This window comes from Podarcis pityusensis (assembly GCF_964106645.2).
Source record: "Podarcis pityusensis genome assembly, chromosome: Z".
In the NCBI taxonomy this organism is placed as follows: Eukaryota; Metazoa; Chordata; class Lepidosauria; order Squamata; family Lacertidae; genus Podarcis; species Podarcis pityusensis.
In genome coordinates this window covers 48,703,881-48,763,837 of record NC_138044.1, presented here as the reverse complement: position 1 = coordinate 48,763,837, position 59,957 = coordinate 48,703,881, and the positions used below count along the sequence as shown (strand labels likewise).

Genomic DNA, 59,957 nt, shown 5'->3' with positions numbered 1-59,957 from the left:
AATTGTTTACCACTTATATCACTAGCGAGATCACCTTGAGTTGGGCCCCAAAATGAACTGGGAACCAATGTAGCTGTTTTGAAGAACAGGAGTTATATGAGTTCTAAAAGCAACTCCAGTCAGTAATTTGACAACTTAAGTTTCCAAGTCACTTTCAAGTGCAGCCTCACATAGAGGGCAGTGTAATAATCCACTTACCAGTCCTGTGGCCAAGTCATCTCTGTCCTAAACATGGCTGTGTCTAGAAATAGGCATTCCTCCTAGCCACTTGAGGCTCGAAGTGACAATGCTGGGTCCCGAGTCTGCCCAGGGTACAAACCTACTCTGCAGCCCCATCTAGGACAGGCTCCTTCTGGACTCAAGAACTTGGAACACAAACCACCTCTGTGCTTTTAGACTGAGTTTACCTTTTTGGGGCCATAACCAGTCCATCACTACCTGGGAACACCTGTGTAACACCTCAGCTGAATCTCTAGATTCAGATGGAACAGAGGCACAGAGCTAAGTTCATCTGCATATTGGTGACACTTCACCAGCTGAAATCAGATGCAACCAGCATCTCTGAGCCATGCAAAAAATGATGATGCAATAAAAGGACAAAAAGCAACTTCTCTTTCAACATGTGCAGTTTTAATGATACATCTTTTCTTTCTCCTCTGAAACAGGAACCATCAACAACATTTTATGGGTTGCAAGGCCCCAAAATGTTATTTCATTGGTATATCTTATGAATATTTACAAATACCTTTAAATTCAGTTAGCATTAAACAAACAAAAAAAACCAACATTTTTTTTAAACTACAATGCTTTAAAAAATATGTAAACAATTTTATTTTACACTGTTGTAAAATACAAGAATTGTTCCTAATGCAGCTTAATTTTTTTGTTTAAGGTGAGCATAGCCCAGTGCCCATGAATAAGGAATGAGAGACTCTTTCATAGAAATATTGTGCTCCGGTGTGCAACGGAAAGAGAAAGGAAAAGGTATATATTAAGAAAGGAATCTAGAGTGCACAACAATTAGAAGACAAGAGAAATCCACTTTAGAAAACATTGATACATGGTTGCTGCTAACCCACCCAGGCCAAGGGATGGAGGAAGGGCAGAAAAGACCTCACAGAACATTACAGGATCCGGCCACAAATTCAGCTTTGTTAACACAGATTTAGAAATAGATCAGCTTTGCTGGAAACAGGAATCTGGAGAGAGAGACTGCATGACATCTTTGCAAATAATAAAAATAAAAATCCCCACCCCACCCCACCCTGGGAACCAATAAATTAAATTAAATATTCAGTTAAGCTCAGTTTGGTATGTGTCACCCCCCAAAGGGCAAGTGAATATCTCATTGCCCTTTTCCTGCAGAATCCTGCGCATGGCGAACAGTTGCTTAGCAAAATAATTTTTCAGAGAAATGCAACGCTGAGTTGCTGTTTTGACCACGTCATTTATGGGCCTCTCTTTCTATTCTAAAAGCCGGGGGGAGTTAATAGTTGGGATGCTGCTTCCCCAGGAGGTCTGATGGAGCAGCTTTAAGTGAGAGTTCAAAAGATAAGCCAACCCTCGAACTCTATATTATACTTTGCTTCTCTGATCACATGATTCATACCCAGGTACCATCCATCATGATGCTGTCGAGTTACCAATGATTTCAAGATGTGTTTTTCTTCTTGTTGATGAAGACTTTGATGGCTCCGGTAAAGTCAGCCGACAGAAGCACTTCTGTGTGATCTGTCTTCAAAGCTCCTTAAAAGGGCAGAAGAAGCTGGTTTAGGAAATGGCACCAGGCATGAGGTAACACACAGCAAACAGGTTAGGGGAGGGAAGCTCAGCTCTGCATGCACAGGGGTCCAACATCCCATCCCTGGCATCTGCAATGGGTGATGGGAAAGACCCTGGAGAGCTACTGCCAGCCAGAGTAGACAGCACTGCACAAGATAGGCCACATTCATCAGAGACTAGGAAAACACGAGTCGTTCACTTAACCCTGCTTTCTGCATATGCCTCAAGGCAGCTGGTAAAATAAAAGCACACAATAAAAGCTATAAAACACACACACACACACACACACACACACACACACAATAAGAAGAAATCTAAACTCCAATTAAAAGGGGGCAACTGGAAGCAGCCTGGAAGGCCAAATCCAGTTAAGGCTCCAAGAGAACACAATGGACTACCCCTGTGTCTGAAACAGAACAACGAAGGTCATCAGGCTGAGAGTGGGCAATCCAGCGTCTAGATGTCACCACTCCAACAGTCATCTGCCTAAGCCCCAAGGGCAGCCTCCCAAAACTGATGGACAGATTGGAAGACTGTCTTCTCCAGTATTAGGCAGCCCAGCACCTGGCCTTCATACTCAAGAGGTAATCGTGGAAAAAGCCCAAGCACTGTGTCCCTTCCTTGATGATTGAAAGCAGAGTTGAAAGCAATTCCCTAGAAATAAGCATGACTTATGTCATCTGCTCAACAGCACAGAAGCATCATTTACAGCCCTCCACTGACATCTTTTCAAGGGTCTTCTAGTCCTTCACTCATCATTCACCTTCCCATTGTTTAACAGATGGAAAAGTTACTTGTGCAGTGTGGGAGAGGAGAAATCACTCAGGATAACAGAACAGGGGAGGCAGGGAGAGAGAGCAGCCCTCTCAGGACTCAAAAGGAGCTGCTTGAAATCCCCAGCAGCAAGAGAAATCCACTAAGTTCAATTTAGAATTCTTCATTTCCCATTGACTCCTGTTCTCCTTTCTCATCTTATTCCGTCCTAGTATTCACACAACACTGAGCTCTCTGAAGTAGCTTATAGGTGAAATCAAACACATTTCAGTTGGGATTACCTACCTAATGGATGCGCTACTTCAGAGCATTTCCCTGCTCAAGGTTAAGGGTGACCCAGGGCCTGCCACAGAGTGCATTAGTTCTCAAAACCTCACCCTGAGGTGATAGGGCACCTACCAGAAGGAATGGGATCAGTTGATTCAGAATCTTCATTTTTGTTTTCAGGCTCCTGCTTTTCAGGTGTATCCAATGATACCATCAAGCTGGGATTTGGGGCAAAAATGGCAGATGTGACCACTGCGTTATGTGCTACAAAGAGAAGAAAAGCAATCAGGACCCACCCTTTGGAAAAAAACGCAGGGAAAACAAGGAGTTCCTTGGAGTATGGAGGTTAATTGTAGGTAACTGGCAGATGCAATGGTGATTTTTAGGGATGGCTCTGATAGGAAGTATTTAAAGCTCCAATTCACTCACAAGGAATTGGTCAGAACAGGGGGAATACACTACATGAATACCCACACAAAAACCTGGTTTGCTTCTGATCCTCGAACACACTCTTGCGACCTTTTTTGTTACTGACATGGAATGTGTTCAGTCGCAATTCACAGGTCTGCCAGGCGCTACTCAATTCACCCAGGACAGCTAACCATCTGCCCAACCCAGAGACCACATAAGAGCCAATTCAAAGATGCCAGAAGGGAACATGGTTCATGCCTCATAAGCTCCTGGTCACCCTTAACCTTTTCACCTACTGCCTGGATGCCTTCACAAGCACCACCACCCCATCCTAGGATAGTCTAGTCCTACAGAGGACTGTACCATGCACGTAGCGTAGCTTCCTGATCGCGTAGAATATGCTGTTACCTTCCTGATCGCGTAGAATATGCTGTTACCAAAATTGGATTCAATAGAAAACAACTGTGCCAAGACTTAAACCCCCTCCTTTGAATAGCACAAGAAGTCCTAATCAAGCTAAGTGCTTCACAGGGGAAGAATAAGTGGTGTGGTTTTGTCATCAGCCATTCATATTTGGAGAAGACTTCTTCTAGCCACTTCAGGATCTATAACACTCCCAGGCAGGCAGTGTTTTCTTATAAGGGCGAGGGGGGGCACCAGTCGCCCTCGAAATGCTGTTGGACTCCAGCTCCCATCAGCCCCAGTCAGAGGATGCAAGTGGTACCCCAGCAGCATCTGGAGGGCGCAAAGTTCCCCAGCTCAGGTTTATACAAGATTTGTGAAGAGCAGCAGGGAAGAGGACTGCGCTACATTTCTCAACGGGGGGGGGGGGGGATTTTGTTTTGTTTTAAAATGCAGAAGGGTGGGGAGCTTCTGAAATGTCAACCTCCATACCTGTTGCAGTCTGCTCTACCACCTTTCTGAGACATGCGGATCAGATCGCTTTTTACATAAGTACGTTTGTACAGCTGGGCAGCAAGCAAGAGGTTTTTGCAGATGTACTGCAGGGGCACCCCCTTTTGGCTCTGCTCTTCCTGTTCAGTGACTATGTTGCCCCATTTTCATTTATCCCAAACAGCTCCATCCTTAACTGGATTGTTCCAGTGGGCTTAACTGGTTACACTGCTAGAGAGGGAAAGGGAGGAGGCTGGATCTGCACAGAGGCCCAAAGCATTCTGGGAGGCCATCTGACTAGCACTGAGGTCAGAACCCATCAACAAGAGGCTGGCCATTCTTGGGACACAAGCACTCGGTCACTCACAGGGGGCCAGCTTTTCCCTTGGGATACATAAGTCCCCACCACATGCATGGCTTAAATTAAAGGTCTTGCAACTGAAAGGCAGCAGCTTCAGCTCAAACACTGAGGTGGCAGTGGGGCTTCACCTTTGACACCCTCCCAGAAGTCGTTGCGGTCCCTCCTGACGGAAGTAAACTTGCTTAAATCATGGTAGGTGCTCCAGATGTAAACGTATTTATCTTCAGAACCACTCACGATGTATGTGAAGTCATGGCTGAGGAATGAGAGAAGAAAAACAATTCCCAATTACTTTCAGTTCATCTTTTCTTGTTCCCATTGCTTCCTCCCACAAGACAGGAAATTCATGGCTTAAAACAAAGTCAAAGGGTACGCTGTGTGTCAATGTTACTTTGTTTATTACTTTCTTATTCTGCCAAGAGCTCAGGGAGGTGCACAGGGTTCTCTCCTCCCATATCCCATAATGACCTTAGCTACCCTTTGGGTTTGATGAGTTGGAAGATGGTGACTGGTTCAAGGTCCATGTCTTGACTAGTGGATATTTCAACCCAGATCTCCCCAGTGCTAGCTTCAGATTCCATCTGCTACACTACAGAAGAGACCACAAAAAGCACACAAAAAACAAAATTTCTGAAACGCTTAATTTCAGAAGCAGAAAACATGGTCTGTTCATGTATGTTCATCTATCTCTACAAATATGCAAAGAGCAACTTAAATCTGCATGATGAAGTCAAGGCGTGCACTGCGTTCTTCTTCCCAGAAAGGGTTGCAGGGGGGAGGGAGTCTAGGAAGTCCTGGCTATGAGCCATTTCTTTCTTTACCTGAAGCTGGCTTTGATCTGGCTGCTGCTGTTGACATAGCCCTTGTATTTCATAGACAGAGACAAATCTCTCAGGTCATAGAGTCGGATTCGGGAGTCGTTTGACGTCACCAGAATCTGGCAAGAAAAGTAAAAAAAAAAATCCATCAGCGGAATGAGTTGAGAAGTAGAAGCTAGACTGGCCTGCCATTTCTGTACTGAGCTTCAGAAATGACCAGAGCTCAGACCTATCCAGATGTCAAACTCTGTTCCCACAGAAGCATTTTTCCACCAAGTGGAAAATGTGTGGGATCTGCTGGCAGTGAGGGAAGAGCACTCTGTACATGCTTAAATGCTCTCCATTACTGATCTAGCTTGCTGAGCAGAACCAAAGTTGAGACAGTTTCTAAATCTTCTCATTGGAGAAACAGAAGGGCTTCTTCCGTGGGTTGACACCCTGAGCATTAGCCGGCCTCTGAATCTCCTTCCAGCCTTTTGAGTTGAGGCACAAAGAGTGGGGGGTGGGGGTTGCTACATACTACCATCAGCTTTGGCACTACTTTTCAGTTCATGCTCACTGTAATGTTGACATATGGTAAATTAATTGTTAATTGTTGGTTTGTGCATGCTGTATTACCGTATTTTTTGCTCCATTGGACGCACCGGACCATTGGACGCACCGGACCATAGGAGGGGGAGAACAGGGAAATATTTTTTTTCTTGTTCTCCCCCTCTAAAACAAGGTGCGTTCAAGGTACATTCACCAGAGCTTGTGGGGCTGGCGGTGGGGGGAAGCGCTGCTTTCCCCCACCGCCAGCCTCAAAGATCCCTGAAGCCTTTGGAGCGCAGCACCCCACTGCCCTGGAGAGGCTGTGCGCGCAGCCGTCCCCAAGCTAGAGCAGCGAGACGGAGCCCCCCGTCTCGCTGTTCTGGCTTGGGAACAGCCTTGCTAGCTTCTGCAGGACAGCGGGGCGAAGGCACCCCGCTGCCCTGCAGAGGTTTGCGCGCAGCCGTCCCCAAGCTAGAGCAGCGAGACGGAGCGCTCCGCAGTGCTACGTCTTCCTGTTCTGGCTTTGGGCTCAGCGGCGCAGCCTGCATTCGCTCTATAGGACGCACACACAATTCCCCTTAATTTTTGGAGGGGAAAATGTGTGTCCTATAGAACGAAAAATACTGTATATTTTTTATTTCATTTGTTACTGTAATACTGTAACAACGTTATCAATGCAAACATTAAAAACACATTTTCAAAAACAAACATCATAGGACAGACAGCATCATTGTGCGCCATAGACCTGGTTTAATATGTGCACCTTCTGAAAGCTCATCCACAAAAATTCAGAAAACAAAGTTGCCAGCTATACATCTACACAGATGGGCACACCAACTGAGCAGGCACTTCCATGCGCCACTGCACACACGGCTTGGCAGTAGGATCACAAAGGAGGGCCAGCCCAGCAGATCTCAAGGCATGGGAACTGGCAGTCATTCAGGGCTTTCTAAGTTTGCAACAAAACCATGCATTGGGCCCAGAAGCAAAACAGCAGTCAGCATTGTTCGTGCAGGGCTGTGTTACACGGGTTCAAACAGAAGCACCAGGTGCAACTCTGGAGGCTGCACTCTGGACTAGCTGCGGCTTCCACACTATCACTCCAGGTTTGTGAAACTATGCAATGTAGGTAACATTAAATGGACTTGTGGAATTGTACACAATGACCAAAGAGTGCGAGTGTCTTCAAAGTAAGAGGAGCTACCTTGTTTTCTCCTGGCAGTGGCTCAATTCCAGTGATTTTCCTCCCAACTCGATTCCGCCCTCTAGTTGACCGCACGTGGATCTGTGTATGATACTTTAAGTGCTAAAGAGAAATAAAACAAGAAGAAATTCATTGGAATATACACAGGGTTCACCGAGCTCTGCTCTGCATCCTGAAGTGGCCAAAACTGGATTGGAACCCGGAAGCAGCTCAAGGGAAAACAGCTGGTGTTGGCAGTGGGTACTTGAGACACTATTAGTTCCATAAAATGGGGCTTCTTTCTGAATGTTTTGAACCACAGCAACAATCCTACTTACTGGTTGTCTCCCTTGAATGAACCAGGTGGCATCAATTGTGATAGCAGGGCTTACCTCTGTGTCGTAGAAGATACACCGGCCATCATAGGTGCCAATAACAGCGTATTTGCCATTCTGGCAAAAGTTGGCTGCTGTGATCAGCTTGGTCTGCCCATCCACTTCATTCCAGAGGGCCACTTTTTTGTCAGGAATGTTCCAAAGTCGCAGCTTTCCATCCAGCGAGCCACTTAAGAAGTATCTGTCATCCTAAAAGAGGATAGATGCCACAAGAAATGTGTTATTGGTGGCAACTTCTTTGAGGCCTTCTAATATGTTGTCTTCACCCCACTGGAAATGGACACACAGGTACAGGGCCAACTTTGCTCTATTAGAATCTCACCATTCCTGACATTCAGGTAAACTTTGGTGTCTGCATGAGTGCAAATTCATGGGTTTGTTGTACATCACACATTCTCAAACATGCAAACTGAGGTTGGTAGGTCCCACAGGCACCATCTTAAGATAGGTACAATGTGTATCTTGATAACTCTTTCATGTACCCTTACTCATAGAAGCACAGAATTGTAGAGTTGGAAGGAACACCAAGGGTCATCCAGTCCAACCCCCTGCAATTCAGAAATGACAGATAAATGATGTCTGACAGATGCCCATCCAACCTCTGCTTACAAACCTCCAATGAAGGAGAGCCCACCACCTTGTGAGGTAGTCCGTTCCACTGTTGAATACATCTTACCATCAGAAAGTTCCTCCTGATGTTCCAGCAGGAATCTCCTTCCTTGGCATTTGAATCCATTGGTTTGGGTCCTGCCCTCTGGAGCAGCAGAAAACAAGCTTGCTCCATCTTCCATGAGACAGCCCTTCAGATAACTGAAGATGGCTATCTTATCACCTCTCTGTGTTCTCTTCTCCAGGCTAAACAAAGAGCAGGAAGCATGGAGAAGAGGATAGCTTCCAGGTTGTCCATTGAAAGTGCAGTAAGAGAGGGAAGGAGAACACCATTCCAATGAAGAAAGGGCAAGCTAGGAGTGACAAGAGGCAGACCGAGGAGGATGCCTCTTGCCAGAAACTGCAGCACAGCGCAGGGCCTAAATACTGCGGTATTTCCTACACATCTGCAGCTCACCCAAGAAGTGCGGACAAGGGTGATCCAGAAGTCCCAGCTGGTGCTGCAGTTGGTGTGTAGGTTCGTCTGTGAGGAGGAAAGTGGAGCTGAAGGGGGAGTGGGATGCTCCAGGAGCACCCTGCAGCTGGTAAGTTGGGGGGGGGGGTCACTAAGAGGAGGAGGAATGCAGAGAAGCAGCAACAGCAGCTGCAACCAGAGCAAGTTATGGGTCAAGAGGAGCGGCAGAAGAAATGGGAAGCAGAGGAGTCAGTGCTCGGGTCCAGGAAGCACAGAAGGAGCAACAGCGCTGCCAGACCTCAAGGCAAAACGTGTCCAACCAGAGGTGGCAGGGGGAAGAGACCCTGGCTGAAGCTCTGAGGCTGCCTTGGTGTGTGGTGACTGGGCGCCGCGTGGTTCCAGTGGGTTTTAGATTTCCATGGAGCCTGGGGAAAAGAGGGGAGCAGGAGGGGATACCTGATGACCCCCAGCCTCTGATCTGTTTCTTTCTTCTTTCATTTCCTCGGACACTTGCACATGGGAGAGGTTGAGCTGGCAATCAGGAGGTGCTGCTTCACAGGAAAGAGGAGGTGGTGGAGACGACTGGGGAGACGCTGGAGGTTTTGTGCAAGCCCACAGAGGAGGGAGAGGAGGCAACAGCAGCACCAGTGTCCACCATGGACTTTGGGGGGTAGGGTGGAGATGGGCCTGGTTTTAGTGCATGGTTTTAGTGGACTGACCTGCAGGGACACAGCATGATAGGCTCCACAGGGGTGGGTGGGGAGAGGGAGGGCCCATCCTTGAGACAGTTATGGTAAGGCTGTGGAGAGGGGGTAGGATTGTACAGAGCATGGAGAGAGAGGGTGGGGTGTGCAGGGATGTCCGTGTTTATCCTGGTGGCACAGTGTGGTTTGGAATGTATTTCTGAAGTGTGTTTTATCGTCTATGGTGCTAGTTTTAGTGCTTAATAAAGCCTATTGCAAACACCTTATCATCCTGGCCCCCTTTCCTCTCCACAACTTCCAGCTTGACACACAAACTCAATCCTCTATTCATATTTAAAATTCAAAACTGGGTTAGAAACGAGGCCATCTCCCTTACCCGTGGATGGAAGGCTATAGCAGTGACGAAGTCAATGTGCTGGAAACAGCAGAGGCACTCCCGCCTGGATATGTGCCAGAGCCTGACTGTCTTATCCATAGAAGAAGAGAGTAGAAAGTAATTCTGGGGGGATCAAAATGGCATGCATTATTTCTGAGACGTATAAAATATAAAGAGAGTGCAGAGCCCTGATGCAATCTACTGTTAAGTTTCATCTATTCGGCATGGAAGAGATCTCTCTCATTGCTTGCAGTTCAGCAAAAGGGGATTGGGGAAAAGAGTAAGCCTTCATGCGTGCTAATGATGCGAGTTCACCTCAACTAGTAAGTGCAGCAGCGGCAAGCAAACTCTGGTTACAGGACCAGGAGATCAGGAATGGTGGAAAGAGTTTGTCTGCCTTTCCTGATCTTTCATCATGGCCGACAGCTGCGGAGTGGGTGTATTACTGGCCCATGGAGAGAACAGCAATGTACCCCTATCTGGGCAGATAAACTATATGATGATAATGATGATGATGATGATTTATTTCTTGTACCCGACCCATTTGAGTGGGTTGCCCCAGCCACTCTGGGCATCTTCCAACGAAATATAAAGGAACACAACAAAACATCAAACATCAAAAGCTTGCCGAAACAGGGCTGCCTTCAGATGTCTATGAAAAATTAAGAAAAAAACAAGGACATGAAAAACTGATTTCACTGTTTCTCACGATGTGGATGGGAAATTGTTATCACTACAATAAGCCTGCAACTTATGTTCTGTGGATCGCAACTGAAACCAAAATTGCCTATCATCAAAAGCCAATGCCAATGTCATTTTCCCCAGAACCCCTCCTTTTTTGCCACGTGCGTAAGTTGTGGGCTTACAGTACAATAAAGTGATGGGCTGGTATTTCTTCTCCTTAAGGCTGCTTCCCCCAACCTGGAGCCCTCCAGGCATACTGAACTACAACCCCCATCAGCTTTGATTATTGGCCACACTGGTTGGGGGGCTAAGGGAGCTGCAGGCCAAAGCATCTGGAGGGCACCAGGTTGGGGAAGGCCGATATAAGGTCTGCTTCTCTGGCTGCACCCTCCTGTCCTATAAAGTTAGGTGCCTTATCCACTGTACTGTCCCATTGTGGAATGATCCCAGGTGGACCACAGCTCAGTGGCAGAGCACGTGATTTGAATTCAGAAGGTACCAGGTTCAACCTCCAGCATTTCCAGGTAGCCCTGGAAACGGCTCCTCTTTGAAACCCCGGAAAAAACCTAAACACAACTTGAAAACAAGCAATATATTGCTGCTCCTATTTATGAGAAGTCCAGTATGTCTTACTTTAGACCAGGACAAGTCCAGGAGATCTGCCGTGTGACCTTTGTATTTGCAGAATGGCCGCTGGCGAAATGGCGTGTTTTTATCATCAGGGTCCTCATCGGCCCCACTGCAAACCTAACAAACAGATATACAAGAACTGTGAGACGCAGGAGGAACAGAGAGTCCCAAGTGCATTGAGAATCCGCAATTAGGGATCCTGTCAATAGCAGGAGTTACATTCCCACTGAAAGGAAAGGTGTTCTGGAGCTCCATTAGCACACTACAGCTCCTGTTCCTGAATTGGGGAAGTGAATGCCAGCATGTTTTTAAAACCTCTATGCCTGCAAACAGTGAGGACTAGGAACTTGCTTTAAATAAAAGGCAGGTGGAGTGATGATTTTGGACTAGTCACTGTCCTCTGCCACAACATGAAAAATGCTTGGGAAAACTCTGACAACACTGGAGACAGGTTGCCCAGATGTAAATATGTACTTATCAAGAAAGCAAGCCCAGTGACTCTGCATGCAGAATGGAGCTCTCTCTACACTCTTGCTGCAAGCTTTTGCATCCCTGCTTTTCCTCCTTGCCTGCTGTATCTCTTCAGTGAGATAATGTGCACTATCAGCCTTACCTTTAAATAAGCTTGTGGAAGGTAATTGTTAGGTTAGGAAACTCAGACAGCAAGTGGAGCACTTAATTACCTCCAGCATTCAAATCCAAAGTCATGCTAAGAAAGCAGCGTTAATTACGCAGATGTCCGGAGAAAGATGTGATGTCCTTAATAACCTACTATCAAGTTAGCTCTGGGTATTCTACAACCCCTCCCTCCCATGTTGAATGGTTTCTACCTCTGGTGAATTTGTGCCTGAATGAGATTTAAACCAGGAGACCTGTGCCCCTTACAGTCAAGGCCTCCAAAGAGCAAACCACAGGGTGATGGAGTGGAAGGGGAAGGGTCCGTAAGTCATGGGAAACTACTGGACTATTGTGTCAGACCCCCTGAGGACATATTTCAGTATACTTGTCTTATAGAAGATAACATGGACCACAGCTCATATTGCCAATCTTCTTTATTACTTTAGAACTTCCAAAATAGAAACTTGCCCTGAACATAAGAGTGATCATGCATTCTAAAGAATAACTGTATTCTCTTTTGAGATGATGAGCTGTTTAACATGTCTGTTTGCATTATTTGTGTGTGGCAGGAAAATGTTTTTCCCGTCGTTTTTCTTGGTTCTTCCCCTTAAATAAAAATATCAATTATTTAATGGTAAAAAACAAACAAAAAAACCAAGGTCCAACTTACCCCCATATCGTTATCTGACTTTGAAGAATTCAAACTCTCTTGAGATGGGGAGGGAGACACGCGACCTGAAACACAACGGGGGGGGGGGGGGATTACAGCTTCCTTTCAAACAAGCAATTGTTTACTTGGCTTTCTACCTTCCAAGGAAGGAGCAGGCTGTACCTTCTGTGTTGTACTTCATCCGCATGTTATTGAAGTAGTCGAAAGCATTCTTCAGCACCCAGATCCTCACCACATTGTCCTGACCCGCTGACGCAAGCAAACGGCCACAGTGTGAGAACTTCATTGTCCAAACGGCGCCCTGTTGAGAAAAGCAACACCTGTCAGGCTAGGAACACTGGCACTTCTACCATCAGGTCCATGCTTCAAACCAGAGACTGGTCATATACAGAGTGTTAAAATGCCCATTATTTAATTGTTAACCTGCCTTTCATCCAAAAGCTCCCCTGTGATGCATATGGGTTCACCGCCCCCCCCCCCCAACAGCCCTATGAAGTATGCTGGGCTGAGTGTGCCTCTGCGTGACCAGCTAACATCATCTAACAAGCTGCATGGCTCAGTGAGGATATCTACCAGGGCTTTCTCAATCCTGGCCTGACACACGGAGAGGTGCAGAGATTAGCATACAACACAGACCCCACTCCCACAGGTGTACAAACAGGACATTAGGGAGTAAAATAAGTGAGAGGAGTGTCTCTTGTGAATGAATTTTAGTGGCTGCTTAAAAAAACACAACACAGTTCAATTTTTTATTTTTATATAACTTATAATAAGATGCTTTGAATGGTATAGTCGTACCTCAGGTTACAGACGCTTCAGGTTACAGACTCCACTAACCCAGAAATAATACCTTGGGTTAAGAACTTTGCTTCAGGATGAGAACAGAAATCGTGAGGTGGTGGAGGGAGGCCCCATTAGCTAAAGTGGTACCTCAGGTTAAGAACAGTTTCAGGTTAAGAAAGGACCTCCAGAACAAATTAAGTTCTTAACCTGAGGTCCCACTGTATTTCGAAAAGTGGAATATTAATAATAAGCCTGCCCTGACTATGACAATCTTATTTGTTTATCTAAAATATTTATATATCACCCTTCCTCAAATTCCAAGGTGGTTTGCAAAAATATTAACAACAGATAAACAATAACAATTAATTAGTTTAGTCAGGCACAGCCGACCTAACTCTACTGCCCGCCTCAAAAGAGCCACACTCTCCATCCTTGTTGTGCCACCCCGCCCTGCAAGACCCCCACTCCACTAGTGTACTTAACCTTCCCACATCAGAGGAATTGCTGCAGGCAACAGCAGCTGTTATATGGTTCGGATTTTTTTATATATATATTTTTTTAAAATAAATTTTTATTAATTTTCCAAACACAAAATAAAAAAAAAAAAACAACAATACACAATACACAGACATACAAACATATAAACATGTATAATTTCATAACCATTTTTTCATAGACCTTACTTTCCGGACTTCCCCATACCTCCCCTTTTCTGCATCCTTGTTTTATATTTCTTCAGCAACTCCTCAGTCAACTAATTATTCAATTCAATTTCTTTTAACTTCTTCTAATATTGTTAATTACAGCTGCAATTCTCTGTTTCCCAACCCCTTGACATTTTAACATTCCTGAATTTTACAACAAGTTCTAAGATATACTTTGAATTTCTTCCAATCTTCTTCCACTGTCTCTTTCCCCTGGTCACGGATTCTGCCAGTCATCTCCGCCAGTCCCATGTAGTCAATCACCTTCGTCTGCCATTCTTCCAGTGTGGGTAGTTGTTGTGTCTTCCAATACTTTGCTAGAAGAATCCTTGCTGCTGTGGTCGCATACATAAAAAACGTCCTGTCCTTCCTTCTCACCAATTGGCCGACGATGCCCAGGAGAAAAGCCTCAGGTTTTTTAGGGAAGGTCCATTTAAGAACCTTCTTAATTTCATTATAGATCATTTCCCAAAAAGCTTTTATCCTCGGGCAGGTCCACCAAAGGTGATAAAAAGTACCTTCAGTCTCATTACATTTCCAACATTTGTTATTGGGCAGATGATAAATTTTTGCAAGCTTGACTGGGGTCATGTACCACCTATACATCATTTTCATAATGTTTTCTCTTAAGGCATTACATGCCGTAAATTTAGTACCGGTGGTCCACAGCTGTTCCCAGTCAGCAAACATAATGTTATGACCAATATCTTGTGCCCATTTTATCATAGCTGATTTCACCGTTTCATCCTGTGCGTTCCATTTCAACAGCAGATTATACATTCTCGACAGATTCTTAGTATTGGGTTCTAACAGTTCTGTTTCTAATTTTGACCTCTCCATCTGGAAACCTATTTTCCTGTCCTGTTTAAATGTCTCATTTATCTGAAGGTAGTGCAACCAATCTCGCACTTTGGGCTTTAATTTCTCATAACTCTGTAGTTTAACTTTTTCCCCATCTTGTTCTAAAATTTCACAATATTTTGGCCATTTAGACTCCATATTAAGTTTTTTCACCTCTTTAGCTTCCATTGGTGACAACCACCTGGGAGTTTTACTTTCCAATAAATCTTTATACCGCATCCAAACATTATATAATGCTTTCCTAACAATATGGTTTTTGAAACCTTTATGCAGTTTTACCTTATCATACCATATATATGCATGCCAGCCAAATCTATTGTCAAACCCTTCTAGATCCAAAATGTCTGTATTCTCAAGAAGCAGCCAATGTTTCAACCAGCAGAAAGCCGCCGATTCATAGTAGAGTCTTAAGTCCGGCAGGGCAAACCCCCCTCTATCTTTTGCATCAGTTAAAATCTTAAATTTTATTCTGGGCTTTTTGCCCTGCCAGACAAATTTAGATATATCTTTCTGCCACTTCTTGAAACAGTCCATCTTGTCCAAAATCTGCAATGTCTGGAATAAAAACAACATTCTAGGCAATACATTCATCTTGATAACAGCAATTCGACCTAACAAAGAGAGTTTCAACCTTGACCATATTTCTAGATCTTTCTTTACCTCTGTCCAACATTTGTCATAATTGTCCTTAAATAAATTCACATTCTTAGATGTTAAGTTTACCCCCAGGTACTTTACTTTTTTCGTTATCACTAAACCTGTTTCATTCTGAAACTTCTCTTTTTCAGCCAATGTTAAATTTTTGTCCAACACTTTCGTTTTCTGTTTGTTCAGTTTAAATCCTGCTACTTGACCAAATATCTCAATTAGTTCTAATACTCTTTTAGTACTAGTATCTGGCTGTTGCAAGGTCAATACTAGGTCATCTGCAAATGCCCTTAGCTTGTAATGTCTAGCTCCGACTTGTACTCCTTTAACCAACTGGTCTCCTCTAATCATGTTTAACAAAACCTCCAGGACTAATATAAAAAGTAAAGGGGATACTGGGCACCCCTGTCGTGTACCTTTTTCTATAGATATTTCTTCCGTAACCACATTGTTTACAATTAACTTTGCTTTTTGTTTAGAATATATTGCACCTATACCGTTTTCAAACCCTTGACCTACCCCCATCCCTTGGAGATTCTTCTTCATAAAGCTCCAACCAATATTATCAAAGGCTTTCTCCGCGTCCACAAAAATTAAAACAGCCTTCCTATTGATGTCCACTTCTAACAGTTCCAAAATGTCTATAATGTTCCTCACATTATCCGACATATGTCTCCCTGGAAGAAAGCCAGTTTGGTCCTTATGAATCTCCCCTACCAACACTCTCTTCAGTCTTTTTGCCATAATGTCTGCAAAAATTTTGTAATCCACATTGAGTAATGATATAGGGCGGTAGTTTTTAACCTGGTTCTTTTCAGTCTCAGTTTTCGGTATAAGTGAAATAAAGGCTTCTTTCCACGACTCCGGTGCCTTTTTCCCCTCCAAAATTTCATTACATACTTCCTTCAGTGGTTGTACTAACCATTCCTTCAACGCTTTATAATATCTGGCGGTCAAACCATCTGGTCCTGGAGATTTTCCCAATTGCATCTTCTGAATGGCACCCTCTATTTCTTGTCCTGTTATTTTCTCATTCAAAATCCTTCTGCTTTGCTCTGAAATTTTTGGTAATCCATGTTTCTTAACAAATTCTTCTATTTCCTGTTCGTTAACTGGTCCTTGTGCATATAATTTCCTGAAGTAACTTTGAAAACAATTACTTATCTCGTTTGGTTTGTGGATAATCTTTCCGTCCACTTCTAAACTTGTCACAGTGTTCAGTTTTTGCCTCTTTTTCAGTTGCCATGACAGAAGTTTCCCACATTTATCTGCTGATTCAAATGTCTTTTGTCTCATTTGCTTTATTTTCCATTCTATCTCTTGATTCATCAATTCCATATATTGCACCTGATAGTGCTTTATTTCTCTCAGAATCTCATGGGACTTTGGTTTAGACCTCAATTTCTTTTCACCTTCTTTTATATTTCCAGAATTTTTTCTTTCCTTTCATTTTGCTTTTTCCTCTTTATGGAGTTCTGTTGTATTAGGAAACCTCGCATCACGGCCTTACTTGCGTCCCAGATTATTCTTTTTTCCACTTCTGTTCTCAAATTTATCTCAAAATAATCTTTCAGTGTTTTTTGGGCCTTCTTATAAATCTCTTCATCTCTAAATAGGGTGTCATTCATTCTCCATCTAAAGGATCCAGTTGATGTTAGTTTCATCTCCATCTTTACAGCATTATGGTCGGAGCGGTTTGGATTATTTTTAAAGAAGTCTTTGGTGCACCTAAACCACTTCATACTACACGTTCTCCTAATGAGTTCCTGGGTCATGTGTCCTGCGGTATCTTCCCTGCCTTTCAATTCATTTTAAAAATCACTTTTTAGGGTACCACAGGAATCTAATTTACCCTTGTCAAAATGAATGTGAAAGTCAAAATAACCAATGCCTAAGCTAACTGCAGCCCATTATAACCCAGCAATTTCTTAATGTTGCTTTGAAGGAAGTTTTAAGTTAGCACAGGCTTCCTCAACCTCAGCCCTCCAGTTGTTTTGAGACTACAATTCCCATCAACCCTGACCACTGGTCCTGCTAGCTAGGGATCATGGGAGTTGCAGGCCAAAAACGTACGGAGGGCTGAGGTTGAGGAAGCCTGAGTTAGCAGTTTTTGGTACCTGTAACCCAGTGCTCTTGAGGTGGTATTCCCCCCCCCCTTGTGGCCCCCCTTCCCCAGCCATCCACTAGTACAAAAATGCCCATTACAAGAGCAAGGGCCTGCTAGACCTCCTCAAGAGTAAATTTTGTCCTAGGTGTTCATTCTGCTCCATGTTAGTCTTATCTTGATACAGGAGTTAACGCTCTTCTACTGCAAGATTGCAGTACTTATTGCTTACCGTATTTTTCGCCCTATAGGATGCACTTTTTCCCCTCCAAAAATGAAGGGGAAATGTGTGTGCATCCTATGGGGTGAATGCAGGCTTTCACTGAAGCCTGGAGAGCGAGAGGCGTCGGTGCGCACCGACGCCTCTCGCTCTCCAGGCTTCAGGAAGCTATCCGCAAGCCTTGCGCGCCCGGTGGGAGGTTCCGCTGGGCATGCAAGGCTTGGGGCGGCAGCCTGCAGCCCGAAGCACGGGGCGCGCTGCGGAGCACGCCCCATGCTTCGGGCAGATGTCCGCAAGCCTCGTGCGCCCGGTGGGAGGTCCCGCCGGGCGCGCAAGGCTTGCGGGCGGCAGGCTGTTCTGGGGTCGGGGGAAGCTCGGGCTTACCCCGCGCTAGCCCCGCGCCTGGGGGGGGAATTTTTTTTTCTTTATTCCCCCCCCCGCCAAAAAAAAATCTAGGTGCGTCCTATGGGGCGAAAAATATGGTATTTATAATGTTCTTCGGGGGGAGGGGTGCCTAGTATATTCCCGGTATTTTGCCTAGGCATATTCCAACCTGTTTCTTTCCTTCTGGTACGAGTCATTCACTGTTTCTCTGCCATTTTCTCTTCCAGAGATTCCTGAAAGCCTAATGAGGAATTTAATGGCTTCTGTGGGATCCCAATGGCAGATTGATACCGCCAGGTGGGAGCGGAATGGTTTGTGAGTGGAAGCAAAAACCGCAACCTACCATATGCTCTCCACTGAGATCCTGGACAACTTTAATTTGCTCAAAATCAAACGGCCCCTTGAAGCCATGCGCCGCCTTGAATTTCACTGGCCTGGTATACGGCATGCCTTCATCATCGCTTGAGGATGGGTCATCTTGATCAGTGTGGAATACTAGGAAGAAAACGAGTGCCTGGAATCAAAGCCTATTACCTTCTGCAAAGCTCCAACCGGCTCAAAGCAAATGAGGCAACAGCAGTGGATATAGACAGAGAGACAGATAGATAGTGCGTTTGGAACATAGGAAACTCCACTATATGGAATCAGGTCATTATTGGTCTATCTAGCTTAGTCTTGTCTACACTTCCTGGCAGCAGCTCTCCCGAGTCTTAAGACAGGAGTCTCTCCCAGCCCTACCTGGAGAACCTTGAACCCTGTGCATGTGTTGTATGTATTTAAATGTAGAATTATGTCAAATGGACGTAGAAATTTACATATGGACAAACAAAGCTGACTTATGCCAAGTCAGGCCAGTGGTCCTTCTTGCCTAGTACTGTCTGCATTGAACAGCAGCAGCTCTCTGGGGTTTCAGGCAGGAGTCCTTTTCCCAGCTCCACTAACTGAGATTGCAGATATACAGACAGCTGCCCCATGCAGAGTCAGGCGACTGACTCATTTAGCTCAGGGCTGTCTCCTCTGATGGGCTGGCCTCCTTCCCATCAGCTGAAACTTGATCCTTAAAAAAACCAAAAACAAAACTGGAGATGCCACTGGGAACTGAACCTGGAGCCTTCTGCATGTGAAGCAGGTGTTCCATCTCTGAGCAACAGCACCTGCCCCGCATTTAGTGTCTGCTTTATATTGCAGCGGAGGGGAGGGACTGATGCTGGGAACCAGCAACCTGGGCCACCGTCACACCAAACATTTAAAGCACCATGATACCACTTTAAACAATCATTACTTCCCCCAGAGAATCCTGGGAAGAATGGTTTGTTAAGGATGCTGTGAGACCTCTATTCCCTCTCCCAGAGCCACAATTCTCACAAGTTCCCTGGGAAGAGCGATAGATTGCTAGGCTACTCTGAGAATCGGAGCTCTGTGAAAGGAATGGAAGGTCTCCTACAAGGTGCTTAATGAACTACAGCTCCCAGGATTCTTTGGAGGAATCCATGACTGTTTTAAGTGATATCAAACTGCTTTAAATGTATGATGTGAACCTAGTCTTGGTCAGAAAGTGGAAGGCAAGATCTGAATCACAAACCCCAATCACAATAAGGGTAATGAATGAAATGCCCCCCCTTCTTTCTGGGTATATTGCCCATTTGATGTTTCCCAACCCCAAAAGATCCGTCTTTCTCCAACCTTCATCTCGAACACTCTTGACTTTGTTGACGGCCCGCTCTCCATATTCCTCAGCCAGGTGCCTTGCCCTCTTGACTGATTTGCCCAAGAACTTCTTCAGCTGAGTCCTGGGGGTGGAGGGAGAGAGAGAGAAGAAAGTTGCCATGAGCAAACATGTCAGATAGCAAATCCATTTAGGAGATGGCACACACGATTTGTAATAGGGCCACGATTTGAAATACAAACATCCATTTGCTTTTTTGCTACTTTTAGTTTAATATTTAGACCCTGCTGCTCCATAAAAACAAATAAAAGTAAAGTAGGAAAATGCAATGGGACTGTATAATAAAAACAAAAATTTTAAAACCCACCCAACCCCATAAGAAGTTAGTTGTGGCCTTACGTCTTCTGCTTCAAGCGTCCTCCATCCGTATCACTTTGCTGTGGCTGCATTTTGTCCTCATCGTCTGACTGTGCCCCATCGTTACTGTGGAAAAGCAAAATGGGTTTAAACCTTACGTGCCAAGTATCCACATTTCTCAATGGAATCGAACCCCAAAATGAAGTAACTGCAGCTTTATCCTATGTGCTAAGCTACTTAAAATAAAATAAAAGGTTTGTTAATGCCCAATGATGCTTCCAAGCAGTTTATGTATAAAAACCAGTGACGTGATCCTTAAGATTCAAAGAGCAATAATTGAAATACACCATTAAACAACCCCATTAAGAGTGGCTGGGGAAACCCAGCCAGATGGGTGGGGTATAAATAAATTATTATTATTATTATTAGTAGTAGTAGTAGTAGTAGTAGTAGTATTAAAAGAACACATCAATTAAAGTGGAAGACAGGTGGCGACAGCAAAGGAATGTGTGAGCAAAGAGGTGTCTTCACAAGCTAGAAGAATACCAAAACAAATGGGGCCTCCTCCTTGAGACTTCCCATTTAAAATGCTTTCCGCTGGTGCCCATCTGCTAGGCCTCTCCAGAAACTGCTAGACGTTGACATCATTCCTGCTACCAATGATGCTTGCTGGGGATGATGCGAGTTGGGAGTCCCTGAATATCTGAAGGGCACCAGCTTCCCCACTCCACCTATAGACCACCAAATTTGGCACCTTCTGTAATGATAAAGAACTGTGGGAGAACTGTGAGGAGAGAGAGAGACTTTCTGCTGTCCATCAGGCAATGGACCACACTCCAACCCTAGGAGCCTTTCCCAGACCATGACTTTGATGAGCAACTGGGAAGATAGGAGTTTGGGGATATTTTTTAAGAAACAATTTAAAAAGTTGTATGTCTTTGTTTCTCATTTTGACCCTTTTACATGGTTATGCATGTTATGTGGTATTTTATGCATTGTGACTTGCCGTTATTTTTATCAATTATAGTTTAGAAATTCTTTACTTGTTAAGTGTAAACTTCAATTATTATTTGCTGATATTTCACTGTACTGTTTACTATTACATTCTAATGGATTATTTAATATTGCTTTATTTGATATAAGCTGTTTATTTGAAAGCTATTGTGACATTTATGTATTGGATCGGATTGTTACTCCCTGTGTGACCTTTGCTGTCTATTTTGCTGCTTCTTCAGCTTGTAAACCGCCTTGGGTATAGTAATATAGAAAGGTGGTATACAAATTAAAAGTGAAATAAAAAAAGAAGAAGAAAGTGAAATGACAAAAGGAGGGAAGAGTTCCATGGCTACGGGACCACCCCTGAACTAGGACTGATTCCTGGCAGCTACCCCCTACCCTCTCAGAAAGTGGGGCAAGCCAGTTTTGATCCTCCAGTGCCAAACTTACGTATTTTTCGCTCTATTAGACGCACCGGACCATAAGACGCGCCTAGTTTTTAGGCGAGGAAAACGAGAAATAAGAAAGCAACGCAAAGCATCCTGAGCTAAGAGGGAGCGCGCTTCCATCTTCGCTCAGGAGGCTTTGCGAGGCTATCCCTGAAGCCAGGAGAGCAAGCGGGATCGGTGTGCACCGATCCCTCTTGCCCTCCTGACTTCAGCGAAAGCAAGCCTAGTGGCTTCCCCCCACCTCCTGCAAGAGCCGTGCGCTCTTTAAAGGGAGAGCGGCTCTTGGGGGCTTTTCTGGGAGGTGGGGGAAGGGACAGAGCTGTGCACTCTGTCCCTTCCCCCACCTCCCACAAAAGCCAGGGATAGCCGCGCGTAGCCTCCGCAGGGCAGCGTGATGAAGGCTCCCTGCTGCCCTGCGGAGGCTTTGCGCGGCTAAGCCAGAAGCTAGAACAGCCAGCTGGATCGCAGTGCAGCGATCCTGCTGGCTGTCCTGGCTTCTTGCTTGGCCATGCGCAGTCTCTCCCGAGCAAGGGGAGCCTTCACCCCGTGCCCGGGAGAGGCTGCGCGCAGTTAAAGCTCCCCCAAGAGCCGCACTCCCTTTAAAGAGGGCGTGGAGTGTGTGGGGGCTTTTCCCCAAGGAGGGAGAAGGGCAGCTCTTCTCCGTCCTCGGGGAAAAGCCTCAAAGAGCCGCACACACACTCCACGCGGCTCTTTAAAGGGAACGCTGAGCAGAGCCTCCCGCCTGCATTCGCTCCATAAGACGCACACACATTTCCCCTTACTTTTTAGGAAGGGAAAAGTGTGTCTTATAGAGCAAAAAATACGGTAACTAGGCAGGATCACATGGGAGCTGGTAGTTCTTCAGAAACAAAGGGGTTCCAGACCACTTAATGCATTAAGGTACATTTAGTAGTCCACTGTGTGAATTGTGCCTGGAAACAAACCAGTGAAGCTCTTGAGAAGGACTGGAACGATACATTTATATCTGTGTGTGACAGTTAATTGTTTTGAAGCTGAGTTCTGGACCAGCTAAAGTTTCTGGGCTGTTTTCCCCCCAAAGGCAAACCCAACAGAAACCATGAGAGAGAACCTCTGGGGCCCTGCGGATGTTGCTGGACTACAACTCCTATCACCCTTGACTGCTAGTGATACTGGCTCCAACAACACTTGTGCCCATACGTAGAAGAGACATTGATAAAGAAATGCAGGCAGGCAGAACAGGCACCACCATCCAGGGGCCGCCCTCAATTCTACCTGACATATTCCTTGGTCCGCCTCATGATGTGCAACGTCAGGGGGTTGATGCCCGTGGGCAGCTTCTCCTCAGCCAAACTCAGGGGTATCTCCTCTCCTGTGTCAAGATTCTTGATCATGACGCTTGCCAGGATTTCCTGCAAAGGAAGACAGGACAGAAGGAAGGGTCAATGGACAAGGCTCGTGCACGTGATGAGAGGAACCACAGAAGGTAGCAGCAAAAACAGTTGACTGAACCCAGTGCTTGCGTTGTACTCATCAAGACAAATAAGACAACTACAAAAAAAACCTGGGGTTGATTGCTATATATGGTCTGCTATCAATGCACCCAAGCATCACTTGAAATCCAGACACCTGGGCATTAGGATTGTCCTCCAGCTTTGGCCTTGAGCATCCACCATCCCTGACCACTGGCCCTGCTGGCTGGGGCCAAAGGCTGCCCTGGACAGACCTTTGGTCTGACCTTGTGAGGAGAAATGCTGTGCATAAGGCAGTCTGTGTACGTGCTTTGGAAAAAGGCGTCTGTGCTTCAGGGCCTGCTTAGCAGCAGCTCCTTGTTGATGGGCTCTGAAAAGGGAGAGAGCGCCAAAAGGGCAACAGTCGCTTTTAATACTTATAGGTGGGGCCTGGATCAGGCGGGTTCACTCCGATTGGTCTGTGAAACAGCAGGCCCCTCATTGGCTACAGGTTCTTGTCAGTGGAGAAGGAGCAGTTAACTGTCCGTTGCGAAAAATAACTGTCCGCTGGGAAAGACAGTTGGTGAGGGAGGCTGAGGGGAAAGTGGAGAGCTTGAGGTTCAGATAACGAGATGTCTCTTCCCCAGTGCAAAACAGGGAGGCTGGGGAGAAGAGAGCAGATGGCTGGGTTAGGCTAAGGGACTGGCCTATACAGAAGTCTCCCAAGAAGAAGGCCACACAAGGGTGGTTTTGCGTTGTTGTTGTTGTTCTTGGTTTTTTAACAAAAAGAAAATTAGTTAAAATGTACAAGCAGCCAGAAAAGTTTTGGGACCAGAGACCAATTGCCCCCAGTAACTGGAGTGAATCTGGCTGAAGTGGAGGGCTTAGGGAATGTGGCCTGAGGTAAAATCCCTTTACGAGGTTGGCATCAGCAGCAGACTCTGGAGTTCTTAGAAATTGCTGTTAAGCACGTTGGACCCCAATGTAACACACATGAACACCCCTTCAATGAAGGATCTTAGTTGATAGCTGGATACCAGCACTGGAGATGAAACAACCTCATGCCTATGCCTATCATTTTGTCATCATCAATTAAATGTGTGTGCTGCCCTTCATCCAAAGGTCTTGGGGCAGTTCACAGCATAAAAAAACACAAAACAGGCACACAGAATACTTATACCAAGCTACCAGGATGTTTTGGTAGCATTCTGATGGTGCTGCGTGCGCCTGAAGGCTTCTTCCACATCACTTACTCCCCTCTCTGCCATCCCTCCTCAGGCGGAGTAAGAAGAATCAAGATTCAGCTCCCCACATGCCCCACTGACAGTCTAGGCCTGTAGACCTGGAGGGAAGACCCAGTGAAGACTGAGACAGCAGAGGGATGTGGAGAGCGGAACGGGAGGGAAGAGATCCTGGAAGCATTTTTTTTTTATATAGTATAAAGGGCTCCTTCCACTATGTCAGGGACTGGCAGGGACTGAGGAGCTGTGGGGGGGGGGGCTATGGGGCCAGAGGCTGAGCCAGGGAAAGTAGGCGCTGATTTATGTGCCACCCACAAGGCAGCAGAAGAGCCTGAGGAGGAAGAGCCCGGGCGGGATGTGGCAGGAGCAGAGGGGGCCCAGAAGAATCCCCTCTGCCCCCTCCTCCACTGTCCCCCAGGACCCGGCTTGAAGAAACAGGCACAGAGGCAATCTCTCTGTGGGAGAAGTCGCAGATTGCCTGCATGTGCAATGTTAGACAAAGGTACTTAAGTTTGGGTGGAGGCGAGGTCATGCTGTTGCTCCAACTGTGCATGGAGCACTAGCCTGGGGAGGGGATGCTAGCTACTCAGTCATCAGAAGTGAGTACGTGCTCTGCTCCTTAGGAGCCAACATTAAGCATGTGCTTTGCCAATAGAAAATTGAACTGCGAGCCATTTGGGGACACTCTCCTTCCTTCCTTCCTTCCTTCCTTCCTTCCTTCCTTCCTCCCTTCCTCTCTTCTCCCAGGTGCTCTGTAGCTCCGTATTTTCCCTCCTAGGGTGTCTTGAGTACTCCCTGTCCAAGATGGGAGTCCAAAACATCTGGAGAGCACCAGGCAACACCAAACTAGTTGCCGCAATGGACTTGGTAGATAGCATCTTCTCATGGCTTTTTGGCCTCTTGGATCTGTGCACGTATGTATTTATTTTAACACACAGTTCCTGAAAGTCGTTTAAATAGGCAGACAGTAACAGTTTTGACACCAGACCCCCTCCAGGATACCTCATCTGTGAGCTCCCTGCCGGAATTAGACCTGGGTCTCTGAGGCCCAATCACTTCACTCGAGATCGTTTGTCCATCCGCCGACTTTCCATTTTCCTGCAATTACACAAGGGCATTTGCTTACATGCAAAAAACGAAAGAACACATACTGTTTCATGAGCATTTCAGGGCAGGAAAATGGGTCAAAGCACATCCCAGACTATAACAGGCTTTCCGCAGAGCAACATCGTAAGCAAGATCAGTAAAACATGTAGCCTGCTTTTAAGAACTGCAGCCAATCTATATGCAGATGCTGTGATTCTAAACTCACACACTAGGGAGGATGCACCACTGAACACAATGAAATTTACTTCTGAGTAAACACACAATGCATTGTAAGGTGGCAAATCTTTTTCTAAACTTTACCACTAGTTGCTAGTAACATGTGTGCACGCGTGCACACACACAAATGAGCCTGGCAAATGGACTGCTGCAGAGGGCAGGAAGCAGGTGCACTTTCTTCCCACATATACAAATGGGGGTGGGGAGAACTGGTCACCTCTTTAGTTCCTAACTGTAATCATTCATTAGAAGTAAAGGTCCCCAAGCCATAAGGTAGGATTTGCAAGTGGGCTTCAACTCTAGACTCGGCACAGCCTGCAAAGAACAAACCCTGGTGGTGCCAATGGTAGCTCCCTGGTATCTGTTACACAATGTTGCTCAACGTTAGGTCCCCAGATGTTGCTGAGTTCCCATCATCCCTGACCACTGGCTAAACTGGCTGGGGATAAAGGCTGAAGAACACTGTTCTACAGAGAATATTTGACTCAGTTTGCACGTAACGCTAAGCTAAAAAATGGCTAAGTGTGAATGAGCAAGCATGCAAATACTCTCTGCAAAATCGGCAGTTGCTTTGCTTCTCTGCTGGTCCTGCTGCTGCCATAGTGCTGCCTAGAGCTAAGCCATGATTTGTCTTCCTGTTACATCTGAACCCGAGGCTCATGGTTTGCTTCAGTCCAGACAAGTCACCAGCCACAGGTTGTTCTTGGCTCATAACTCGCAGCTTGTCCAGCAGAAACAAACCATGAGCCTAGGTTTGCACATGGCACTGTCAACCCTGGGCTTAGCATTCGCAGACACAGGACCAGAGGAGGAGCAAAGTGTGATTCTTGCTATGAATTCCCACAGACTCCCTCTCTCCTGCCATTATGTGAACTGGGGTCACATCTGTACCATTCAGTTAAAGCATTGGTCTTCAACTGGTGGGCCAGGACCAATTCATAGGTTGTGGCCTGATCCAAGGTGGGTCATAACCATCATTCAAATGTATGGAAAAGATTAAGAAATCGGTCCCCAAATGCATGCTTGGGTTAAAAGTGGGTCCTGGGTCTAAAAATGTTGAAGACAACTTATTTACAGCACATGGCTTCCCTTGGAGAATCCGGAGAAATGTGGTTTGCTAATAGTGCTGGGAATTGTAGGTTTATAAGGGGAAAACTAGAGTTCCCAGGATTCTTTGGAGAAGCCCTGTGGTTTAAATGTATGGTGAGGGTGAGAACTAGTTTGAAAGATCAGCAGCTGGCTAAAAAGCTCACAAAAAAACCATCTTGTGTCTCACATAGATGGATATTTAAGGACCCATTCAGAAACAGCACCCAGCGCCACATCCAAATGCAGATGGGGAATCATGCCTCGGAATGCTCCCTCATACCATGCTCAGTGAAAAGTAGATTATTAGACAGGAAAAAAATCAAGCCTAGACCCCACCCCCCACAACACGCTGGGTTTTTGCATACTGGAATTTTTTTCGTTTGCAGGGAGCATTCCCAGAAACAACCCAGCACTCACATTCAGAAATGCCACAGTCCCCCAAACAGATACACTCCACCATCCTCTTCCGGAGCATGTGGATCAATCATGCATCCATGCTTTGGGGTCCTTTTCCCTCCCACGTTGCCCTGGGCATCAATCATTACTTCCAGTGGGAAATTGGACATTTCAAGTGCCATTTTACCTGTGCAGTGACGATTTTGTCCCCGCTTGTTGCGCTGGCCAGATCCAAGGAAGGCTGAGAATCTTTGGCTATGGACTCCAACAACACATTGGGAGGTAAGAGGCCACCAGATGAAAAAGTCTCCCTGGGAACTACAGCAAGACATTAAAGAGGTGAGGAGTTTCTACCAATTAAATCAGATTTACTCCTCCATCATGTGACTCCAGTTCTCACCCATCCCGAAAGCCAGGATGGCAAATACTCAGAGTTGGAATCCAGCAATGTCTAGGGAAACAAGTAGCCCACCCTTAGTCTGGTACAAGGATGCCACGAAACTAAAACTTACCTTCCAGACCAGGTGTTTTGTGTGTCTCGATTTCCAAGTCGCTCTTCTTCTTCCTTGGCGGTGGGGCAGGCCGAGCAGGGGGTGGGGGCCTTGGGGGAGGGAGGCCTGCTGGCGGGGGAGGCCGGGCAGGGCCAGACTTCTTTGTGCTGGCCACAATGTCTGGCTCTATGTTGAGCTGCCGCGGTGGTTTCACAGGAGGCATCTCATCAGCCACGGATGAATCTCTGGCAGGAAGGAAATCCACAGGTGCCTCCAAGACATCCGCCGGCCTTGAATCAGCTGCCTCCTCACTTTTCAATTCCTTGTCGCCTTCTCCTGCTTGCCACAATGGGATCTCGCTTGCGGTTTCCACTGATCGAGCATCACCTTCCCCCTGCCGATGCTCCAATGCCCCCTCATGGGTCTGCAAAGCCTGCCTGGGCTCCATTCCATTTGCCACAGCCTGGGGGCCCTGGCAGGGGGGCTCTTCATCATGGCCTTGTAGCAACCCTGCTTCCGCAAACAAGAGTTCGGGAATGTGCTGGAGAACATCAGCTCCAGAAATCCAAGTGTTCGCATGTGACGGGGAATCGGACAGCTCCTTTTCTGATGAGCCCAATGGATCATAGTCAAGTTGATGTACCTTCTGGCTTTCTTCAATTATATTGTCAATTATCTAAACAAACAAAAGTGTCACATGCAGGAGCTGGCAGGCAGTTGTCGCTGTAACCTATAGAGACTGTGGCCTGGTTGTGGCAGTGGCATGTCTTGCAATGCTGAAAAGGAACTGAGCTAGCTAAGCCACCGCACTGAATGCACTCACTCCTGTGTGTCCACAGCAGGGGTGTTTTTCTGGGCAACAGAATCATATAATTGTGCCCCTGCTCTCAATCCCTGTGAATATATAGACAGTGAGATCATCCCTTGTGTGGGCAAACAAAGATTCCCCACTCAGCCTACTGACAGAACCATATTCTAAACCCACCCAGGGTCCAGAATGCCCACCCTGTTTTCAGAGGGAAACACAGCAGGGATGTTGTGTCTATGCCCTCCATATGTTGTTGGACTACAACTCCCATCATCCCTGTCCGCTGGCCGCATTAGGTGGGGCTGATGGGAGATGGAGTCTAGCACCTGGAATGCCACAGGCTCCCTATCCCTGATTCACAGCATCCTTATTTTAATTGGGGGAGGGGATCCCGGAATCCCAAGTATCAAAATTTTGGGAGACACTGGTCTTTGCAGAGAATAATGATTCAAAACAACTTTTAAAAATAAGAAGGAAGGAAGAACTTGGCATACACAGACAGTTGCGGAGGCAGGATCACTGTCTTTCAAGCTTCAAACGACAATATGCAATCCAAATGACAATAAATAACATTTATCTACAACATCTATTAGACAAATCACAGTGAACTGGTGACTTTACTTTTAATCTTTTAATAAAAATCTGCACATATTGAACACATAACAGTTAACTGCTTAATGATTTCATCTTTACTACCAAATTAAGACACCCCAAACTAAGAAGTAATTTAGTTTTTACAAACTCTGCAGCTTTGGAATACTTGCTGCCTCTAACTCTTCCCACGAATTCCCACAGCTGAGAACTGTGAGGATTAATAGGCTCCCAAAATTAAATTAAATGGCCTTTCAGAGCACTGCTCAAAAGATTTGTTACGTGACTCTTTAAAAATCTGTACTTCAGGATTTCCATCAACAACCTAACACACCTCTTTAGGGTCCTCTTGCTTGACTTCCAAAGCTCCTGCTTCACATTCTGCTTTCTGTTGACCACTGGTCAGCTCCTGAAAAATAAAGCGTAAGAAAGAAGTTGTTATAAAAAGGGTCAAATCCCAAATAATCCAGAAGGCAGCAAGAAGCTGCACATCATGGTGATGCAGAAACAGACTGGCCACAGAATGTACAGGGCAAAGGGATGCTTCGTATTAGCTCAGGATACATACACATGAGCAAACAATGATTATTTTATGCAAGCTAAGAGCAGCACTGCAGGAGCAGAAGAGGACTTTGTATGTTATGTTTGTAATTATGCATTTTTTACATAACACCCTGAGCATGGTTTGAAATATGGAAAGGCAGCATCCAAATAAAATTATGTATGTATGTACCATACTTTTCCATCTATAAGATGCCCCCTTGTATAAGGACCCCCCCCCCCCCAATTTTGGGGCACTAAATTTTAAGAAAATGGAGATGGCCAAAAGTTGTTGAGCCTCTCCCCCCACGCAGCTGCAGGCAGGAAACACTCTCTAGATCGTTTCCCATGCACAGTGGCAGCGGGTGAATTTGCGCTCCCTCCAGCCATCCGGTTTGCAGGAACGCAACCTCCCCCGATGCCGCCGCACACGGGAAACGATCCTGGGAGTGCTTCCCATGCGCAGCGGCATCGGGTGAATTTGCATTCCAAAGAGCTGGCTGGCGGCGTGCAGCTTCTCCCCACCATGCAGCTGCGGGCAGGAAACACCCCCCAGATTGCCCCCTGCGGCATTGGGGGAAGCCACACTCCCGCCAATCAAATGGCTGGCACCGCGCCACTCCCCCCCCCGCCATGCCACCATCTGTGTATTGGATGACCCCAGTTTTTTGACATGATTTTTGAGTCAAAAAACCTCGTCCAATAGATGGAAAAACACGGTATGTATGTATGTAATCTGCCAGCCTTTCCCCATGTGCGACTAGCCACAGAGTCTACAAGCAGGACATGAAAGCAACAACTCTGTCATAGCTTGTTCCCAGAGGCCGACATTCCCAGGTAGACTACTTCTGCCAATGGAGGCTCTAGTTAACAATCAAGTGTGGATATACCTGTTTCGTGAATTTGTCTAACCTTGTTTTAAAAAGCCCTATTTTCCCTGTGCAAATACTGATGAAAGAGTTGTATTGCATCCACTGTCCATTTCAAAAAACAGGTGGCTGTAACAGCCTTGTAGAGACGGTAGTCAGCATCCTCAGCAGCCAGGCGCTATCCCAGCAAGACCCACCAGCCCTGCCATGGGGCCCACCAATATGCCCAGTCCCTTGGCTACGGGGGTTTCTGTTGCAAGTAGCCGTTAAGCTGCCCACTATTTTTATGTTCCCACAATGCCTCAGACTGCCAAACAGTGTCGTTCCAGAGCTGGGTAGAAAGATTGGAGCAGCTGGCAGTTTCGCAGGACCATATGCTGCCATAGCCAAGGAAGCAAGCAGCGAGGCAAGCTAAGGGGTGGAACACACCACAGGGCACTTTGCAAATGGGCGCCCTATAATCCAAAGGCAGTCCCAAAGCAAACAGAGCACGAATAAACCCTGATAAGGGCATAATTAACCTGGTCACTCTTCACAGAGGACCAATGACATGGCCTCTATCTTTAGGGGAGCTGCTCTGCTGCTCTATGTAGCTACCTATGTCCTTGTCTCCTTTCAGGGCCAGTTTAAAATGCCTTTTGTTTTTCCAGCTCGGCCATTTTATGGTATTTCAAGGCTCCCGTCTTTTACTATCCAGGTTTCAAGGGGTAGAGAGGTTGTCGGGATTTTTGTTTCTGCTCCTGCAACACTCTGGCATCAATGGAAGTTATTTCAGGAAGTACTTTATGCTTCAATATTTATTTTACAAGCAGCACCTGAGGGGTGAGCATAAAACACCCCAGTATACACCAAGATGTACCTTCCATTGCTGGCCCTGCACAGCAGCAGCATAAGGCTAGTTTGGGACAACACTGTCCTTATTCCCCAGAAAACTGCACAGCATCACCTTCAGCCCATCTAAGCAGAGACACTTTAGGATTTTCTCTCTTCTCTCCTCTCCCCCCTCCCCACTCCAAATGTGTACTAACTCCTGGCCTACTGTGAGAGCCGGTGTGGTGTAGTGGTTAGGAGTGGTAGACTTGTAATCTGGTGAACTGGGTTCACTTCCCCGCTCCTCCACCTGCAGCTGCTGGGTGACCTTGGGCTAGTCTGAAGTTTGTTGAAGAGTGTTTGTTGTGGGGAAGGAAGGGAAAGGAGATTGTTAGCTGCTTTGAGACTCCTTAGGGTACTGATAAAGCGGGATATCAAATCCAAACTCTTCTTCTTCTTCTACTACTACTACTACTTAATAAATGCCAGAGATTCAGCTGTGCTGTCACTGTACTTGGAGGCAGCATACTAATTACCTGTGTGGGAAGCAGTGGTGCTGCCTCCATGCGCTAAGTTTAGAGTTCTGCTTTCACATAATCTCAGGCTTTTCAAACCGGAACACTCAACTCCCTTCTGTCACCACACTGGCAGTTGGGGAGCAGAAAGGGAGATGAGGAACAGAGGGAAGGAACCCAGCTAACGAGGCTGCAGAAGCTTAGTTAAGCCTCTGGCTTCTGGCTACCTTGGGAAGCAAAGCACAGCAAAGTTCCACTTTTCTAGCACATATTTCTAAGCTCCATGTTTATAACAGGCACAGACTGAATAGCAGCCGCCAACGGGGTGTGTGTGTGTGTGTTCCTTTGCAGGCAAGGTTAACAAAGGAAGGAAGAAAAGCATCAAGAGAGCACTTAAGAATTAGTTCCTGATTCTTTCCTTCCAAGTTGAATCTCCCGACACCCTGCCCATCAATCCAAGTGGCCTCTGGGGCCTGGAACCCTTGTGGTACCAGCGCTTGCTGATCAGAGCCCAACATCTGGAGGTCCAAAGGATCCCGAGCCATGGTTGAACATTATGCAAGAACTGGGCTCTCACCACTCTTAGCGTGCGCTTGGTTTGTTGTCATCTGCTTCAGTTGTGAGGGGTGCAGAATTTTAATTACAACCACACTATAATGGATGCACCAAGCCCAACCTTTATGTGGTGTATTCTCAAATTGAAGGAGAACAAGGCTGCCAACCACAGTGGCTTATGTTCCACCTCCACTGCCGAAGACAGAATGCCTCTGCATGCCAGTTGCTTGGAATCACAAGAGGGGAGAGCTGCTGTTGGTTGTGGGCTTCCCAGAGGCATCTAGCTAGCAACTAAGAAAAGAGAATACTGGACTAGACGGGCCATTGGGTTTGATCCAGGCTTTTCTTGCATTCTTTTTGCTGAAACAGAATTCCTGAACTCCACTCATACATTCTAAAATATGCAACACAAGGGACCTCTTAAAAACCTGGGACCTCTTAAAAACTAAAGTGCATTTAGGTCAACTTCCCCCAACCTTGGTGCCCGCCAAACGCTGTTGAGCTACAACTCCCATTATCCCTGACCACTTGCCATGCTGTTCGGGGGCTCACAACAGTTGTAGTTCTGAACACCTGGAGCAATGTGGCTAGTGAAAGCTGATGCTGTCTGTCTCTCTCGCCCTGACCTAGCCACTGTGATCCATGCGACGGTCACCTCCAGACTGGATTATTGTAACTCGCTCTATGTGGGGCTGCCCTTGAGACTGACCCAGAAACTCCAGCGGGTGCAGAATGCTGCAGCGAGACTCCTTACGAGGTCTTCGCTGCGAGATCACATTCACCAGGTGCTATACCAGCTGCAATGGCTCCCGGTGGAGTACAGGATCAGGTTTAAGGTGCTGGTTTTAACCTTTAAAGCCCTATACGGCCTAGGACCCTCGTACCTACGGGACCGCCTCTCCTGGTATGCCCCACAGAGAAACTTACGGTCTTCAAATAAAAACATCTTGAAGGTCCCAGGCCACAGAGAAGTTAGGCTGGCCTCAACTGGAGCCAGGGCTTTTTCGGCCGTGGCTCCGATCTGGTGGAACACTCTGTCACAAGAGACCAGGGCCCTGCGGGACTTGACATCTTTCCGCAGGGCCTGCAAGACAGAGCTGTTCCACCAGGCCTTTGGCCAGAGCACAGCCTGACTCCCTCCCTCGGCAATCTTCGCGGAGCTCTGGCCCAATGGGTGCCAGTGGCTTGAATTAATTAATTTTATAATGAATGATTTTAGAGTGTTGTTTGTGCTGTACTATTGTACTGTTTTATTGTTGTTAGCTGCCCTGAGCCCGGCTTCGGCTGGGAAGGGCGGGATATAAATAATAATAATAATAATAATAATAATTATTATTATTATTATTATGTGTTAAGTACTCGTGCGTCTGCTCTGCACTCTTACTTAACAACATAAAAAGTTCCTTGACAGATGAGACAAGGGTCTACCCTGGTCTAGCCTTCTGCCCAAAATTTACAGTCACTAGCAGGGGCCAAGTGGCTCTTGGTAAACTAGCCAGTAGTGGACTGCAGCCTACTGTCCCAGCTGTATTTTAAAAACTTCTCTCTCTTTCTCTTTTAAATCCTGGGTGTTCTTTGGTTATGCTGCCAAAGGACCAAAATATGTGGCAAATTGGGAGGGCAGCGGGGCTAAAACCTGCCCCCTAGCCTGTTGTCCACACTTTGATAACCTAAGTACCAGCAGTGGTGTGTCTCTGGAGTAGGGTGGGTGGGTTGCAAGTGCCACCCACCAATTCAGATCCTCATTCAGAAAGCCACCTGTGCCTCTGGGACACATTGTGCAGAATGAGATTCCAGTCACCACCCCAAAAATCAAACCCATAAATTCACTGTTTATATCCTTCTTGTTTAACAAAGAAATTGAAAAGCACCATGGAGCGCTGCCTATTTAGAAAAACACCATGCTTCCCTGGCTCTTGGATGAGAATGCAGAGAGCGACCCAGAACGATTTGCTGTGCTTTTTTCACTTTGAGATCCAATCTCCCCGGAGCAAAAGCTTTTGAGCAAAGTCCTGCGGGTGAAGAAAAACTCTGGAGGGGGAAAAATGGTCCCCCATCTCCATTTTCCACCGTCTACCTAGGCACTGCAGGTCTGACGTCCTTAGAATGAGATGACCCTGGCTGCTCTCTGCTAAGATCAGGGACGCTGCTCACATCTGACAAACATTTACACAAAGAGACGCACCTTTGGTACCGGCTGCACGACTTTGGTTGGCGACCTGTCAGGGAGAAGAAAAGAAACACACCCAGAGACAAGCTTAGATAAGATGGGGGGGGGGGGAGAGAGAATTTAAACACCTTTTAACAGAGTTTAAAAATTAACTAGCAAGTTTCTCCCCATTCTCTGGGGTAATATTTTTATAAGTTTCTCCTTCAAGGAAAGCTATCACCTCAGGTTTGGTGGTAGAAAACCCTCTGTTTCACCCGTGGGACAATCCCCCAGGTCCACCCTTCACCACCACAGCTTCACACCGTCCTTGAATGCCCCCCCCCCCCGCCGATTGAAACATATCTTGAACTCTTGACAAGGCTTGTCTGCAAAGAAAGGCAAGAGGGAGGGGTAGGGTGTGCTTAGAAACCAGACTACTGGACAAAGGCAACACTTTGGGGGACCACAGATTTCTGTAGCTTAAGAAAATGGGAGCAAAGGAGGCCCACAGAGGAAGAGGGGTACATGGAGGAGACAGGGGGCCCCAGGGAGGATGAGGTGGCCATTGTGCTCATGCCCTGTCATCCAGCCCTCCTGTGTCTCCCACAACACAAACTATTTCAGGTTTTCCTTTGTGGCAGCAAGAGTGAAAAAATGCTATTTTTAGTGAGCCACAGCAGCTATTCTCGGAGGCCTGCTCAAACTGAATGGTTCTATGCTCCATGCTGAGGGCGTGGTCAGAGAAGCAGGTGTCCAGAGCCCCTGCTCAGAAATGGGCCATGAAAATCTAATATGTAGACTTTAGCCAGCACACACGGGCTCAAGTTGCATAGTGCTGTTGCATTCAGGCTGGCAGGGCTTCTCTTGAGGAATCATATAAAGCTAACTGACCTATACCTCCTGGGATAATGCACAGGTTGTAACAGTTATGGTCTGGATTTTGCACTCCTCCAATTGTCTGCAAAAATGTTTTCGGTATGATGTGAAGCGAGAGGTGCCCAATGTTTTCCAGTCTTTCTCTGCACCAAAGGTAACAGTCCAATCAGCTAGAGCCCTGCTGCTGCCACCAATCACCACAGATGCTCGAAACTGGGCCACAAATTCCTTGGGGGGGGGGGGTGATGAGAAATGCCTGTCTGCTGCCCCTTCCAGGAATGCAGTATTGGGGAGGGAAAGGATGGCTGCCCCCTTGGTCCCATCTTTCCCTCTTCTTGTACCACAGGAAGGGATGTGATGTCATCATGTTGCATCACCAGTAGGGGCACACCTGTGTGAACCCACACCTGTGTAGCAGGAGGTTTCTAGCCACTTGGATCAATTATTCCCTTTGGGCGAGGGGTGAAAGGGACTGGGAAACTTCAAAGGCAGCCCTTGCAATGCCTTGCAACCACGGGATGCTGCATACATACATTTCTCCATTTTGGTGTGGGGTTGTTGTTTTTAATCGCAAATAGAAACAGAAGTGGGACGAGACAGAGTGATGAATGAACATGTGCATGAGTGACTTGGATGGGAAAGAAGACTCATCTGCTCCTCTCTCGTTTCAGACAGAGCCTCACGCATCACCCTTTCCTTTTCTTAAGCTGCAGGCGATGCCAAGGGTCGGATCTGGGGACTTATGCATGCAAAGCCTGGGCTCTACCACAGAGCTAAGGCCCTTCCCTGGACAAACATCGAGGGCAGCAGTCACCGCCCATGCCAGATATGCCAAATCCCTTGCAGCTCCTTCTTTTTCTGCAGCCAGCCATACTTTCCTCCCTCCCTCAGTTCTGGGGGGCTTGGGGAGTAGTGGGAACACACAATTTGACAATTCTTGGTAAGTTCACAGTCCTGAAGATGCAGCAAGGCACTCAAACCTTGCACAGGGTCAGTGGTCCTGGCTGTCAAAGGCAACTTCTGCAATTACAGTGGCCTCCACCAGATTCACATCTGAAACTCTGGAACCATGTCTTCCCTTAGGAATCTGTGGTTTGGGTGAAGGGGATGGGCAGGGGAACCTGTTTCATAAGAAGGGTTATGTTCTCATGTTCTAAGTTTTGAAAGACCAACTCCCTTCTCTGTGTGTGTGTGTGCGCGCGCGCGCACGTAAGTCCAAAACCTCTGGAGGGCACCAGGTTGGTGAAGGCTGCTCTAAAGCATTTGGAGATGGGCACTAACGGAAATAGAATACTGGGCAAGGTGGATGATGCAGAGTGACTGTTCTTCAGAATGATCGCCTAAGAAAGTTTCACTTTCTTGTCTTCCCCATGGTTGTGCTGAGTGAGACTGATGGGGAGTTGAAGGCTCCAAACATCTGGAGGGCACTAGGTTGAGGAAGGCTGCATCAGGGTCATTTCTTAGAAGTGTTCCCCCCCATCCACCTCTACGTTGCTACTTCTCTGTCTAAATACAGGAAGCAGACTCTCTGCCTAATTTATAGCAGTATCACTGAAGTATGTTGGAAGTGCAGTTAGGAGACAGGCAGCTTTATTCCCAGCTGGTGGACTTACATTAGAAGGCTGGAGGGAGGGGGGAAAGTCCTGGTTATAGACCTTGTGCACAATTAAGAAATACACTGAAACTTAGAGAGGCTTTTCCAACATATTTGCAATCTAAGGACAGGCTATTAACATATTTGAAGGCAACAAGCTTCAAAGGAAAGAGGCGTAGTTATTGTGTAGCAGCAAAAATGTTAATTTGCAAAAAGATATTGGAAATATTTATATTTTAAAAAACAGTTTATCAAATTTATGGGACCTGGCTATCATGAATAGAATCACGTGTGCATGTGAAGATGGGCAAGCAATACGTTTGGAGTGGAGCAGAAAATCATATCATACAATTTTCTTCAAAGAGGAGGTGGTGTACATGCCTCTCCTGCTTTCTTATTTAATCCCCACAACAAGCTTGTGAGGTGGGCTAGTAACTGAGAGGCAGTGACTGGTCCAAGGCCACCCAGTGAGTTTCGTGGCAGAGTGGGGATTTGAACTTTGGTCTCCCAGCTCCTAGCCAGACACGACACCGATAATGTATTAAGGGCAACCCTTACATTTTGCAAGAAATTATCTTTGTCAAAGTGCTTTGTCAAAGGTGTTTAAAATCTTACATAATGTATCTCTGTCTAAAACACAGATTTAAGACAACAAAACACACACTCGGCGCCCTCAATGAGACTGCTATGGGGCAGATGTTCCTGAGAAGTCCTAGGAACTGGCAGGTTGACTTGAACAGCAGATGGCTGCATTTGAGGGCCTGAAGGAACTGCTCACTCACCACAAAAACCTTGTAATAAGAGGGTTCGACTATGCAGCACCACAAAGCCAGCAGTTGAAGGGAAGAAGAAATGGGGGGGGGGGTCCCTAAAGAGCTTTGGGGCAGCAATTTTGTTTACCGCACTCCAATACTGCAGCTAAAATTAGCAAAGATTCCAGTTCTGAACAGCAAGGTGGATGTGAAAGATGAGAATCTTTAAAAAAGCTGATGGTTTCCTGCAGATCTTGCTGGACTGCAGTCTCTCCCATCATCCTTGACCACTTGACCATGCTGGCTGGGGCTGATGGCAGCTGGAGTCCAACAACATCTGGAGGGAATCAAGTTCAAGCCATTTTCAAATATCTCAAGGGCTGTCACACAGAGGATGGAGCAAGCTTGTTTTCTCCTGCTCCAGAGGGCTGGACTCGAACCAAGTTAAAAGGAAGGAGATTCTGACTGAATATCAGGAAGACCTTTCTGTCAGTAAGAGCTGTTCAACAATGGAAAGGTGATGGACTCTTAGTGGACTCTCCAACCTCTAAGCAGAGGCTGGGTGGCCATTTGTCATGTCTGATCTAGTTGAGATTCCTGCATTGCCTTCCAACTCTGCAATTCTATGATTCTATGTTAATTGAGAAGGTGGAAGTAAAACAACCATCACACAGAACTGAAACTGGAAACTGGCTTTGGACAGGGGCCGTCACAAAGCTGAGCAGACCAGGGAGCTCCTGCCACCACCTCCTGAAGCTGGCCTGAGAATATTATGCACCATTTATTCTAATATTCATCTATTTATTATTATATTTTAAATGATGGTAATTGGCTGAATAATAATAATTTTTATTTATACCCCACCCTCCCCGGGCTCAGGGCAGCTAACATCAATAAAATTACCATAAAACATAATGGGGGGGGGTTAATTTATTAAAATATGGGTCAAAATACAATTTAAAATGCAGCCTCATTTTAATAATAGCCCATAGATCAAAACCATAAGGGGAGGGAAACATAAGGGTCAGACTGAGTCCAAACCAAAGGCCAGGCGGAACAGCTCTGTCTTGCAGGCCCTGCAGAAAGATGTCAAGTCCCACAGGGCCCTGGTCTCTTGTGACAGAGCGTTCCACCAAGTCGGGGCCAGTACCGAAAAGGCCCTGGCCCTAGTTGAGACCAATCTAATCACCTTGTGGCTTGGGACCTCCAAAGTGTTGTTATTTGTGGGCCTTAAGGTCCTCCGTGGGGCAGACCAGGAGAGGCGGTCCCGTAGGTACGAGGGTCCTAGGTAGGAGAGGTAGCTAATGTGTTGCCCTCCAGATGTTGGACTCCAATTCCCATAGGGAGTTCAGAGGAAGGGCCACAACTCAGTGGTAGAGCACCTGCTTGGCATGCAGAAGGTTGTGGGTTCAATCCCCAGCATCTCCAAGTAGGGTTGGGAGAGAGGCCCTGCCTGAAACCCTGGAGAGCTGCTGAGAGTCAACGATGCTGAGCTAGATGCCCCAATGGTCTGGCTCAGCAGAAGGTAGCTTTCTGTGTTCCCACCAGTCCCAGCTAGCATGGATGACAGGAACACCTGGAGGGAATCACATTGGCTACACCAAAGACAGAGAAAGAAAGAAAGAAAGAAAGAAAGAAAGAAAGGAAGGAAGGAAGGAAGGAAGGAAGGAGTCTGCCTCTGCTCCACACATACAGTAGAATAGACCTCTTCAGAATGCAGGTACACATAATCACATTTTTGAATTCTCTCTTATGTAAAACACTCTCGGCAAGTAGAAAACTAGCACATCAGGAAACAGGGTGAGCTAGAACCTCTCTCTTCCTGATGTGTTCTCTCCCCGCCCCACCGCCATGCATACAGTGGGTGAGCATTCAAAAACTGTGCCTCTCCACCTGCAGGGTGAAGTAGTGCTGATCACCTGTTGTTGCACTCTAGAGTAGACCTCACTCACTGCCATTCTTCCTTCTTCATCTTCTGTTGTCAAAGGTACGGTTTGCAACCAGCATCACTGATTCCACCAAGATCAGCAAACGTTTTGAGGTCAAAATGGGAAGGCACCACTAGGAGCTACATTTCCTGTTTGCATAAACGGAGCAAAAGCTAAGGAGTCTAAGGAGAGCGCCCCAATCTGGGCCAACAAGCAATCCAAAGGCCACCCTCACAACCCCCCTCAAATGCACAAACACTTCCCAAGGCTGCCTCAGCTGAGAGAGAAAGAGAAAGCAAAAAGAGGGAGAGAGAGAGATGGCCTAAGCTGGGGAGGCATGACTGGGTGTGCTCATGGGGTGGCCTCTTCTCAGGCTTATGGCCCAGGTGTGGGAAAGCTTTGGCCCTCCAGTTGTTGCTGAACTACAACTCCCACCCATTGGCTGATGGGAGCTGTAGTTCAGCAACCTCTTGAAAGCCAAAGATCCCACTGGTTGTTTGCAAGCCAGCAAGGTGGTCAGACAGGATTCAGGAAGGAACAGCTCTGAAGCGATCTGGCAAGCAGAAGCAGAGAGAATGCTTGCACGAGGGAAAGACAGAACACAGGGAGGATGTGGAGACACCCCTCTCCCTTGCCACAAAGGCCTGAACATTCTACATAGAAGTAGAGCTCCTTTCACCCATCTTTAACTTATTTTTAAATTTTATAAATCATGCTTTAAGCCCAGCGAAGCACATGCAACAGCCCAGCGAACACTAAATAGTGTTCTTAGCAGCACATCACATGGGTAAATGTTCAAGCAACTGATTTGTCTGGCAGACAGATTTTGCACCCCCCCCCCCAAAATGCTCAGAAGAAAGCACTCAGCTCATCCAAAGAACAATATTTTTTATTACGCAAGTGAATTGCAAAGGCTTATCATCCATAGCTACCTTGCTCTCTGACCATTTTCCCCTTTACTTAATCTAATTTTATCTGGAGCACAAGCTGAGAACATTTAAAAAGAGTACTTTGAAAAAAAGTGTGGAATGGAACACAGTATTATATGGGACAGGGGGAGGGCGGGTGTGGGGGATTCCCTGGTCCTGAATGGGGTAACTGTGCCCCTGAAGGACCAGGTGTGCAGCCTTAAGTCATTTTGGACTCACAGCTGTCCATGGAGGCGCAGGTTAATTCTGTGTTCAGGGCGGCCGTCTACCAGCTCCATCTGGTACATAGGCTAAGACCCTACCTGCCCGTAGACTGTCTCGCCAGAGTGGTGCATGCTCTAGTTATCTCTTGCTTGGACTACAGCAATGCACTCTATGTGGGGCTACCTTTGAAGGTGACCCGGAAACTGCAATTAATCCAGAATGCGGCAGCTAGACTGGGGACTGGGAATGGCCGCCGGGACCACATAACACCAGTCCTAAGAGATTTGCATTGGCTCCCAGTACGTTTCCGAGCACAATTCAAAGTGTTGGTGCTGACCTTTAAAACCCTAAACAGCCTCGGTCCTGTATACCTGAAGGAGCGTCTTCACCCCCATCGTTCTGCCCAGACACTGAGGGCCTTCTGGCGGTTCCCTCACTGCGAGAAGCCAAGTTACAGGGAACCAGGCAGAGGGCCTTCTCGGTAGTGGCGGCCATCCTGTGGAACAGCCTCCCTTCAGATGTGAAGGAAATAAGCAGCTATCCTATCTTTAAAAGACATCTGAAGGCAGCCCTGTTTAGGGAAGTTTTTAATATTTAATGCTGTACTGTTTTTAACACTCGATTGGGAGCTGCCCAGAGTAGCTGGGGAAACTCAGCCAGATGGGCGGGGTATAAATAAATTATTACTGTTGTTGTTGTTGTTGTTGTTGTTGTTGTTGTTGTTAGCATGTTATTACAGTGCAACGCACGCCCCCCCATCTTAATTTCAAGGTAAATTGACAAATAAAGATTTTGCAATACCGCATAGGTAAACTACTTAGAGATTATTGTTAGGGTGAGCAACATTATAAAATACGTAACAATTTAATCAGACAATGCCTCTCTAGCCAGTACATGGCAGCCCCGGGGCCTTGTTAGAGACAGTGACCACCTTTCAGCAACTGAGGCTGACGCACCACATACATACACACACAAACACAGAGGCACTCTCCAGACTTAGATACAAAGCTAGACAGCAAACTTTTGATCAGAAGCCTTGTTTGATGTCTGGAATGTTACACATAATAGCCAAATTAAAACTGCCTCTGACGTTTGTAGTGCACAGCAAACCTTAACAGGGGGTGGAATAGGAGTTGCTTAAATAGCTGGTTCTTTGCAGAGTGCTTTTTGGAACTAAAAGAATTAAGGGAAAGGGGACTCATCCTTGGAAGGCTGGGAAAAGAGAGAGACAAAATGCAAGTCCCCCAAAGTGGACAGCTTGCTTTGCTAAAGACCCCACACTCAGTGGTGCACTGCTATTGAGGTCTGAAGAGCCAAACTTGTTCCTAAGAGTGTAAGAGGAGCCCTGATGGATGCCCCATCTAGTCCAGCCTCCTGTTCTCACAGTGGCTGACCATGACAGCAAGTCTCCCTTCCTGTGGTTTCCAGCAGCTGGTAATCAGAAGAATTGCTGCTTCCAACAGTGGAGGCAGGGCATACTCACTGATCCAGCCTCATGCTCCATGAATCTGTCCAATCCTCTGGCCATCACTGCCTTCTGTGAGAGTTCCATGACTGAACTATGTGCTGCATGAATAAGTCATTTTTTAAAAAATCTGTCCTGAATCTTCCAACTTTCTGCCTCACTGGATGTCCACGAATTCCAGTGCTATGGGAGAGGGAGGAAAAAAATTCTTTATCCATTCTCTCCATGCCATGCATAATTCTGTAAGCTTCTATCATGTCACCTCCTACTCACCTTCTCTCTAAACTAAAAACTCCTTAAATGCTGCAACCTTTCCTCTGCAGCACAGACTTCCTGGTTCACGGCCCTCAATGCTGCAGCAGCCCATAGGCTGCTGGCTAGAAATATATATCCTGGGCCTTTGGGCAGGCTTGCCACGAGTACTTTGTTCTGTTCTGCTGATCTAAACCACAGGTGCCTCTAGCCTAGTATAAGACTAGACTGACTGGCAGCAGCTCTTCCACAGAGGCCCATCCCAGCCACCAAGATGTTTTTGACTGGAGATGAAAAGCATTGAAACTTGGGGCCTTTGGGGAACCTGTAGCAGAGCAGGTGCTCCTACAAACCATCTTACTGCCACTCTATTTGTAGGCCAACATGTTTCCAAGCTACTGCTTCATTTGTTAGCCACCTTGAATACTGTTCACAATAGAAAAGCAACCTGCAAATAAATGGAACCATTAATCCAAGGAAGCCAATGCTGAAACAGTCCCCCGGCCACACTGAGTAGGGACATGAACCTCTCGCACCTCTTATGCCAGTAAGCCCAGTGGGCTCTACCTTTCCATCTTCCTCCACCCTCTGCTCCTGTCACATATTATTAAGGGGAGCAAATAGTGGGGGAGCTCCCTCCTTTCTTAAAACCAGCAAATCTCATGCACAATGCAAAACCTCAAGGCCTTCTCAAAATGCCATTCAGGATCCACAGTAACTACTGTATTTTTCACTCTATAAGACACACTTTTCCCCTCCGAAAAAGTAAGGGGAAATGTGTGTGCGTCTTATGGAGCAAATGCAGGCGGGAGGCTCTGCTCAGTGCTCTCTTTAAAGAGCCGCACACGTGCTCCGCACGCTCCTTAAAGGGAGCGCGGCTCTTGCGGGAGCCTTCCTCCCGCTGCCCAGGAGAGGCTGTGCGCGGCTATCCCACAAGCCAGGACAGCAAGCGGGATCGCTGCGCCCCGCTTGCTGTCCTGGCTTGTGGGATAGCCGTGCGCAGCCTTTTCCAGGCAGGGGGAGCCTTCATCCCGCTGCCCGGGGGAGGCTTCGGCGGCTATCCCATAAGCCAAAACAGCAAGAGGCTATCCCAGAAGCCAGATCCCTCTTGCTGTTCTGGCTTCTGTGATTCAGAATATTTTTTTTCTTGTTTTCCTCCTCCAAAAACTAGGTGCGTCTTATGGTCTGGTGCGTCTTATAGAGTGAAAAATGTGGTATTTGATGTATCTGTTTGATGTCATGCAATCAAGAACAGGAATGGTAAATTAATCATTATTCATAATCAACATGGGGGGGGGGGGAGAGACCTGAAGCAGCCTCTCTCGCCCTGCCCTGAACTTATTAACAGCTTGCCAGTGTTTTGTTTTGTTTTTTAAATCTGAAATAAAGAGTTGGAGACCTGGGCCTTCCAAAAAGACTGCAGCGACAGCAGTTTTTAATCAGCAATACAAACAAACCTTAATGCACTTTGCTAAACGCACAGCATGAAATGTGAAATTTAAGAGCGAAACAGTCCCTCCACCCTCTCTCTTTTTCTAGGCAACTGGCTGACTTAAAAAATATCAACTGATGAAGGAGGGTAATTAAGCCTGCAGCCTTTCTCTTGTCACCAAATGGACTATTTCTGCGTGACTACTCCAGCACTCCAAACAGGTCCATAAATCACTTTTATCCCAGAAAAAAACCTGTTATTTGAATATTTGTCTATGTGTACCTACTTTAGATTATTTGACAACCTGAAAGCAGAACACCCAACTTTCTTCTGCTTAGAAACACACACCAGGCAAACCCAAAATCTTTTTACGTGATCACCCAGAGTCCATGGCTTTTTACAAGCACAGTCTACTCCAAACAAAGACAACCAGAAAGAACTGTGGACTGGGACTTTCGCCTTGAGCCATTCTCCACCTCCTGGAACTTGTACAATGCCACCAACCACTAGAAGACTCTGTGGATCACTCACAAGATCTAGTCATCTGGGTTGGCATACTGGTCACCAACCAATCACTAAAGTCCATCAACAGTTCCTTCTGCCTCTGGAGGAATAGCTTGGAACTCGCCCATGAGGAAGAGGCCCCAAATCAGTGGTACAGCAGCAGTGTTCATTTCACAGCCTCTCTAGAAAACTACATCCAGTTAGCAAACACAATATTGAGCTAGACTCAGTACAAGGCAGATCCACGGGTCCATGGAAAGGCTGATTCCATGGCTGGTATCTTTTTCATCAACCAGCTCCTGCAGCAACTTACGCTCCTCTGGATCAGACTTCCCAGCCTGGTGCTTTCCAGAAATTTTGCAAACTCCATCAGCCCCAGCCAACACAGCTGATAGGATCTGTAGTTCAAAACATATGGGCCAGGGAAAGCTGATCAAGAGAGAAGTGTCTGAGAATTGTACCATAACACCAGCTACCAGGAAGCAGAAGAGGCTTCTGTAAACATCTTCACTTATACTTTGTGTTCTGCACACGTTTAAATTGTCAGCAGCTTTGAGCGCCAGTCTTGGCTGAAAAGTGAGGCAGAAATATAACGTGAAGAAAGGTTAAGGTCTGCAGCTGGTGAAAAACAGAAAGATAGAATACTACAAGCAGCCACAGAATAGCTGCTATGCTATGTTACTGGGGGGCTGCTCCTCAAAACCCAGAATTATAAACTCCACCAGAGCATGAAAGCATCCAACTGTTTTATCAGAAGACAGACGGTTTATCTATGAAGTCTGATTCTGCATTCGTTTTAGACACACACTCACACGCTGCAGTAAAACAGGCTGATGTTATTGTGGGGAGGGAACTGGTCACTTCCAAATCCTTGAACCCGCCAAGAAACTGCCCACTTTAAAGTTTGCTCCCTCCTTTAATCTTAAGCAGCAATGGAAATTCTAAGTCCACCTGTTACTTCCTGCACTGATGCTTCTAAGACCTAAGCAGAGCCTTCAGCAACCTGGAGCCCTCTAGATGTTTTGAACTCCAGATGGGAAGAGCTGAAGATAGACCTATACAGTGGTACCTCGGGTTTCATAGGCTTCAGGTTACAGACTCTGTGAGCCACAGAACTGCACCTCTGCAGGACAGAGGAGACAACCGGTTGCAGAGCACCTACAGCTCACAGAGCTGAATCTCGGTGGTTGTCACTAGCCTGGGATGGAGGAGGGAGGGGTAGAGGAAGAGAGCCCATAGTCAGAGTAACTGTTGCAGGGAAAGTAGGCTTGTAAAGAATGCAGGAAGGGGTGTGTTCTGCACTGAAAAATGCAATTCGTGGTTGTGTTTTTATTTTTTAAAGAACAACTCCTTCATTGGCAAACAAATCTGCTGACTTCAGGATTTTCCCCAGAAGGGAGATCTGATTCATGGAAGTGAACACTCCCTCCTCAGAAATGGAACCAGAAGGGAGAGCATGACAGTGACAACATCAGTCCCAAGTTAAGTGTGGTGTTTACACTGCCTGGAACATTTCAAACTTTGCCAACACGACAGTCCTGGTGTGCGTGACCTGCATCTGTGTCAACACCCATCCCGCAACTAGAGACCAAACTCACCCACCCCAATCTGCACCATCTGCAGGCAGAGAAGCTGCTGGCAAACGGCAGCACCACCAGGCCCACAAAACAATCCACCTGCCGGACTGCTGAGCACCCAGCTCTAACATGTTGCCTACCAAAGTATCACACCCCCTTTCAGGAACAGGGGATTTTTGACCCAACCCTTCTCTTACAATTGGCTTGCTGCTAAGAAAACGGAAGAGGAAGAATGACAGCGATTTGTGTGCTTTGTTTTTCCTGACAGCTGGGTGCCAGAAGGGCAGCATGCAGCAAGGATAGCAACCTTCTTGCTTGGACCAGCTCACAGCCATCCCCTTGATAGGAAAACTGGGAACTCAAATCAGCAAAGAGTGTAGCAGAACACCACACACACAGAGGGAAGCTTGAAAAAGGAGGGAGGCAGCTTCATAAAAAGGACAAGGCAGAAAAAAGGAGCACCAGCTCTGGGGCATGAGCTAGACTGCCATGTCCACAAAGGCACGAATCAGGAAAAAGCAGCTCAGAAGGGAGGGAGATGGGGTTGCCATGGACCCAGGATGCCTGGGACAGAATATGATGCTAAGAGAACATGGATCCACCTGGCCAAGGGGGTGACATGAGGTTGTGTTGAGCAAGGACAGGGAGGCAGGACAATGAATTGGGGGGCAGGCAAGGAAGAGGTTTGAAGAAGCCAAGAGACAGTGGTGGGAGACCAGTGTTTAAACGTTGCGTTGGGCCATGAAGCTCACTGGGTGGCCTTGTTGCTGTCGCTGCCTCTCCGCCTAACCTACCTAGCAGGGCTGTTGTGGGGATCAAATGAGGAGGAGGACAACCATGTACACTACATCAAGCTCCTGGGAGGGAAAGGTGGGATGCAGTAAATAAATAAAAAGGAGGAGAGCCAGGAGGAAGAGCTGGCTGAACCAGCTGCTGGGAGTTTTGTGGGAGGGGGGGTTATTGGTCTGAAGTTTTTACCTGCCTAAATCAACTCTGCAGTTCACTTCTATTTACATTTGGGTTTTTGGGTGCTGGTGGGCTGCAGTTGCAGGGACAGGTGCAAACAGGAGAACCAGGGGGGAGAGGTGGCAGGAACGGTGCTGGAAGGATGCAAAAGGAAAAGGGAGAGCAACGCAGCAAATACCTAATGGCGGGGGGGGGGGCGAGAGGGAGGAGAGCTGGCTGCTCAATGGCAGCAGTCTAGTGCAATCTGCACTGAAGTTTAAATCCGAATTAGGCTTGTCGGGTTCACGCCTTGGTCTCCCTTTGAGAGCCAGACTATAAAGAAGGGGATGGTGAGAGAAGAGAGGAGAGCAGGCTGGCCACGGGCAGCAGCTCGGTGCAATCCGAATTAAGGCTTCGATTCGGATTAGGCTTGCTTCGGGGCGTGCAGTACCACCACCCCCTTTCCCTGCTGCAAGGGGGAGGAAAAGGGAGGTGGGCGGGAGAGGCAGGAACAGTAGAATGGGAGAGCTGCCTGGGCGAAGAGGCAACGCTTCGCCGTAATCCGAATTAAAGGTGCGCCCTCCTGCTCCGCTACCCGCCCGCCACGCAACCCCATTAAGCAGGGACAGAAAGGAGCTGGGGGGGGGGTCTCTGGCGGGGCAGGCAGCTTCTTCAGCGTGCTTCATCTTAATCGAGGCTCTGATCCGGAGTCGATCCGGATCGTGCGTACTCCCGAGGCGGCGCCTCCCTCCCTCCCTCCCTAACTCACGCCGAGGGGCTCCCTCCGTGCTGGGCGACATCCTCGGGCGCGTCGTAGAAGAGCTCCTCGGTGTCGGAGTCGGACGCCATGCGGACGCGAAGCGGCGGACGGACCCACAAGGGAAACCGGAGCAGAAGTGGCGGCGGCGGCGGCGGCAGCAACCGGGCCGGGCCTCGCGCGCGAAGTCTCGCGAGAGAGGGCTGGGGGGGGAGGGAGAAGGGGAGGGAAGCTGCAGAGCTACGAAGAGGGAAGCGAAGAGTTGGAGGGGTAGCCGCAGAGACACTTCTGGGTTCCACTCCGCCAGGGTTTCCCCCAGCAATCTGAGACTGTGCCTGCATGAAGCTCTAACTTCTCTTCATGCCTCTTCTGGCTCTGGGAGACAAGGCAGGAGGGGATTGCTCATTTGTATGTACAGTATTAACATTAACTGTTAATCCACCCCCCACATATTGCTGTCAGCTCCCCAAGGCAAAGTGTAAGCAGTGATTTATTTTTTTCCTGAGGGTATTGAAGGTTATGCAGCACCTATCTTTTCTAGAAAGAAAAGCACTGGTTAAAAATGTGGCACTAACTCTAACAACTTCATAGTGAGTTCCGGCATCTTTTTTCCTAGAACAAAAGCACAGAGTTTTATTTTAAATAACTGCAGTAAACAGAATAGTCGTCAGCATAACTATCAGATCATGGAATCACTCTGAAAGATGCCAGAGCATGCAGTACTGTGTGGAACAAGCCCCACACCATGAAAAGGAGAGGAACATGCTGCCCCATCATCTGAGAATTTCACATCACTCCCTGGAAGTTAAAATGCGCTTCTCAGCTGCATCTTAATAAACAAAGGTGCTTGTGCCATCCAATCAAAAATTAGGAGCAAGAGAGCAGGGAGAGAATATCTGAAGGAACATGGAGGGGGACATATTATGCTTTGGGGGTGTTTTTCTGCTAAGGGGACAGGACACCTTCACCGCATCGGAGGGATGATGGACGGGACCATGTATCGTCAAATCTTGGGTGAGCACCTCCTTCCCTCAGCCAAGGCATTGAAAATGGGTCGAGGATGGGTATTCCAGCATGACAATGACACAAAACACACGGCCAAGGCAACAAAGGAGTGACTCAAGAAGAAGCACATTAAGGTCCTGGAGTGGCCTAGCCAGTCTCCAGACTGTAATCCCATTGAAAATTTGTGGAGGGAGCTAAATGTTTGAGTAGCTACACATCAGCCTCAAAATCTTGCTGACTTGGAGAGGATCTGCAAAGAGGAGTGGGGCAAAATACCTCCTGAGATGTGTGCAAACTTGGTGGCCACCTACAAGAAAAGTCTAACCTCTGTAATTGCCAACAGGGGTTTTGCCACCAAGTACTAAGTCATCTTTTGCAAAGGGATCAAATGCTTATTTCACTCATTATAATGCACATCAATCTCTGACTTTTGTCTTCTGGATTTCTGGGGGTTTTCCTGTTGTTATTCTGTCTCTCACAGCTACAATAAACCTACCAGGACTCTGTCGAAGATGGCACCTGAAGCAAGTCTCCTGTGAGCCTCAGCAGAGTGAGTAGGAGCTTTTAAAAAAATAATACGGGAAAAAGACACACTCCCGGAAAACAATCTTATATCGCAGCCAGATAAGGACTCTGGGAGTTGCCGGACAGCATTTTAAACATCCTCCCTTCCTTTGAGGCTCTTTGAAATCCCGCTGAAGCCATCCAAAACTCCTTGAGGTTATCTAAAACTACTTGAGGCTAATTACAACGCTCCGAGTTTCCTTCAAACAAAGCCCTCAAATATACGGACGGGGAAAAGTAACCCAAATCTAGTCCGGGGATGGTACTCAGGCGGCAAACGGGAAAATTTAGCAGGGGATCAAATACTTTCCCCCCTCACTGTACACAGAGCCCTTCCTTTGGTTTCCTTATACCTCACAAGGGGGCTAGCCCCACACCCAACAGAGTGGCAGCTTGAACCATGGATCACCACTTCAGAGGGGACCCAATGTTGTTGCATAGCCTTTAGATTCCCTTTCTCCAGGCCCACAGAAACAAACTCCAGCAACTGCTCAGAAGGATCTTCCAGTTCAAATCCTATCAGGGTGTAGGGCAACCGGGAGGTATGATGTCCATTGAGGAAGAATGTGCTTTGATTGGCTGTGTAGTTCTGAAGACCATTCATCCCTAGGTTTGACTGACTTTCTCCCTGCTATGTACAAGGCCTGAAGTAAGGAAGACAAAGCTTCTCTGCTCCTTGCTCCTCAAATTGCTTTGCAAACATGTGCATATTAGGTACTAGGAGGAACGCTGACTAAAATACTGATGAATTTTCACAAGGCCTTTATCATATTTTTAACAAAATGCAAACTGTTCTATACGTTTTCACATGGAAAGAGGTGAGTGAGCAGAAAGTACCCCCTAGTGGGACAGTGAGCCAGTGGCACAACCAAGGCCATCACTTGTGAAGTCATGAGGCTGCCTGGTCTTCAGTGCTTGGAGTGATGTTCTCCTGCACCAGCTGATGCCCTCCAGATGCTTAGGACTACAGTCCCCACCAGAGCCCCTCATTCATTTAGGTGTTCATGCTATGTAATCATGTACATGCTGAATAACAACAATAAAATGGATGCCAGGGCCATTATCAGCAATGAAGTTTTCTTATTTGCAGATAACACAAAGCACTTTGGAGCAAAAAGTGACCGAGGAAGGGTAACATCAATATCAGTGAGCTCCCGTTGCTCGGTCCCTGCTCCTGCCAACCTAGCAGTTCGAAAGCACGTCAAAAAGTGCAAGTAGATAAATAGGTACCGCTCCGGGGGGAAGGTAAATGGCGTTTCCGTGCGCTGCTCTGGTGTCAGTGTTCCGTTGCGCCAGAAGCGGCTTAGTCATGCTGGCCACATGACCTGGGAAAACCATTTGCAGAACAGACAAACTCCGTCTCCCTCGGCCTGTAAAGTGAGATGAGCACCGCAACCCCAGAGTCGTTCGCGACTGGACTTAACTGTCAGGAGTCCCTTTACCTTTATGAAGATTAAGGCACACCTCAAAAATCAAAATGATTTTACAGTCATCCTTTACAGACTGTCCTTGGGTCTGGTATTGGACCACTTCAATCGGATACTCCCTGCCGAAGTAGACAGATCCTCCCAGCTGGAAGGCCCACCACTTCCCCCTTGACCCGTGCCCGTCCTGGCTGATTAGAGCGTGTACAGATGAGGTGCGCCCCCCCCCCGGGTGAGATCATCAATCAGTCCCTTGGCACGGGGACTTTCCCAGGGGAGCTGAAGGAGGCAGTGGTGCATCCGCTCTTAAAGAAAACATCTCTAGATCCTTTAAATCTATCCAATTACCGCCCAGTTTCGAATCTTCCATACCCAGGTAAGGTAATTGAGAGAGCAGTTGCTGAACAGCTTGGTAGGTTTCTGGATGACCCATTTCAGTCTGGCTTTTGCCCTGGTTACAGGACTGAGACAGCTTTGGTCGTCCTAACAGATGATCTCCATAGACAGCTGGATCGAGGCGGGTCGGGACTACTGATTCTCTTAGATCTGTCAGCAGCCTTCGACATAGTTGATCACGAACTTTTGGACCACTGCCTTGCCGACGTGGGGATTCAGGGCAAGTTCAACAATGTCTGCGCTCCTTTATCTCAGGTCAGGGACAGAGGGTGGCGCTAGGGAGGGAGTTGTCGCCGTGGCACTCCTTGATGTGTGGAGTCTCGTAGGGTGCAATCCTTTCCCCAATACTTTTTAATATCTTTATGCGCCCCCTTGACCAGGTTGTCCGGAGCTTTGGGCTGGGTTGTCATCAATATGCTGATGACACCCAGCTTTATCTGTTGATGGACAGCCGCCCTGACTTGGCCCCGGACACACTGACCAGATGCTTGGAAGCTGTGGCTGGATGGCTGCATGGGAGCCACTTGAAGTTAAATCCTTCGAAGACAGAGATCCTTTGGCTGGGTCTGGATGACATGGGGTTGAAGGGCCAACTCCCATCTTTTGCGGGGGGCTCAATTAGTGCCAGCGCCTTCTGTCAAGAGCTTGGGTGTAACCTTTGATGCCTCCCTTTCCATGGAGGCGTAGGTTGCACCAACAGCAAAAGTGGCATTTTTCCATCTCCGCCATATTAAGCAGTTGGTCCCTTACCATTCTCGCCCTGATTTGGCCACAGTGATCCATGCGACGGTCACCTCCAGGCTTGATTATTATAACTCGCTCTACGCGGGGCTGCCCTTGAAGCTGACCCAGAAACTCCAGCGGGTGTAGAATGCTGCAGCGAGGCTCCTTACGGGGTCCTTGCCATGGGATCACATTCATCCAGTGCTTTACCAACAGTAATCCTCCAGCCTCTCCTGCAGAGGCTCAGGGCAGAGAGGTGGAGGGAACTAAGTTCTTGCAGGAGGAGTGCTCGCCTCCAGGCCAGGTGAGGCGAGTCACCTGTGGACCGGGGCCGCCCTATGCCTCAGAGGAGATAAAGGCCAGCCCACCCAGTCCCAGGTTGCGGGAGCAACATCGTTGGTTACCTGTTCCTGCAGGCACCCTGTCCTGCTTTCTGCCAGAGTTCCTGACCACGCTCGACTCCGTGCCTTGGACTCCGCTTCAGCCTCGGACCGGACACAGACCACACCTCATGGTAACCCCCCCCCCGGGAACAGCACAGGTACATTTGTAGTCTGTGCAGATGCGGACCGAACCATTAGGCTTGACAGGTGTGACGATCGGGGTTTCCCAGGGGGCATTAGGCACAGGCTCCAGCACTCCTTGCTCCATAAGCTGGTCCAGTTCCTCGCCTATACGGGGTTTCAGGGTGGATGGGAGCCAGCGGGCCTTGATCCTGACAGGTCGTACTGCGGGGTCAAGCTGTAGGGCAATGGGGGGGCGTATACTGTCCCAATTTCCCATCAAAACCCCCCGGAAATTCCTTGCATGTAGCGTCCACGTCCACTTGTAAGTTAGTGCGGTTCACCCCGGTGATGGCTAGCTCCAGTGGTCCAAACCATGCCAATCCCAGTAGGCTAACGTAGGGGCCCTAGACCACAAGCAAGTCCATTTGCCACGTCCGCCCTCAATATTGCACCCTGAAGGTCCCCACCCCCATTGTGGAAACCTCACGTTATGGAAGTCCCGAATAGTAAATGGGGCCGGCCTGAGTTTGGGACCCCCACTAGGACACAGTTTCCTTAAGGTCCTTGCTGAGATTATGGATAGCGTTGAACCCGTGTCAAGCTCCATGCGGCACGGGGCCCCCTCTGTACCTCTACATAATTTTTCTCTATGTTGGGGTGGGGCAGCTGGTATACCTGGCACTCCGTGCTCTCCGTCGATTTGCCTTGGTGCGATGGGCCCCGGGACCTGGGGCTCTTGTTTTTTTTTTTTTTAAATGATTTTTATTAAAGTTTCAGTAAAAAGTTAAACAGAAAAACATAAAAAAGAAATACACAAATATACAATACATAGTCCAAAATAAAAAGAAAAACACAGAAAACAAAAAAAGAAGAAACAAAACAATTAAAAACAATATCACCTTTTCATTTCTGTTTTAAATTTACTTATTTTCTGGACTTTCTCATACCTCCCTCTTTTGTATTCCAGTCCAAATTGTTTGTCCAGCAATTTCTTTTCCACTTTTTTAATCCCAATCTTAATGTAATATAGCATTAAAATTTTACCTCTTAAGTACCAAATTTCCATTTCCTTAAACTTCTTTAATCCTAATCTTTAATCTTAGTCTATCTATAACTTTATCCTGTACAGCTGGAAACTACTTATTTTCAATCCAACATCACTCTAACATTCTTTAATTTTGCAGTGTTTCTGTAGATAATCTTTGAATTTCTTCCAATCTTCCTCCACCGACTCTTCTCCCTGGTCACGGATTCTGCCAGTCATTTCCGCCAGTTCCATATAGTCCATCAGTTTCATCTGCCATTCCTCCAGCGTGGGAAGTTCTTGTGTCCCGGGACCTGGGGCTCTTGGATCGGTCATCAGATGCCTAGTGTCGGGTGGGCCGAGCCCGACACACTCGGGCAATGTGTCCCGATTTTCTTCACTGCCTGCACTCTGCATTGCAGAAACGGCAGGTCCTCCTCTTGTGACTCTCCCCGAAGTTTGCGCAGTTCCCTCCTTCTTGTCGAGGCAGCTGTGACCTGTGCGCTGCTTGAGTGCACCGTTGTACTTGTTGCACCTCCTCCCTGTCAGATCCTGCGTCATCGGCGAGGTCTTCATGGTGGATCCTCAGTTGGGACAATGGGCTCGGCTGTGCCTCTTGCGTCGACCTCTCAGCAGATTCCATTGCCAGGGCGTCCTCCAGAGCGACCTGAAATGTTAGGTCCTTCTTGGCGTAGAGGCGTTGTTGCAGCTTCTCATCCTTCAGGCCACAGACGAGGCGGTCACAAAGTATGTTCTCCAACTCTGAGAAGTTGCAGAACTGGGCAGCTTGGCGGAGAGAGGTCACAAACCCAGTTATGGTTTCCCCAGGGGCTTGCCGCTTTGCGTAGAAGGCATTTCCACGAGCCACCACCGAGGGCTGCAGGGAGAAGTGCCCCTTCAGCTGTTCCATTATTATTTTGTAAGGAACAGTAGCGACGTCTTCAGGCGCAAGGAGAGGCCGGGCGATTTCGAACGTCTCCTCTCCTCAGACGCTGAAGAATATCGCCCTCTTCTTGGCATCTTCTTCGTCGGTGACCCCTTTGGCTTCTAGGAGGAAGGTGAAATGGGAGGCGTATGCTTCCCAGTCTCCTGATTCTGGGTTGAACTGTGAGAAGCTGCTGTTGGTTGCCATTCTGAGTTCCTTGTGTCCCGGAGCTGAAGCCTGGATACACGGTGCGAGGCAGCAGTGCGGCAGGTGGCGGTGCTGTGCTGCTGTGTGTGGCAGTCAGTTCAGCGGGATCCCACCTTCGTCGCCAGTGAAATATACTCGGAGTCGAGTGTGGATTTCTTGCTCTTTATTCAGGTTATAGTAGCGAGGAATAGAAGTTCGCCCAAACTGGCTGCTTTATATACATTATTTACACAATGGGCCGCACGTGATTGGCTAATTCCGGGATTCTCCTGTAGGCCAATCAGGTTGCAGATTCACTTCCACCTGGAGCTGGATTGGGTGGCTCCTGCGAACCAATCAGACTGCTGCATTCTGAATCCTATTGTTCTAGGACCAATCAGACTGCTGCATTTTGGATCCTATTCAACTCAGTACATAACACGCCTGTTAAACCGGACAGGTCAGTGAGAATATGCGCAGACCACAAGTGCACAACCAACAAGGCGCTTCAGCAGCACGCTTATCCAGTTCCTGTCGTCCACCACCTGCAGCATTCTCTGGGGGATGGCAAGGTCTTCGCTAAACTGGACCTTGCCCAAGCCTATCAACAACTGCCTGTCGACGACGCCACCGCTGAAGCTCAGACGATCGTCACCCACCGAGGGGCGTTCCAGTGCTGCTGGCTACAGTTCGGGATGAGCGTGGTTCCTGGCATCTTTCAAAGCCTCATGGAGCATCTCCTGCAGGGGCTACCGGTCATGGTGCCATATTTCAATGATGTGTTGGTATCCGCAGACTCACACCAGCAGCTGTTTGAGCGCATCCACACCGTGCTGACCAGGTTCCAGGTAGGTGGCTGGGCTCAAGGTGAAAAAAGAAAAGTGCCAGATCGCCATTCCGCAGGTGGAGTTCCTGGGTTACCTTATTGACGCCTCCGGTCTTCACCCAACTGCATCCAAGATCCAGGCCATTCAGCAGGCCCCGATTCCAAAAAGCAAGATGGAGTTGCAGGCGTTCCTGGGGCTGCCACAACATGTTCCCGCCAAACAAAGCAACGCTAGCCGAGCCTCTACACTGCCTCCTCAGCACGAAGGTACTGTGGTCCTGGGGTCATCGGGAAACAGAGGCCTTCAACGCAGTCAAAGCCCTCCTCTCATCAGACAGTGTGCTGGTACAGTACAGTGAAGCCAGGCTGCTGGTCTTCGCCTGCGACATCTCGCCCTTTGGCACCAGGGCTGTCCTCAGTCACCGGTTTCCAGATGGTAGGGAAGCACCACTCGCCGTCTTCTCCTGGACGCTGTCTCTGGCTGAATGGAATTACAGCCAGCTCGACAAGAAGGCACTGGCACTTGTGGCTGGAGTAAAGAGGTTCCACGAATACTTCTATGGGAGAACCTTCGACCTCATCACTGACCACAAGCCACTCCTGGGCCTCCTTGCTGGTGATCGACCAACACCACCGGTCCTCTCGCCACTCATGCTGTGATGGACTGTCTTTCTGGCAGCTTACAGCTAGCAGCTCGTCCATCGCCCTGGAAAATCGATGGGCCACGCCAACACTCTCAGTCGTTGCCCTCTTCCAGCACTTGTGGAAGACCCGGCTCCTGCATCGCTCCTCCTACTTGAGGACCTCCCAGCAGCGCCAGTATCGGCCACCGATGTAGCCTCCGCATATGCCCAGGACCGCACCATCAACTGTGTACTCAACTGGGTGTGGAGGGGGTGGCCAGAAGGGTCTTTCGCACCAGAGTTCCAGCCGCTTGCCACCAGACAGCACAAGCGCTCAGCTCATTGTGGCTGCCTACTGTGGGGAGACTGAGTCGTGGTTCCCAAAAGACTCCACCAATGCGTCCTTGAGGCTCTGCACATCGGCCACCAAGGGATCGTCAAAATGAAGGCGTTGGCTCGGTGTTATGTCTGGTGGCCTAACATGGACGATGCCATCACTTTGTGGGTTACCTCCTGTCAAGCATGCCAAGAGGAGAGATCTGCACTGCCAGCAGCTAAGGGCAACACCTGGGAGATGACCAAGACACCCTGGTCGAGGGTGCACATCGATCTTGGTGGCCCCTTTCATGGCTGGACCTTTATGGTAGTGGTGGACGCCTATTCCAAATGGCTGGAGGTGGCCCTGATGCCCTCCACCACTACTGAAGCTGTCATCCGGGTGCTGCGGGGCCTGCTTGCAACTCAAGGGTGTCCTGATGTCCTTGTCTTGGACAATGGACTTCAGTTCACATCAGGCACCTTTGAAAGGTACCTCCAGGGGCTGGGCATCCGCCATGCCCTAACAGCACCATTTCACCCGGCCAGCAATGAGCAGGCTGAGAGAATGGTGCGTTCAGCAAAAGAGGCACTGGTGCGCCTGGAACAGAGGAACTGTCACGAGCAGGTCACTGAATACTTGCATGTGCAGCACATCACTCCTCATGTAGCCACAGGGCGGAGCCCGGCCGAACTGCTAATGGGCCGCGCCGCCGCCTCCGGTCTCTGCTTGACTGGCTGCACCCGGACTCTGGTGTGGCTGAGCCCCCGGGCTGTACTAATGCGCCACAGTCCTTTATTCCAGGGGATCAGGTTTTTGCCCAGAACTTTGTGGGGGACATTCCTTGGGTGCCGGCCACGGTAGTGGGAGTCACAGGGCCCCGTTCATACCAGGTGGCACTTGAGAACGGACACTTGTGGCGCCGGCATATAGACCAGCTAAGGCACAGGGTTGGGGATTTGGACACTACCACTGTGCCCCCAACTGTGGCCCCAGCTTTGGAGCGGTTGCTAATGGAAGGCGAGGCTTCACCTACATCTTCCTCACAAACTGTGGGCATAGAGCCGAGCCAAGCCTTTTCGGTGGATCTGCCTGGCTCTCCAGAGACTTGGACCACCGCCATGCCTGACCGTCCGCTGAGTCCGCTCATGGCGGTTCCTTCGACAGCAGTGGAGCCAGAGAACTTGGGCTCAACGCTACATTTGGTCACAGCCAGAATCGGGCAGTCACCCGGATTCTGGTACTGGCCCTTGGCGGTCCGGCAGGGTTTCCAAGCGCCCAGCTATGTTCACCGGACAAACTGCACATGTAAAGCTGTATGGTGAATAGGGTCAATTAATGTGCTTATGTGCCTTACTGAAACCAGTAAGGGTATTGCTGTATGTAATGGAACCAGTATAATTGTAACTAATGCCTTATCTCGGTGGGGAGGGGTGTTATGTATTGAAGTTCTCTCTCCCCCATTTTTAAAATTAATTTTCACATTAATGACATACAAAAGAAACAAGAAAAAAGAAAAATGAAAAACATTACAATACACAAAAATAAATAAAAACACATAATAGAAAATTTTAACTTCCAAATCCTGATTTCATTACATTGATGACTGACTTCAAGTCCCCTCTAACTGAATTTCATTTTAACACCTAATTAGCAGTTCTCCAAATTTCTGATAATATTAACTTCTTTCATTTACTATCTTCTTCTCCATTTTTAATATTCCAATCCTTAATATTTATTAACAACCTAATCTTATTCTATCCCTAAGCCTAATTTTTACTTCCAATAAATTTCTCTTTATCTTATATTACAGTATTTAGCCAAATATTCTTTAAAGTTCTTCCAGTCCTTTTGTGTCTCCTCTTCTTTCTGGTCGCGGATTCTTCCAGTCAGGTCAGCCAGCTCCAAAAAATCCATCATCTTCATCTGCCATTCTTCTATTGTTGGTATCTCTTGTGATTTCCAATTTTTGGCTAATAAATTTCTTGCCGCTGTAGTGGCATACAAAAACAATCTAACATCTTTTTTGGGCAATTCCAATCCTTATGTATTAAAGTTCTCACCCTGGCCACCAGGGGTATTGTGTATATACCAGTAGTTTTCACTCAGGTCCACATAAGTTAATTTCGGTGGGTAACCCTGGGGTGTTGATGTTACAATGTTGACAGCGAACTATAAAAGCAGGCCGACTGAGCTGTTCAGTGTTGGGTTTGGAACTTAACTGGTTAAGTTGTTCCCATGATGCCTCAACATTCTGACGTCAGCTTTCGAAGCTGGGAGGAGCTGGGAGGAGTTTCGTTTCTGTTCCCCTCTGGTCTCTGAGAGAGAAGGTCGCAGGTTTGTCATGGCTGCGGTGAGCCCAGGAGATCCCTGGGGAATGTCGGAATAAAGAACTGAGATGGACAAACCTGGTCTCTGTGTGTGTTTGTCTGAAGCTAAGTGAAGCTACGTGACAGTTTTCACCGCTGTGTTCAACTCTGCTGAGGCGTGACTGGAGCTACCGGAGACGGAGCAGAGTCTTCGCAGGGAAGTGTGCCGGACCGGCCATAAAGAGCTAATTGGGGACCGTAAATCAATTAGCGGGGTCACGCAAAATCAACAATTCCACAGGTTATGGACCCTTAATCACCGATCGTAAAACTGTCACAGGAACGCTTTGAAGTGCCGGAATGCGTTTGGAGCTGAGGCAGGAGGCGGTGAGATTTTTGCCTGTTGCTAGGAGGCAAAGGAGTAGCTGCGGAGCTAAGAGAGCAGCTGGAAAATCGTTTCCCCACGGATGGGTGCCGGAGGAGCTTGTAATCTGTGAGTACAGCTTGGGGCCCCTTGGGAGAACGGAAGACAATGGCAGGCAGCCAGGTCTTGGAGGACATTGCGTTTGAAATGCTCACTCTAAGAAGTTGAGCAAGGGCTATCTGGGGATGTGCTGCGTGTGCTGTGAAGCTTCAGCAGGAGGCCAGAGCCCTGAAGAAGTATTGAAAAAAGCCTAGAGATGGCTGCAGCCCCTGTTCCTGATGTTTTAGCCTCAAGGAGTGCTAGTGAGCAGATCGGGGGGGCGAAGGATTCCAAAGGCAAGTGTAAAGGCTTGTCCACTGTGCGTGCTGGAGTGGAATGTCAACAAAGCAGGTTCCCAGAAAGCCGCAGTGGGAGCCAGGCCAGAGGGGGCGGAGCTGGCAAGGAGTGCTTTTCCGGAAGAAGGAGAAGGAGGCCAGCTGGGAGGAGCCCCGGGCAGTGTTTTTCCACTGGAGTTCGTCGTTGCTACGTGCTGCCCATGGAGAGCGGAAACAGCTGGGCAGGAAGGTCCCAAGGTCAACCAGCTGAGTTCTCATGGGAATCAGTCTCGGAGAGGAGGCCAGCGTGGGAACGCAAGGGAAAGACGTGGCTCAGACACTGGGGAGGGTTGTTTTCTTATCACTGCTTCTATGGCAACTGTGAAGAACAACTCCAGCCAGGACACGGTGACGCGCTGGGTTTTGAATACTGCTGTTGGTCAGCACCTGCTAAGCAAGCCTGCTGGCAAAATGCGGAACTGCAGGGCTGTTTCAACAGGAACAACTGTGATGTTAGCAGACGGAATGAGAAAGTCGGTTTCTGCTGTGGCTAACATGTCTTTTTCTCCTTTACAGGAGGACCTAGAGGTCTACGTTGTGCCGGGACTGAATTGTTGTTTGTTATCTGTATCAGCTCTAATGAAGCAGGGATACAAAATTTGCTTTGAAAATGACACCTGTTCCATTTTCAGAGGGGGGAAACAAGTGGCCAACGTGAAAAGGGGGCAGAACAATCTCTTTGTTCTGGAGTCACCTCTGGAGGGTGGTGGGAATGCTGGAAAAGCACAGGTGCAGTGTGCTAAGGTTCCCAGTCATGTGCAAAAGTTGCACAGGTGCACAAAAGGGTACAAACTCCGGAAATGTGGGAGGTCCCTAGGGTGCAGGGCATGCAAGGGTGCACAGGTACATGGTTTTCCCGGGTTTGGGAGGGTAGCCAAAGAGCCCTTTGAGCTCTTTGAGGCAGGTGGTCCAAAGGTTCAGGAAATGATCTTCTGTGGATATGATCCTGCAACCAATGGGTGGAAGTTTGCATACCC

At 47.7% G+C, this 59,957-nt stretch overlaps 1 protein-coding gene across 1 annotated transcript; it reads right to left on the bottom strand.

Moving 5' to 3' along the window:
* Positions 1–608: 608 nt before the first annotated feature.
* On the bottom strand, positions 609–47,499 carry WDR44 (WD repeat domain 44). Its single transcript, XM_080990330.1, has 20 exons — positions 47,368–47,499; positions 34,177–34,210; positions 29,037–29,111; positions 27,325–27,979; positions 27,000–27,130; positions 25,007–25,102; positions 22,588–22,724; positions 19,931–20,014; positions 19,549–19,655; positions 18,209–18,360; positions 12,324–12,462; positions 12,162–12,226; positions 10,877–10,990; positions 9,560–9,682; positions 7,414–7,605; positions 7,043–7,144; positions 5,311–5,426; positions 4,618–4,745; positions 2,956–3,087; positions 609–1,746 (listed from the first exon to the last, which is right to left on the bottom strand). The coding sequence occupies exons 1-20, from the start codon at positions 47,445–47,447 to the stop codon at positions 1,652–1,654; spliced, it is 2,757 nt and encodes a 918-aa protein (XP_080846456.1). The 5' UTR covers positions 47,448–47,499; the 3' UTR covers positions 609–1,651.
* Between the last annotated feature and the right edge of the window lie 12,458 nt (positions 47,500–59,957).

Coding starts and splice junctions, on each gene's coding strand:
- WDR44 (XM_080990330.1), bottom strand. CDS start 47,447: ATGGCGTCCGACTCCGACACCGAGGAGCTCTTCTACGACGCGCCCGAG. Junction 29,112..34,176: donor TCGTGCAGCCGGTACCAAAG/GTGCGTCTCTTT, acceptor TTTATTTTTCAG/GAGCTGACCAGTGGTCAACA. Junction 27,980..29,036: donor AGCAAGAGGACCCTAAAGAG/GTGTGTTAGGTT, acceptor TTGTTTGTTTAG/ATAATTGACAATATAATTGA.